The sequence below is a fragment of the Tubulanus polymorphus genome, chromosome 2, assembly GCF_964204645.1.
Source record: "Tubulanus polymorphus chromosome 2, tnTubPoly1.2, whole genome shotgun sequence".
Lineage (NCBI taxonomy): Eukaryota > Metazoa > Nemertea > Palaeonemertea > Tubulaniformes > Tubulanidae > Tubulanus > Tubulanus polymorphus.
Genome location: NC_134026.1, coordinates 7340885 through 7399803, shown reverse-complemented (window position 1 = coordinate 7399803; position 58919 = coordinate 7340885). Strand labels below are relative to the sequence as shown.

The window sequence follows — 58919 nt, the reverse complement described above, 5'->3', positions numbered from 1 at the left end:
TTTCAACTGAGAGGTGCGTGTATATACGCCATTCGTGGAGACAAAATCTGCTGACTGTTTATTACTGATCCAGTTCAGGGCAGTACCAATGCCACTATATAGCTACAGTAATAACCGTTTGCTCACAACAATAACTGTAGGTCACACAAAGTTAAATTTGACCAATTCATAAAGTTTTCATGTCACTGGAGTTATATTTTAGTGATCATGTTCTGTAGAAATAGGACCAAGATTAAAGAATTTAGACAACTGAAATAACAAGAAACAATAGTTTCATTCTTTAATATGCGTTTGTTTTATTACATATTTTAACCACAAAATGTGGAAGTTACAAGATTTAAGTGTAAATTTATACAAATATAGAACATTGTATTAAAATAATGAGAAACACAAACAATATTGAAACATGTTTCCCTTAGACACGTGACTCACTACAAGTCTCTTTTGAAAATGTTTGAATTCGGTTCACAATTAAGTGATGCATGCACCTCTTAACCCTGTAAAGGGGACGTATTGAACTCCTCTGAACTCTGTAAGGAGGTCACATCGAACCCCTCTGAATCCTGTAAGGGGTCATAATGAACCCCTCTAAACCCATATTGAAAAGCTCCCTCTAGTGGATAGTTCATGCACTACTCGTAGACAATAATACAACAATAACAGCTCCCTAGTGGCTAGTTTACACAATAAGATCAGCTCCCTCTAGTGGCTGGTCCACATATTGCTATCAGCTCGCTCTAGTGGCTAGTTTACACATTACGATCAGCTCCCTCTCGTAGCTAGTTAAACATTGATGTCGGCTCCCCCTGGTGGCTATTTTACACATTACGATCAGCTCTCCCTGGTGACAAGGTTACACATTACTAGCTGATTTGCGCCGGTCTGTAGGTTTTATTGAACTGTGGTGCAATGAAGTGCAAGATGCTTTTGACAAATCTACAAATAAAACAAATAAACAATCAATAAACGGTGAGAATTGTTCAAACAATTAGGCCCCACCTAGTTGTTCGATTAACTAAATTGTTTGACTTACTAAGGCTTTATTTACCTATTTCAGTTTCCTCGTACAGCGTTAATGAATCTTTACGTAAAAATGATGGTAATCTTTTCGGTGAAGGCATTTTAATATTCATCACAGTTTCACAAGCTTGTTTCCATACAACTGAAATATACACATACATGAGTCTTTACTGTGGCATGCCGTGAGGATCTGTGTTAGATGATACTGTGGCATGTGAGGATCTGTGTGTTAGATGATACTGGGATCTGAGGCCCCCCAGAAAATTTTGAGATTCAAGTTGTGATTAGAAGCCATTTCCTGTATTTTGAGTCATGAAATTTTTTGAGGGCACAAAATTTTTTGAGGGTCTTCCAGAAGACCTGTAAGACCCCCTAGATCCACGCCTGTGGTATGATGATAGACTATACTATACCTTGATCTAATAGATGTTGTTGTAACGCCTCCCACCAGGTGGCAGTCTGTTCACTAGTATCAGTACACAGCGTATGCTGTTCACAGTTCACTGTGTCGATGATTTGAAAAGAGTGAGAACGTTCTGAATCGCAAATCGGCGGATCTTGAGTTCCTTCACAAATCTGACTGTGCTAAAAATAAACAACAATTCTTGTTGAAGGCCAATAATGTCAGATCAGGGAGGGTGACTTCCGACTGTATAGGCTCCAAAAACGTATCCTCTACTTTCTCGATTGACATTAGTTTTCTAGGGCAGGCCCGTATTTAGGAGGGGTGAAGGCTTTAGATTTAAATTTGGTCCAGCTAATTTTGAGTTGGAGACTCGAGAGGCGGGCGCCATTGAATATTTACCTTCGTAACAGGAATTATGAATTCCGGTTTTTCCGTTTCAGCAGTTTCACAACTTTTCCAGAATGACATTTTTAGATTCTTTAACGAGCACCAATATTGATTCCATTGCGTGTTATCCCTTTTACACTGTAAATACAAAACAATACAATATGTTTAACTATTCACAACAATTACATGTACCGTCAGCCCCCGATATACCGTCCACATCGGTGCAGAACCATTTTGGCGGTATAGAGAGTATGGCGGTATATCTGGGGTGTTTCATTATGTATTTGTACAGGGTCCACTCTAAGGAATCAAAGCCACTTGCCCTAGGGCCAATCATTTGAAATTTCGCTCGCCCCCTCCAAAAGCTACTTGCGCTTCACAGGCAGTCCGAATGGTGCAGGTACTATCATCCGTTGTATCGAGTGGGATAAAAGCTTTAGGACATAAAATTGCACAAGCCCGGTAGACAAGTGATAATGATAGCCTACTTGCCCTGATGAGAATATACTTGTCCCGGGTAATCGGACAAGTGCTTAAATCGGACCCTGTTGTATAGAGATGTACCGTACATTGAGAAAACCTGGTGGTAGGCCGGGGCGGCGGTATATGGGAGGGCGGTATATCGGGGGTTGACTGTTCATCTATATCTATGTTACCTTTTCCCTAAAATATGAAATATTAAGCAGAAATTACTCCAATTCAGAACCATTTAAGAACTGCTCAACAAATTCGAGAGAATGAGAAATCAGAGAATGATGGTGGGTCACTATACTTGACTGGTAACAACAACTGGGTCACCAAACCGAAAGCGGACTAACTGACTGAGTCAGTCATCAGTCAGAATTTGGTAAGTCTAGTGGTTAGGTACGAGGCAAGCGTCCTAGGTTAAAATACCTGGATTAGATTGGGGCTATTTTTGGAAGAGGTTATGGATATTTAGAAAATTCTTTTTTTCTTAATTCAAATGCTTCGGAACTCGGTTCTGCTGTTATCCGTTTAATATTTGACTCTCGAATTCAAATGAGTCGAATCTGAACAGAGAACAGACTGTATTGTGAGTGTGTTTGAAATGTCTGTTACCGCACATGTTTTGCTATTAGATATTTCAACATTTACAATGAATTCTTGTACAACGAATATTGAATATTTCATTCAGTTACATTCATATTTCACACAATAATAAACTTTTATAAACTCTTGAGTAAATTGTGTCAGATTTCTGAGAATTGATTTTCTATTTACCTTTAGCAATGAATCCTACCAATGAATTGTAACTGTTTATAAAGAGTTTAATGATCTCTTGATATCAAAGTTTAACTAATATTCCGATACGTGAGAAGACACGGTCAGTTCCGGTACATTCTCTGACAAGTCAGTAAATTCTCAGATCGTCAGTACACTCTCACACAGTCAGTACACTCTCAGACGGTCAGTACACTGTCAGTCAGGACACTGATTTGATATGTATGAATCGAATTCAACTCGTATGCAAATTGCCCGACCTTAAAACAGTTACATCGCTCTAATGTCTGTAGTGAACAGATCAGGGAGCTACCGTACTGTGACATTGGTCATTCTGCCTATCTTGTTCGTGTTAGGAGCCTTCGGAAATTCAGCTACTTTCCTCATAATGATTAGTCGCAGATTCCGCAGTTTATCTTACGCTAACTATCTTATCGTTTTGTCTCTCAGCGATACCATACACTGTATCAGTTTGACGCTGATGCCTGTTTTACAGTTTGTTTTATTCCATGTCGAAGATGGTCCTATCTTAATCATGAATTCAGTGGTCGGTTGTCAAATCTATGAATTTTTAACGACACTTGGAGCCTGCAATAGTACGTGGTTAATCGTAGCAATATCTCTAGAACGTGCGGCAGTTGTGCTCTTGCCATTCACATCACGTTTGATATGTACACCGAGATTCGCTAGATTTGTTACATTGATAATTACTGCAGTGAATGTACTGGTTCTATATCTCAGCCCGGCTTTGTTGATACATTTATCAGACCAGGTTGTTGGATGTTACCACGGATTATTTGACCAAATAACCTTTTTTGCGGTATTTGTTATCCTGGTTTACGTGCTGCCTTTATCTTTGATTCTAACATCAAATACTGTTATAATAGTTCAGTTATTCAGAGGTTCAAATATGGTTTCGTCTGATCAGAAAACTACAAAATCAAAACGTACAACAATAATGCTTGTAACAGTTTCACTCGCATTTGCAGTGTTTACACTTCCAAATACAATTACTTCATTTTTACCGATTTCACCGGAACAGAGAGATTTTTTATACGACATATTTATACAGTTCCTGGCTTGTAACTTTGTAGTAAATTTCTACATATATCTTTTACTGGGCCGAGAAATTCGTGAATATTTCTGTATGATAATCCACTGTAGAATTTCAGACAAATAACCAGTGATTTCAAGTTTGATTCATTTCTAGTACAACTTTTTCAAGAAATCTATGTTATCATTTCCCCCAAAAATATTAACAAATAAAAACCCGCAGTAGATTTGTAGAGAAAATTTCAATTTGCTAACAGTTTCGAGGTTAATTCTGAACCTCATCTTCAGAGGAACACAATTCCTTGATATCATTGTGTTCCTCTGAAGATGAGGTTTAGAATTAACCCTTACGTTACGGGTCTGGCGGAAGTGGTCGTTCATGAACCGGTCTTGCCGTTTGGCGAGAAACGGACATTGTGGAATTTCGACGTTCCGTCATGAAAAATCAGTTATGGTTTTAGATTTAGCGCCTCTCAACTGAAGCAGCATGAACTCCTGAACCAATTGTGACCAAGAAAAGTATCTGTTGCTTCTCAAGAATATATAGCAGTTAAGCGTCAAATTCAGCGATTACAAACCGGAAGTAGATTTTGTAAGAATGGAAACCAGTTTTGATTGACTATTTCAATATTATAAAGAGTATAAAAGGATTATTATGTCTCGTAAATTGAGCGACGATGATATTTGAGAAATTTTTATGAATTCAGACACAAATGAAAATGATTTAGATGCTGAATTGGGGTCCGAATCTAGTGACAGTGCTGATGAAATCGACTCGCCTGTATGTGAACACAGGCCACAGCGGTAGATATCATTCAAAATATTTTTTACCTTAAACTCAAGTGTCCACACCTAGCTAAAAATGGTAGGAATAGAAACTAGAGACAAAACTGTACAACTTTTTCTGTTACAGTAATATCTTAAGTAAAGATAGTAAAAATCTACAGCCGTTTGAAAATTGGACCTATTTCAACCAACGTCGACAGTATAAAGAAAGTGTAGCTGCTAACCTGTAAATGCAAGTATCCGGATACAGTATCACTGAGTAAACAGTACGGTTGAGCGGCCAAACGACAACAGAAATGACCAAATAACGGTAATTCACTGTTTAAACCAACATCACCTCCTATAACAAAAAACATCACAGAACATCATTAAACATCATGGATCATGTTGTCATCACAGAACATCATTAAACATCACAGAGCATATAGAAAATCATTGAGACACATTAAACACTGATGTATATTGATGTAGAGAGAGAGAGGGAGACTCAGAAACAGAGATGTTTACCTGAACTAGTTGAAGTATTCATTAATTTCAATTCATAAGTTCCGATTGAGTCTTTTATTTCATCCACAGTTAACGTCGCTTGAGCCACGAGATCAAACCTGGGACCTCTGTAATATACACAAACACTCATACTCAGACAACTATAGCAGGTAAGCGTGCAGTGTGGCCAAGCGGTTAGAGCGTTCGACTCTGGGAAGCCAGGTTGTGGGTTGGAACCCCGTACATTGCTGTAATCTCCTCGCGCAAGACACTTATCCTTATTGCCTCTCTCCACCCAGGAGTAAATGGGGCCCTGGCCTAATAAATGACTCCTAAGCGCTTAAAAGCTGCTAGGATGTTACTTCTCCTTAGGAAGAGATGACTGATACATAGACTAGAGTTATAGGCTGGGGGGTAATAATACCAAAATTGGAGCGCATCTAAACTCACTCAGGTTAGGATACCTGCGCTATATAAATATCAATAATTATTATCATAGTGCTGTAGATATATGAGAGAGTGGAAGAAAGACACTTACACTAGCATACTGTTCATTATATCTTCATCTTTCTGTAAAACAATGTACGTGAAATAGTTAATAAGCAAAACCTACAGAATATAACAAATCCACAGAATATCAAAATAGTATCCGAGATTCTGTAAATACTAAATTGCAAAATATCTGACATTCAAAGATGAACTATGAGAAATATATCAAAATATGAGGTCTATAAAAATAAAGTATCTTTAAAGTATTTGAGATTTATGAGAAATCATTGAAATATCGGGTTTAGATATTGAGATTTCGGATGTGTATGAACTGATACGTACGAGTCCCGACAGTCTTCGACCGACGTTTTGTCCGAGCGAGTTTGAAAATTCATTCAGTTTTTTCTTCAATTTCTTCGGAGTGCTCGCTATCGTCAAATCGTCGTGAACTTTATGACAGTAAACCTCTAATATACACTGGAAATCAAACCCTATCTCATTGCTGAAAAAACAAAACGAAACAAAATCAACATTTCAAAACAGAGTTTAACAATGTAATCCGTTAAAACGAGAGGTTACTACGACGATGAGAACTTACAAGATAATCACATCATTAAACGTGATATCCGTTAGACTTCTATCAACTGATTTTATCAACGTTGTGTCAAAAATTTCAGTTCCAATTTTCAGCATACAAAATACAGCATAGCGGCGGTGATCTGAAATAATACAATACACAATACAGGCATACAGAATACAGCATACAAAATACAGCCATGCACAATACAGCATACAAAATACGGCCATACACACACACAATACAGGCATAAAGAATGCAGCATACAAAATACAGCCATGCACAATACAGCATACAAAATACGGCCATACACACACACAATACAGGCATAAAGAATGCAGCATACAAAATACAGCCATACACAATACAAAATACAGACCACACAATACAGCATACACAATACAGGGAAAAAGAATACAGTATTCACAATACAGACATACACAATAAAGCATACATAGCATGAATCAAGAAATGTGCAAATGATAATGTTTACTTGAGTATTAGGTGTAAATCCATAGAAATATTCTATAATGATGCATTAGAACACAGTAAAAGTCTTAATTTGAATGAGAAAAAATATATACCTCCTTTATTTTTGAAATGATCCGAATCTTTCCACATCAATGGTATTCGTATATCTGTAATACATTAACACATCACAGATATTCATTATAGTTGATTAAACTCCCTGAAACCCTGACTACATACACATACCCCTATTCTCCCTTGAATATATATAATGAGTTTACCTGATAATGCAACTTTAGCCTTACATGGAACTTGATTTCCTTGTGCTATCCTAAAAATAATCAACCATGCAGCTCAAATAGCAGCCATATTGAATGACCATGACATCGTCAAATTGAATCAACTGTTCACAACCCAGGGTTTCAATTGGCTGGTGAACCAACATTGACTGGTCATATGATCTGATGACAGCTAACCCTAGCCAAACTTCGGTTATCGACTAAAGTCGAATTAAACGAAACCAAATATCAGTTAGTCGGAACTATGGTCCGGACCACAGGATTGAGCACGGTCGCTGTAGTCCCGACCCATTTCGAAGATGGCCAACACTGTGAAATACGTTACAGCCAAACTATAGTGCGTTCGGGGTTATTAGTTCCGATCACTAGTCAATTAGCTACGAAAACCGAAGTTGGCCCTAGCTGATCAGATTAGTAGGCCTATAATCAACTAGTAATGAAAGGAGTGCATGACTAGTGGTTAGTTTATGACTCAGAGTTTAATTTGATACAAATTTTGGACTGAAATTGAACATTTTATGTGTGGGGCGCGAGAGCAACATCTATAACAAAATTCAAGAGACAAAGGTGAGAGGAAGGAGAGGTGTTGAAGGTTAAGGGAACTCACTTGTTTTTATGAAGTATCTCATCTGATTTACGTTTCTGTAATTCAGACATATAAGCTAAAACTCTAGTGTTCGATGTCAATAGACTCTTAGCAGCCTCCAGTAATTGTACGGGGTGTTTAGATGCAGCCAGTAATTTCGCCGTTCCATCTCTCATTTTTATCTCGATGTCAATTTTCTGTTGTAGTTCCGTATCCTAGAAATAACAGAAATTCCTGATAATAAGAATTCGCGTCTAAACGTGCACTGAAGAAAATAAAAAATCAGCATCACTTGTATGAAGATGTGAAGTCAAGGAAATATGTTGACTTATGCTTGAGTATCTACATCCTCACTTGCCAGGGTTCGATTGTCTGCCGTCGAAGCTGACGCCAACACAAACTCTGGCTGTAGACCCTTCATTGGTCTATTACACCACTCATGATTTCTTGGCGGGCAAGTTGCCGCTCAGCAGCCACCCGTTTATCTCGTAAGCCAATCAGATACCTTTTTGTTTAGCGACAAATTTGCTCTATCAAAACACCATAGCTGATTGGCTTAATACATAAACTGGTGGCTGCTGAGCTGTCTAAGAAATCTTGGGCAATGTAGAACGCCAATGAAGGATCTACGGCCCCCGAGTTTGTGTTGGTGTGAGCCTTGGTGGGAGGCAATCGAACCCCGACAAGTGAGGATGAGCTATTTGGGGACTAGTTCCACAGTCAGTCCACAAATCAAACTGATTTGGTTCTGTGGACATGGATAAAGCAGTGACTGTGTAACCTGACCCCTGTAGAGAGAGGATGAAGGAGTGAAGTCAATCTTAAGAATCAGCAGAACATGGCGTCACAAGCCCCGGGGCTTGTCACGCCATATCTGACATGGCGTCACAAGCCCCGAGTAAAATGCAGACTATATATAATTCACGCGGAACGAAGATATATGTTCGCGTCGAACGGACCACGTTTTTAAGTCCGATACGACGTGTAAAACCTGAATGAGATAATTTCAAGTACCGGTATGTCAATGTGTAATGAATTTCTATTTTTTCTTAACTTATTGTCTAAATATATACTTACTAAATATTGTCTAAATATAATATGTACTTATACGTTATATTGTAGTATTCCGTTCAGTGCAACCACTTTGAAAGAAAATTATATCCCGTTTTTACTTCATAACTATATTCAGATGCATATATATCGACAGATTTTTATGTAAAATTCTTCGAATATGTTTTTTATAGGTTTCCGTTATGGTGCGAGACGATCAGGAGATCATCAGCTACATTTACATAAGCGATTTTGTATATTTTTACATATGAACAAAATAGAAACAACGATTTATAAACCTATTTCTAAGACTTAATGATTATTGTACTAATTTAAGATAATCAGTCACAATTTCTCATTTATTTCTACGGAAAACTGATCGGGTCCTCTCACGCCATGTAAATTGAAGCTATATTCTGTAGACCGTTTGGGGCCTGACACGCCATATAGAAGACAAATCGCGATTTTTCTAGCAGTATTTGTTTTTTTTTCTTAGACTTTATGATTATGAACAATATATAACTAATTGAAACTAAAGATATGATTAGTGACAATTAATTGCTTCCATAGAAAACTGATCGCGTACTCTCACGCCATATTGGCGGCAGAACACTTTGGGGCCTGACACGCCATGTAGAAGACAGCGTGGTTTTAGGAGCTTTTTGTAACAGTATTTGCTTTTTTCTAAGACTAAATAATTGACAAATCATATAGAAGGATTAATCATTGAACATTTAAGACAATTAGTGACAATTATTCATTTGTTTGTACGGAAAAATCGTTCGGGTCTTCTCACGCCATGTCTCAATTGAAGCTATTCTGCAGACCGTTTGGGGCCTGACACGCCATGTAGAAGACAGCGTGATTTTAGGAGCTTTTTGAAACAATATTTGCCTTTTGTTCTGAGTCTAAATGATTGACAATCCACGTAGAATGATAAATCTTTGAATATTTATGATAATCAATGACAATTTTTCATTTGTTTGTACGGAAAATCGTTCGGGTCTTCTCACGCCATGTCTCAATTGAAGCTATTCTGCAGACCATTTGGGGCCTGACACGCCATATTGACTGCAGAACATTTGGGGCCTGACACGCCATGTGAAAGACAGCGTGATTTGAGGAGCTTTTTGAAACAATATTTGCCTTTTTTTCTAAGTCTAAATGATTGACAAACCATGTATAATGATAAATCTTTGAATATTTATGATAATTAATGACAATTATTCATTAGTTTGTACGGAAAATCATTCGGGTCTTCTCACGCCATGTCTCAATTGAAGCTATTCTGCAGACCGTTTGGGGCCTGACACGCCATATTGACTGCAGAACATTTGGGGCCTGACACGCCATGTAGAAGACAGCGTGATTCGAGGAGCTTTTTGAAACAATATTTGCCTTTTTTCTAAGTCTAAATGATTGACAAACTGATAAATCTTTGAATATTTATGATAATTAATGACAATAATTCATTTGTTTGTACGGAAAATCGTTTGGGGCCTGACACGCCATATTGACTGCAGACCGTTTGGGGCTTGACACGCCATGTAGAAGACAGCGTGATTTTAGGAGCTTTTTGAAACAATATTTGCCTTTTGTTCTGAGTCTAAATGATTGACAATCCACGTAGAATGATAAATCTTTGAATATTTATGATAATCAATGACAATTATTCATTTATTTATACGGAAAATCGTTCGGGTCTTCTCACGCCATGTCTCAATTGAAGCTATTCTGCAGACCGTTTGGGGCCTGACACGCCATATTGGCTGCAGAACATTTGGGGCCTGACACGCCATGTGAAAGACAGCGTGATTTGAGGAGCTATTTTTGAAACAATATTTGCCTTTTTTCTGAGTCTAAATGACTGACAATCCACGGAGAATGATAAATCTTTGAATATTTATGATAATTAATGACAATTATTCATTAGTTTGTACGGAAAATCATTCGGGTCTTCTCACGCCATGTCTCAATTGAAGCTATTCTGCAGACCGTTTGGGGCCTGACACGCCATATTGACTGCAGAACATTTGGGGCCTGACACGCCATGTAGAAGACAGCGTGATTCGAGGAGCTTTTTGAAACAATATTTGCCTTTTTTCTAAGTCTAAATGATTGACAAACTGATAAATCTTTGAATATTTATGATAATTAATGACAATTATTCATTTGTTTGTACGGAAAATCGTTTGGGGCCTGACACGCCATATTGACTGCAGACCGTTTGGGGCTTGACACGCCATGTAGAAGACAGCGTGATTTTAGGAGCTTTTTGAAACAATATTTGCCTTTTGTTCTAAGTCTAAATGATTGACAATCCACGTAGAATGATAAATCTTTGAATATTTATGATAATCAATGACAATTATTCATTTGTTTGTACGGAAAATCGTTCGGGTCTTCTCACGCCATGTCTCAATTGAAGCTATTCTGCAGACCGTTTGGGGCCTGACACGCCATATTGACTGCAGAACATTTGGGGCCTGACACGCCATGTGAAAGACAGCGTGATTTGAGGAGCTTTTTGAAACAATATTTGCCTTTTTTTCTAAGTCTAAATGATTGACAATCCACGTAGAATGATAAATCTTTGAATATTTATGATAATCAATGACAATTATTCATTTGTTTGTACGGAAAATCGTTCGGGTCTTCTCACGCCATGTCTCAATTGAAGCTATTCTGCAGACCGTTTGGGGCCTGACACGCCATATTGGCTGCAGAACATTTGGGGCCTGACACGCCATGTGAAAGACAGCGTGATTTGAGGAGCTATTTTTGAAACAATATTTGCCTTTTTTCTGAGTCTAAATGACTGACAATCCACGGAGAATGATAAATCTTTGAATATTTATGATAATTAATGACAATTATTCATTAGTTTGTACGGAAAATCATTCGGGTCTTCTCACGCCATGTCTCAATTGAAGCTATTCTGCAGACCGTTTGGGGCCTGACACGCCATATTGACTGCAGAACATTTGGGGCTTGACACGCCATGTAGAAGACAGCGTGATTTTAGGAGCTTTTTGAAACAATATTTGCCTTTTTTCTAAGTTTAAATGATTGACAAACCATGTAGAATGATAAATCTTTGAATATTTATGATAATTAGTGACAATTATTCATTTGTTTGTACGGAAAATCGTTCGGGTCTTCTCACGCCATGTCTCAATTGAAGTTATTCTGCAGACCGTTTGGGGCTTGACACGCCATGTAGAAGACAGCGTGATTTTAGGAGCTTTTTGAAACAATATTTGCCTTTTTTCTAAGTTTAAATGATTGACAAACCATGTAGAATGATAAATCTTTGAATATTTATGATAATTAATGACAATTATTCATTTGTTTGTACGGAAAATCGATCGGGTCCTCTCACGCCATGTCTCAATTGAAGTTATTCTGCAGACCGTTTGGGGCTTGACACGCCATGTAGAAGACAGCGTGATTTTAGGAGCTTTTTGAAACAATATTTGCCTTTTTTCTAAGTTTAAATGATTGACAAACCATGTAGAATGATAAATCTTTGAATATTTATGATAATTAGTGACAATTATTCATTTGTTTGTACGGAAAATCGTTCGGGTCCTCTCACGCCATATCTCAATTGAAGCTATTCTGCAGACCGTTTGGGGACTGACACGCCATATTGGCTGCAGACCGTTTGGGGCCTGACACGCCATGTAGAAGACAGCGTGATTTGAGGAGCTATTTTTGAAACAATATTTGCTTTCTTTCTAAGTCTAAATGATTGACAAACCATGTAGAATGATAAATCTTTGAATATTTATGATAATTAGTGACAATTATAGGAAAACTGATCGGGTCCTCTCACGCCATGTTTCAATTGAAGCTATTCTGCAGACCATTCGGGGCCTGACACGCCATATTGGCTGCAGAACATTCGGGGCTTGACACGCCATATAGAAGACAAATCGCGGTTTTTCTAGCAGTATTTGCTTTGTGATTATCAAATCATGAACAATATATAACTAATTAAGATATAATTTAATTGCTTCCATAGAAAACCGTTCGACAAACCATGTTTCAATTATTGAAGCTATTCTGCAGACAATTTGGGGCTCTTGACACGCCATATTGGCTGCAGAACATTTGGGGCCTGACACGCCATGTAGAAGGCTTAGCGATTTTAGGAGCCATATGACTGCAGATCACACTAGATTGGAGCCTGGCTCACCATATATGTTTTTCTAACATTATCCATGTTCTTCTAAGACTAATTGATCAACAAATCATGTGAAATAGATGAATGATTCATTGAAATGTAAGATAGTTAATTAAAATCTTTATCCTGTAAAACTCATTCAGTAGATATATATGTAATGTTTTTGTATTTTTCATATGCTGGCGAAATATATGATTGTTTAAATTGTGTTTCAAAATGTGTGTACACTGCATTAGATTAACAAACAACGATCAATTTCTATTCTGTAAAACTCATTTTAGTGTAAATGCGATGTAATATGTAGTTCTTATTATGTATATATATTACGTTGTTAATCATCTAAGACAAATTAATATCCAACCGAATATTTCAACTTCGGAAGAAAAACCCGCGAGACTTAGTCGACGTTTCATCTCATGCATAGGATTTGATTTTCATTTTACGTTTACCACATGGCGTGTCAGGCCCCAATATGGCGTGACAAGCCTCGGGGCTTGTGACGCCATATGCAGCAGGTCTTAAGATTGCCCTAGATGGGATGAAGGAATCCACCAGTACAGGCTCCAGTTTCACAGCTGTAAGTTAGAGTTATTAACTCTATATAGTCAAGAACTAAGGAACTGGGTACAGTATACCCTGGACAGGGAAAAAAAAGCTTTTTTAAGAATAAAACCTAAAACTGCAAGAAAGTCGATGAAAATCTAAAATCTGTCCGACTTGAGAGCAATACACAGAGTTAGCTCTGAGTTGAATCATCTACCAGTACATAAACTCTTTTAGAGAATTATTACACAGTAATACACGACCCTGACCTTAAATAGGTTAGCAGATAAATTATCACATAGTCTACATATCAATTAATAGAAGTGGAGTGATTTAGGTTACGAGTTCAGTCCCGCTCTCACACACATTACCTCTAATTTCGCTGCCATTTGTCTAAAATAGAACAAATCCATATCTTCAATTACGGTTTGTTTAGAAGGTAAGGTCACACTGGATGTAGAGTGTCTACGGTGGTGGTTCCCGGCGGCACCCCCTACAGCAGCAACACGCTGACGTTCCATTGTTTATCACTACTACAAGCTCATTCGCGCAAATGTTTGTAACACTCTGAACGCATAGTAAATAGTATGAACTGAAATCATCACATTATTGAATTGATCTCTATTTTGAGGCGGTATTTCAGTAAGTGCATACGTCATCATACAACGCATTACTGAAGTCGTTCCTATTTTTGAGTCCCAATTTATGTTTCCACTTCTAAGTCATCATTTGGACAGAAGCGTCAACACAATTATCATGAAAACAAGAACTCAGCTTGAGGTTTGCATAGTCATTGCAGTTAGTGATTTTAATCAATTCTTATCATCTTATCATCCATTTAGTGCAATAACCAATATTTGACTCCGATAAGTCGATCAAAGTCGCTGTTGTAGATCATATGACTCCTGATAGTTAAAAGTTCCGAAATCTGTAGATTCTACACCAGGACTCATGTAGAAATTCAACAAATCAAGATATTTCCAGTGAATTGTCAGTTCCTTATATGTTTTATAAGTCATCAAGTAAACATTGAATCAACTGCAATTAAACCGCAAACACTATAGAAACAAATACATCCTGTCAGTGTGCGAATAATTCCAGGAAGTTCTCCTCCCTAACAAAATCCAGTTAAAATACGCCGTAAATAGCCCGCTCGTATCTGCAGAGTCTGAGTGAGAGAGTGAGAGTTGACCTAGTGTCTGTCAACGTCTAAGACGTGAAAGTTATTGACAAGGATTAGAACTTTCTACGAACAAAACGAGCGTTCAACAATGAAATATCTCAGACAATAAAATTCCGCTCCACGCTGAGCTCCGGGCTTAAGTTCCATATACTGCATTTACTGTGCCGTGATTTCATATTTTTCCTTCCCTCGTTTAAACGAGATATAATTTCCTACGACTATATGTTTAATTATAAGTGTACAGACATGCACACAGTGAATGACTGGTAATTATGCGGCTATGTCGCTTATAAATTCACCCTTCAATAATCTCTCTGTCGATCTCTCTATATGAGGCTTGAACAAATAATGATCAGATCCGATATATAGGGCCTATATGAAAGATGAATTGGGTCAAAGTCGAAAAATCGGATGGAAGTATTTGAAAAGTTTCCGGTGGCAGCATTTCCTTCCTTCTATAAATATCGGCGAGGGCTATAAAAATATGTCCTTTGATCACATCAGACTGAAACAGTGTTATCATAGTCAGACACGGATAGGTGGGGTACCGCGGGGGGATAAGTTGGTTAAACCAGGGGTAGGTCCTCCACCCTGGTTAACCGGTGGATAACTGGCAATAAATGTGGTCCCCCACTACTGGGTTCAGTTTAACCACCTACATCTGACCCTTAATAGTTCATTGTATCTACTACAAATAATTAATATGTTTTGCTTCTAAAATAACCAAAAACAGGTACAACTCAATAAAACAATGGTAATTAATCTCATATTAATCAGAACTATTCAATTGAACATATTGTACTAAAAGGGGGGGGTGAGCGAGAGGTTGGTTCCCACTTACGGGGGATGCCACTATTCATGAAGAGTACTAAATGACAGACTCATAATTGCTATCATCATAGATAATGGGATCTGTGACCTCAGTCAGTCAGCATGGAGAGTATGCATGATGAGTAATCAAGTCAACTCTTCTGCTACTGTATAACAGAGTACTAATCATCTCTATCATTGAGCAAGAAGTATTATTTTCTCAACAGAAGGTTTCTACATGGAGATTATCAATTTCATCGAGACGCAATTCTAACACGGTGAAAGATAATAGGCTTGTACTCGAAAGAAAAATGTCTAGAATGACTGATGATAGTTGATCGCATAAGATTGTGATTATGAGAGAAAATCAATTGTTCACGAAAGACTGAATGGTACAGATTATAATGAAATCAGCCGACAGTTGTAATATTGACAGGCACTGATTATTTCATAAAGAACTGAATAATCCCAGTACCAGTTGCAAAATCTGTTCCAACATATCGAATGACTTAATTATATTTTCAAAAGATAAAGATACACTTGCGACTGGTCATTTCACAAATTCAGCTGACAGTTGAGATAATGAACTCGACTGATGACAGACATACAGACATACACAGACAGATCGACACAGGTCCAGACAGTCGGCTAGTGTCTACTGTCTAGAAAAACATCAGTTGATATTAACACAAACCTGAGTCCAAACAATAGAATCTGAATCTTCGGTGACAACAGCAGCGGAGTTGGTGGGATGCATGATTTATAGATCCTACTAAAACCAGCGAGACTGATCATAGAGACAGCAGCATTTAATAGCAGTCTGCATGAGCCACAGTACACAAACCATCGATCTAACTGATCGGGAGACCCACTCCACTCACTCACTCATTCGCGAGCGAGGTGCTTCTATTTATAAACTCATTTTACAAAGAAATTCCGTGCATGACACATTTTCACAAAATTCGAGCTAAAAATATGACAAAAATATTGACAAAAAGACAAATAACAGGCAGACCTGGCCTAGTTTATAGAACATCACTGACTACGAGATTCAAGTGTGGTTTCTCTTCATAAAGGATGTCACATATCTACCATTGAATTGAATAACTGAACAGTCATTCCACAAATATTAGACTTTTAATACAAACAACTGTTTCATACTCTCTAACCATTATAGCTATTAATCACTGGCACAACAAAGCAGCACAATAGGCCTAAATCCTTCCACTAATCTTAAAATTCAAAATTAAATTTCTAAACAGTAAAATGTTGCAAGTTTAAGACACAGAAGAAAACTTCAGATATTTGCAGCCTGGAACCTGGATATTCCCTCCTATTTTGTGTGAAGTTTGGACGATCGGTTTTTGAAAGTGTTCCGATAAAATGGGAGGGGGGGGGGTACAGAGCACCCGCAGACAGAAGGGTGTACAGAGGGACCAGTTGTTCAAAAATTGTTTATAGTTAACCAGTGGACAGTTGACATCAATGACAATCCATTGTAACTATGGTATCTATCCGCCAGTTATCTTTAACCAATTTTTGAGCAACAGGCCCGAGACTGTCAGTAAAACTGAACTCAATTGCACGAATGAATAAATTTTTATTGCGGGTGCGTCAGATATTTAGAATGAACTTACCGCTGCTGTGGTACTGATAGTCCGGTTAGCGGCTGCGACAGGGGTAGGCCTAGGTGAGGGGGGTAGATTATAATCCTGTAATCCCCTCATTCTCTGACGTCTCAAGGTTGACTCTAATTTCCGTCTCAAACTCCCCTTCAATGTTCTAAATGGAGACGCCGCGAGCTCTTTTAAATTCACTTTAGACGACGCCGACGATGTTTTTAATGTCGAACAGACTCTAGTTGAACCACGTGGAGGTAATCCTCTTAATCTTCCTAATCCTATTAAGCTATCAATCACCTACAAATCGATTAATTGAATAAAAATCAAGTTTTTAAATAAATCAGTCAGTCAAATCTGGGCCCATACCGGTATTTGCCTATTTGCACCGATCACAATTACGATCCAGTCCATTTCGATCTGAATTCTTGATCAACTAATTTTTTGCCTTTAAATAAATATCGACAAGGACTAATAGGCAGCGACGAAATTTACTTCAATTTCGTCACACCTAAGCTAGTTAGTTACCTAATCGTTGATGATAAGCTTTTTATAATCGGATGGGCTTATACCAACATATGTGGTTTGTGAAAATATCGACGAATGGAACAGACTGCCCGCACGTATTGTACTTTCACCTGACAGTGCCTGTTTCAAAAATGAACTTAGTCGGCTCTGGGAAAACCATCCCCTTAAATATGAGCCATCATAAAGTACAGATCTTATATGAACATTCTGTTCTCGCACGATCCAGGATTAAAGTTGAAGATCCGATCGTGAAACTAAACCACAGACAGGTTAATGAAATGATTCCTGCTACCTGATTCTGATGTGCTCTCAACCCCACCCCCCCCCTTTCAAATTGAAACAGACATTAGTTTTTTGTTTGAGGTATCAGTCAATCCTTGATTCGAAAACGGCGCGCGCGGTGTTAACTCATTGCCTGCCAAAACCGTACTGGTACGGTTGACTTGTTTCTTAACTTAAACGATAGATGGCGAATTCATCGCACAACACCAGTTAGTTTATTGCCCTTTACTACTAAAATTAACAATCATCAGTCGAGGCAGAGTAGGCAAAATACCCCCTCTGCACTGGACGTGACTGGTGGTTGCTACAGATTTTATCACTCTAAGAAGAAATGCTGCTTTTTCAATGAAAAAGCAAGACCAGATGAACAAAATACAAAGTGGCTATTTTTACGTTGGCCGTAAGAATTAACTTCCGGCTATATTTACATCCAGGAAGGGATAATAGGGTTAGGGTAAGGTGAGGCTATATGTAGTTAAAACATTCGACCGACTGTCAGCGAGCTCAGTGGTCTAGTGGTATGATGCTGCGCTAGTAATTTACTAGTTAGTTACCTAATCGTTGGTGGTAAGCTTTTTATAATCGGATGGGCTTATACCAACGTTAGGGATGACAAGGACCAAAACACGGTTGAAAAAAGTAACACTTCAAAAATATACTTTCTATCCACTTCAGTCCACAATTAATGGCTTAATTCACAAACTAACACGGGTACCTTTCGAAATAATCCAATTCTATGTATGTTTCGAGTGATTAATCAACATTATTTTGAGAAATTAATTAATTTGCTTACAAATTTCGCCATTGGCCGCCATTTCTCTGTATTGCACATGTGGCATGATAAGACAAGGGGACCTACAAGGATTTAGATAAAACTTTCAAGACGAAACGACAATTTTTATTTTTGATGGTTTTCCAACCTATATTTCAAATCTTCGTGTTTTCCATTATAAATAATGAAATAATAAATTCTGGTTAAAGAAAAATGTGAATAAGTGTTGATTTCTTAATATTTTTCAATTTCGTCGTTTCGCTTCGTTAGTTTGTGCTGTTGTCCTGGCCTCAGTCCACAGGTGCCAGCACCTCCAGTAATTTTCAAAATGGCAGCTGTTGACTCTACGGAAATTTACTCTCACTTTACGGCCGATTTGCACATGGATTAAGATCGTCAGGTGAGGTGTTATAGGTATCAGACAAACTACGAATCTGTTGTGTGTCGATTACAACAAAAATTTGACGGATATCTTAAGAGACAATGAAATGCCAGGCAAATTACTCGTCAGTCAAATTGGCTGACGAAGATTTCATACAAAAATGACCTTCCCATTCCTGACTGTGGTTTGTGAAAATATCCGATCGTGAAACTAAACCACAGACAGGTTACTGACTAGTAATTTACTGGCCCGGGTTCGAGTCTCGCTCGATCCGCTCTATTTTTCTCTAGGCCTAACTCTATTCTCCACACTTTCCTTGAATTTTCTAAGTCGCGCACATCTGTACGCATGCGCGTCAGTTATTAGCGTACAGATTGCAGTTCCGTAGGTAGGAATGGACGTAAATATAGCCGGCAGTTAATTCTTACAGGCGACGTAGCCTAAGAATAGCCACTTTGAACAAAATAAAACAGATTTGATGATGAAGATATCTCTTCTAGGGTAGTTTTCGTTTTATGAATTTCTGAAAAACATGTACTGTAGTAGAATCAATCAAAAAATTAAAAGGATGTCAAATCGACATGACTTTACTTTGCTCGTGCTCCTGTTCACAGTTGCTCCTCCAGTCTGCTGCTGCTCCTCCTCATTTAAATCCAATTTAATGCGCTTCGACTGTTGTTTATTTCCCAATTGTTTTAGAATCTGGAAGTTGTTTAAATTCTCGTAGCTAGAATCATCTCGAATCTGGCGCTTTCTCTTTGAAGGCGTCGCCATTTTCATTCCGCGCACACTAAATACCGGACCAAACCTGCCGGACTTAACGTTTCATGTAGTAGTTAGACGATATGTGATGAGGCATATATCACGCGCCATCAAATGGAGAAAAGGCTGTTATAGAGATAAAGTATGGCGTGAATTTAATCGGGAACTTAAGTAAGCGGATTTGTCTAAGATTGAAATCCAGCAGCTCAATCCTGTATATTAGGGAATCCCATCTGAAGGTCGCGTGGAGTGGGGAATAAATGAAATTTTATTCATATTTTTGAAATATTAATTCAGACCTAAATTGAGAAATGATTTGCTGATTCAACTTGAAATATCGTGATTCTCGCAGACTTCCGTACGTGTGATAAACCGAATGCCCTACTTTATTTAGATATTTTACCCGCTATTTGAGCACGATGTTTGTTGTGTTTTTCAGATGAAGTTTTGAGTCATGTCTTACGATCAGTTTTTTATGTTGGGTCATTGCGCTAAGTTAAAGGAGAATGTCACCGCTCATAAAGTATCGTTGTTACTGTGTATTCAGGAGTATTGCGTAATACGTAACTCAATGAGTTCTACGGTTCTATCGGACGATTTCAATAGCACCATCTATCTGTCAGAGAAAGAAATGAGAGACTTCATGGTTACGTTACTTTCACTAATACAAGTAAGTCGCAGAAAGTCTTGTCGAAATTCAAAGAGTTCTCTGAGGAACAGGGTTTTCTGGGCCTTACCCTTGGGGCATTATGTTTTTGACCCCAAAAATTAGAAAAGGCATATTTTCTGATATGATGAAATGTTTCTATGGTAATGTACTGATATGATGTTTTATTGTTGTCTCAGTCTGGTGATATCGAACTTTCTGAATTGCTGTCAACATTGGAGAAAATCATGAATGTGAAAATGTACAAACTGTTTCTATCGAGGTAAGAGACATTTAGAACATGCTCAAATACTGTTTTACGGTACTAGGCCTAACCCCGAGTTCATTTGAACCATGGCCTCTAAAACGATTTATAGACTTAGATTGTTTTATAGTCCATATTTAAACTAAACCCACATCTGTAGAAATGGGCCCTGGAGCACTTGAATTCATTTTTAAGAAAATGTTTAAATATCCATAACTTCAATAATAGCCCCATCAATCTCGTCTCTTTCAACCCTAACCTTAGCTGAGCCTTAGGCCTATCTTTTATCACTGAGATTTGAATCTTGGCCTCTGGTCTAACCATAGAACTATTTAAGCCAACTTTGTGATTTCACTACATTTCCTATAAGCTACTGTTTATCACTGAGGGTGAGGGTACTGATCAAAACACAAGATTACTAGCCGTGCCTTGCAGATTTTGTAGAGTTGACTTTTCTGTTCGCATATCTGTGGAACTATATGACCTTTTAACTGTGGTGACCAGTCAGGTGAGGTGACTATCCTATCATTTAAGTTAGTCTGGTCAGTTGTGGTGGTGACTACTCACTAACAAAACCCGCTGTCATTCTCTGATTACAACTGTTTCTTATTGTCCGGGCAGTTCTTAATCAATTCCGAATTAGGGCAATTTTCCTCCAAAGATTTCGTATTTAAGGGAATTAATAACAAGAATATTGATTCGAAAAAGCTGTAGGCCTATGTAGTCAAACATGTTTATTTGTGACTGAATTCCTACAGATGATTTTCATACAGAAATAATCACAAATTTCTCTCCCAGTTACTACATAGTTACACTTTTGATACTGTGTGGATATATCGTATAGAAACTCTGAGATTGTAATAGTGGATGGAAGTGTAAATATTGCGAATGCGAGTGAAACTGTTACAAGCATTATTGTTGTACGTTTTGATTTTTTAGTTTTCTGTTTGTGTCGGGTAAAGTTAGATAAAGTGAATCAAATCAATGGTTATTTGACTGAATTCCTACAGCGGATTTTCATACAGAAATATTCACGAATTTCTCGCCCCAGTAAAAGATATATGTAGAAATTTACCACATAGTTGCCAGCCAGAAACTGAACAACTATGTCATATAGAAAATATCTCTGTTCCGATGAGATTGGTGACAATGAAGTAATGGTGGTTGGAAGTGTGAAAATTGCAAATACCAGTGAAACAGTTACAAGCATTATTGTTGTACGTTTTGATTTCGTAGTTTTCTGATCAGACGAAACCATTTTTGAACCTCTGAATAACTGAACTATTATAAGAAAATTTGATGTTAGAATCAAAGTTAAAGGCAGCACGTAAACATGGATGACAGATAACACAAAAAACGTCATTTGGTCGAATAATTCATAGAAACATCCGAAAAACTGGTTGGAAAAATATATCGACAAACCAGGTGTGAGATATAGAAACAGGACATTCACTGCGGATATTATCAGTATAACAAATCTGGCGAATCTGGGTGTACATATCAAACGAGATGTGAACGGGAAGAGCACAACTGCCGCACGTTCTAGGGATATTGCTACGATTAACCACGAACTATTGTTGCATGCAACTGCAGTCACAAATTCATTGATTTTACAACTGATCAGTGAATTCATGATGAATATAGGACCATCTTTAACCTGGAAGAGAACAAACTGTAAAACAGGCATCAATGTACAATTGATGCAGAAAGTGAAATCACAGACTGACAAGACGATAAGATAGTTAGCGTAAGATAAACTGCGGAATCGATGACTTATCATTATCAGGAAAGTAGCTGAATTTCCGAAGACTCCTAATAGGAAAAATACATGCAAAATGACCAGTGACACTGTACGGTAGATTCCAGACCTGTTCACCACAGACATGAGAACGATGTAACTGTTATAAGGTCGACCGACTTGAATCTGAGTTGAATTCATGATTCGTGCAGATACTGACGGAGAGTGTTGTGACTGTCTGTAAGTCAACTGACAGTCTGAGAGTGTTCTGGACTTGCGTTCAAGAAAATTGTCTTAAATTTAATATAGAAATATTAAGTCCTCACTACGATTCATTTGTTAGATTTATTGTAAACAGCGAACAGAAAATCAATTCTCACAAATCTGGAACAATAGACTCAGACTTTGCGCAAGATTATTATTGTGTAAGATATAAATGTTACTAAATTAAATATCAATATTCGTGGTACAAGAATTCATTATAAATGGTGAAGGTCCACTGTTCTAATATTCTTTCTGCTGTTTTTGTAATTCAGATTGGAAGATTTGTGTAACGGAAGTGTAAAATGTTTGATGGATTTCTTTCATGATTTACCGAAGCAATTAATCGGTCAAACTCCAACTTTAACAGCGGCAAATAAAGCTAGTGTCGTAGGTATGTAGCAGACTGGGGGCCAGTGAGGAGGATTCCACGCAGCGGACTCTAATCGACTAGGATATTTGTTCAATCACTCTCAAGTCAAGAGTTCTGACTCGAGCAGAGTCTACTGTATTATCTAACTCAGATATCACTTTCAAATCAAAAAATTGTCCACTCCGACCGGGCTTATTATGATAGATTGAGTATTTATATTTGCAGGTTTATTTATACGCAGAATGTTATTAGCATTTGAGAAATTATCATTCAATCAATTGACTCAACTCTACAGATCTTATCAACATTATTATAAACAATGGAAACAGCAGCAGCCACAGCAGCAGCAGCAGAACTGTTTAAAACAAGATGAGACTTCATTGATGGATTTAACCGATACTGATGACGTCTTAGATTCAAGTGTTCATCACAAACACACAAAACCACCGTACGTATTTATGTCATACCGGTTTCAATTAAACGTACCAGGTATTCTGAGATTGAAGGGGTAATTTCCCCCCTCCAGCATGTGGTTCCACAGTTTAGGACCCAGTGCCAGTTCAACGTTTTATTTATAGGTGTAATACACTTGAAACTGGGACTCATTCTCATAGGCAGGCGGAATTCTTCATAGCCCAACAGGTACAAACAGCCCATAGTTAACAATCGATACCTTATAGGTTCAATTCAACACAGTTCAGTATTCACGGAGTTTCTAAACTATGTAAATCAAGCGTTTCTAATAACTAATTATAAACTGAACATTTCAGGCATCGTTATTACAGCACAATGATTCCGCTGCCCTCAGCCCTCCGCAACTACAGGAGAAAATAATGGACCTATTAAAAACTAATCCCGATCTCGCTGAACTGGTGAGTATACCAACAAAACTATCCTTGAGAAGAAATTGAAAATTTTTCATGGACTATGAGTAAATGAGGCGAGCAATTAGATTTTTCATCATGTAGTAATTGTATTGGTCGATTGTATAACTGTTGAAACCTGAGGCTAAGCTTAAGTTAAAACTAGATCCAGTTCCATAGTCTGTAGAAATTTTGACTCCAACATTTAAAATGAACTACATGTGTAATTTTGAGTCAAATCATACCTTCACCTTGTCCTGAGAGTGGCCTGTTCCTGGCGCTCTGAAGACTGCGTGTACTAAGAGCTCGTATGAACCACCGTGCAACCAGTCAGGGGTCACTGACACTAAGGTTCTCAGTGAAATCTTACCGAAAAACTGTGGGACTCGATCCTGGACTGTAAACCTAGCTCTTACTTTGGTTTCAATAGACAAGTACTGTCTAATCCCATTGAAAAAAAAACTCAAGACATGCAAAAAACTAAAGATAGTATTTGATGTTTTGCCTCAATTCTATGAGCCATTTTCAAACGTCAAATACCATCTTTCTTCATGTTGTGCGTTTTCGGCCAATAGTTTTACGGTATCCCTTCAGTTGTTTCATCACATTTGGAACTGATAAATTGTAGTTATTTCTAATTGTAGCATTATTTGAGTTATTTGAATAATCTACACGTGAATGAATATTGTACGGCGATGCACAGTTTATATCATTACTTCGATCGGCTATCAATAACAAACAACTCGAACGCGATGAACTCCTCAGCGAATAAAGATGGCAATAATTCAAATAAATCAACGACGAATAATTCAGCGAATAAAGAAGATGAACCGATGAAGGCTTATCGTTACGCGATACTCAATATCGCTGCCCTTCATTTCAAGTTCGGACACAGGTACCGTTCCATATCCCTCCCATTTAGGATCTTGCGGCTGAGTTAAATGATCGATAGTCTGAAAGTGGTCTGATACTTAAGTACAATCATGAGATCTTATACATTGACTGAGTTCTTAAATGGAATCCTTCACTGTGCAACTCGCCCCCTCACCAAGAATCTAAGTGTCAGAGTAGCACAGTTAAGTTTGGCAAATTTTGGATACAACCTCATTTACAACTGGCTGTATTCGCCCAGGACCCTTATTTTACCATTAATGTTCATTTCTTTATTATCAAAATTCTGATATTGGGAGCAAAGCTTTTATACAATGTCATAGACTACATAGACTACAATATGTATCGTGTGCTTTCACTGTGGTTCTGAATTGGGAATGATTTAATCGCTTTTATATGAAGGATACGAGTTGACATGCAGAGTTATAGTGTCGGAATGATATTGATATTTTTCAGAGAGGAATCACTGGCAGCTCTTCAGGAAGCGATCAGTATCGCTCAGGAATATAACGATAATATCTGTTTACAGCACGCTCTCGTAAGTAATAGGACTGACCGTCGTATAAACGTGATGTATGTATACCGCCGTGTATGATTTGTGTGTACCGTGTGTGTGTTTCAGGGTTGGTTGCATCGTTTAGGAGAACAGAACACTTTAAACACCGCGAATCTATTAGAAAGAGCTGTCACTAAATCTAATGAATTACACTTACCGGTTAGTTCAAATCTATCTACAGTATCTATCTCACATTCCACACTCTCTCCTCTATTCTGACTCCTTCCCTTTCTTTCAAACATCTCCCTCTTTTCTATTCCCTCTCACCCTCCCCATTCCCACCTTAGCTCTCCCTTTTCTCCCTCCTGTCTTCTCTCCCCTCCCATCCCCCTCTCCATTTTCTTCCATTTCAACATTTTTAGATAAACCCATCTAATTGCTGTCCTGTATTTGTAATGTTTTCTAGTATTTGACGTCATTAGGAATTCAAGCATTTGCTAAACACAGCGCCACTAATTGTGTTCCACCCTCCAGGTACCGGTATTGAATACTCAACCAGTTCATATTCACATTACAAACACTTTAATTCCTTATTAATTTGTTCATTTTTGTTACAGCGTTTTTGAATTTCTGATGAAAAGCGATATTCTAAATTGTCAACATTCACAGTTAGATTTGATGTCTATAAGTTACGCCCAGAAAGCTGCTATGTGGACCATGTATGGGTACAGGTAGGTTAAATTAAACCCCTCGACCTACCATTACACCCCTCAACCTCCCCTCACACTCATCAACCTACCCTCACAATTCTCAACCTACCCTCACAACTCTCAACCTACCATCACACTCCTCAACCTACCCTCACAACTCTCAACCTACCATCACACTCCTCAACCTACCCTCACAACTCTCAACCTACCATCACACTCCTCAACCTACCATCACACTCCTCAACCTACCATCACACTCCTCAACCTACCCTCACAACTATCAACCTACCCTCACCTCTCCTGAGTATGTAATATCTCATGTTATATTTGTAGATTGATGTCATCGATGTGCAGTCAAGTATTACTACATTTAAACACTAATGAATGTGGTGTTTATATGAATGGTGAACCTGATTGTATAGCACTGTGTAATCTGGCTTTAATTCATAGCGAAGAGGTAAGAACCTTCTCTCAGTTTATTGTAGTCATTTGGTGGACGTGCATTTTGGTATACATATGCACCCCCATCTTGTGGAATTCCTTAATGCAACCTCCTGTGATGTTGACTCACATCCAAAGGACAGCTGAGGACATTTCTGTTCTTGTCATTAAGGACTGACCTCTTAAACGCTCCCCGACCAGATGTTTTTAGGACAGCATTATGAATTTTTATAGCACCTGATACGTATATCTTTTCTGGAAAGCAGCTTTGATATTAGTTCTATATACGAGGTGCTATAAAAATTCATAATCCGATCCTAAAAACATCTGGTCGGGGAGCGTTTAAAGGGTCTACCTGTTCAGGGGAGGGACAGTGAGATATCCCCCCTCTATCACAGTAGACCATCAATACTGTTGTATATTTCTATAGGGTTTATACAGCGCTTGTACCGATATTCTGCAGTCCTGTAGGATGCGATATCCCCCGCAATCACAGTACAGTAAACCATGGATGTTATGTGAACAGATCGTTATATTCGATCGTGCAATGCATCATGGGAAGTTCGATGTAGCGGAACAGGCGGTTTTGAATATGGCTTCGGTGAATTCAACTGAAGCGAAATATCGGTAATTATAAACCGAGGGGCTGCAGTCACTCGATAGTTTATAGAAGCTAACCAAAGCTGGACAACTGTGTCATAGTGAGATTACAACTGTTTGTCGCGTGTTTATTTCAGGCAGGCAATTTTATTGAAGGAACTCGGTGAAACGACTAAAGCAGTCACGTTACTTAATGAAATTATGGAATGTCAAACTAAAATGAAAAACGATGCTAATGAAGACATGAATCCCGATTTATTTGCCAGGTAAATGACTGAATAATTTGTGTTCAGGCTATTGTTGAATATCAGTTCAACGATTAGGGTCTGAGGTTGCTCAAAAGTTTGTTAGGTTTCTCCAGTGGATTCTAAGTGACAATTGAAACTGTGTTGTTACTATTGTATTTATCTGCCGGTTATCGTTAACCAACTTTTCAGCAAATGGCCTAGGGACTTTAGAGATTTTGTCTGTCTCTGTATTTTCAGGGTGACTCTGATCTATGCTGAGTTCTGTTGTCACTCACTCTCTCTGTCTCTGTATTTTCAGGGTGACGCTGATCTATGCGGAGTTGTATTGTCAAACTAGTAATTTTGTAGCTGCCATATCTCCACTGTTGTCTTGTTTAACTTACTGTAGACGTCATTACTTCAGACGTTTAGCTGCAATGGCTTCTATTTATCTTGGATACGTTCAGGTGTGTAAATCAGTTCCAAATATTGATTGCTTGGATTCGATTTCTTCTGTCTTGGGAACAATAACTCGCGTACAATTTTAAAGATACTGACTGTGGGAGATTCATGTATCAAAAAGATTCTCAATTCTATTCATGTTTTATCGCATTTTTGTTGTAGTTTTGTATGAATCTTCCGCAGCAAGCCGTTCGAACTATTAAATCACAGTTAGTTACAGTAATGACTCACGGAACTGTTTATGATAAAGCTCGCGTTTTATTCCTCTATAATAAATGTTTGGTGGCGGCTGCGCGATCAGAATCTCAGGAGGAACGACGCAAAGGTATTGATTATATTTCCCAATCATTACCACCATTTTGAGTTTACAATTTTCTATATAGAGGTGTTGCACGTCATGTCCTACCGTATATAACAAAAAAAGATTGATTCAAGGATTTTCAAACTTAGAGGGTCTGTCATGTAAATAATTTATTGATTTTGACCACGTATATAAACTCAGCCCTGGGAGACAAAGAGAAATTGACAGGCTAGTTTTCATAGAAAGTTGATTGTCGAATTCAGTTGACGTGTAAAAAACCCACAATGAGAGAAAAGCTGTAAGATAATTTTGACATTTAAATTTTGACAACTGAAATCTTATAAGCCATTTTATTTTTGAAAATAGCTCATAGCATTTGAGTTGAGATGTCCAGATCCTCTTACAGTTTTTTTTTTTTTGATTGTGGGTTTTATACTTGAACTAGGGCCTGGGTCACGCAAGTGATGTCATAGTTTGTTTACAAACCAGTGCCGGAGGCTTGCCATACATAACAACAAAATGGAGGGACTTACCTGGCGTACGATCACTGGTAGTAAATCGCAGTGTTATCAGAATGTAAACATGGTAGTTTTGGATTTTCTATACGTACTGTTTTTGTATATTTTCTAGTTCTACAGAAATCAGTTGGATCTCTAGAAACCGTAATGAAATTATTTCTGAAAGTTGAAGATTACAAAAGAACGAAAGATATTTATTACTTTCAGGTAGGTAAATAAATAGGGAGTAGTTAATGCGTTGCATGTAGAAGTGCCATTAAAGATTTCTCTGGAGTGGGCACCAGACCCTCTATTCACCATAGCCTATTCTGAGTCCAGTTTCACAAGAAAGTCGATTTCGGCGAGTGTCAGTAAAACTGGACCCACGATTTCCCCTCTTGGCCCCGGATTCACCCTGTGTTTCTTCAATACCAGTTCTATATCAAGGATAGGCCTATCTGGTTATCTAAATTTACCACTTCAATATTGAGGATATTTTGTGATGGTTTTATACTGCAGGCTCGAGTGTTCCATGATTTGGGATTTACGGCAGAAAGGAACAAATGCGCTCTGCAATTCAAACAATTGGATCAACAATATCCGACCAACTCTAAACTCAATATAAACATGTTCTAACGACACATGTATCAGTAACCGATCTGCTGTGTTTATTGATGCGTGAAAGGAACCTAAATTGCATTTATTCATGTATTCAAAGTTGATATACTGAAAAATATAATATTTTCATTCAATGAAATTGTGATTGGTTTATTCTTGTGAATTCAGTTTCCAGTTTTGAGAAACCAGGAAGGTCTCCGTAATGGGAACGATGTAGTACAATGTATTAGTGATTTCATACTAGTACTTATTTCATACTCCAGATGACGGCTGAGGCTTACCCTAACCCTTTAGTCCCCACCACGATATGAACATGGACCTCTCGTTGTACGTTTTGATTTTGTAGTTTTCAAACCATTTTTAAAAACATCCAAACAAACTATCCGGAAAACATATCGATTATCATATCAAAAAGATATCAATTGCGGCGCGTTCTAGAAAACATATCGATTATCATATCAAAAACATATCAATTGCGGCGCGTTCTAGAAAACATATCGATTATCATATCAAAAAACATATCAATTGCCACGCGTTCTAGAGATTCATCATCAAGTGAACCACGAACTATTGAAGATTGGAAGTGCGGTTACAAATTCATAGATCTGATGACAGATTAATGAATTCGTGATTTTCGTGATTAATATTGGACCGTCTTTGAGGTGTAAAAGAACAACCGTAAAACAGGCATCAGCGTTTAACTAATGCTAAAAATGGTATCACACCGAGACAAGGATAAGATACGTAATCTACGATCTACGACTTTCGTATCATTAACCGCTAAAGTAGATTTCCAAACGCCTCAAACAGGAACAAAACAGACTGAATGACCAGCGACATGGTAGATCCCAGACTTGTTCAGCACAGACATGATAATCATATTACTTTGACCGATGTGAATCCGAGTTCTAAGTTAAATGTATGCAGATCAAATAAGAATGTACTGACAGTCTTAGTCAGTAACCCGTCTGTGGTTTAGTTTCACGATCGGATATTTTCACAAACCACATAAGCCCATCCGATTATAAAAAGCTTACCACCAACGATTAGGTAACTAACTATGACTGTCGGAGAGTGTACTGACTGTCGAGAACTAATTGGAATTATTGGAAAATTAATTCTACTTTAATATAAGATACGTAGTCTTTCTAAAGCAAATGGAAAAACCATTCTCGGAAATCTACTTGGATTGTGTGAAAGTTGTTTATGTTTTCAAAATGAATATAAATATTTGTTGTATAAGAATTCAAGAGTTCATAATTTTTATTGCGACAGAGAAACTTCACATTTTTCTATGAATGCCAAATCTTGAAACAAACCTAAATTTGAACTGGCAAGATTATTGGGATGCAATTAGCCATGTGTGCTAACCTCAGATCGCTGAAGTTAGTTCGGTCTGTGTAGCATGACTGACCGAGTATGTGTGGTGACTCTTCACTAACAATTACCAGCAATCGTTCTCTGATTACCACAGTATTCATTAAGAAATTGTTTTATCAGGCATTCCACAGATCTGGACACAGTTCCACACTTCAGGACACAGTTCCTCAGCTTTCTGGATCTAATTGCACTGTACTGGAATTGCACATAGATCCAATTTCACAGTTGGACACAGATCCACGGACACAATTCCACATGGGCCCAGGTTCACAATTCTGAATCCAGTGCCACAAAATGTGCAGTGAACAGTACATGGTAGTGGTACATGTACATGTATTACTGATTTCATTCTAGTACTGATTTCCTACTCCAGATGACAGCACCTCGTGGACTTTCTCCTCTTAATTACTTCCTGGTTCACAAAACAAACTTTCCCACAGTTTACAGAAAGTTGCTGATGAAAGTTTATTAGTAAAAGTTATTACAAAACAATCATGGATTCAGTGGAAGAAGAACAGACAGTTGAATACTGGAAATCAGAGAGTTGTAAAGACAAGAGAAATTTACAGAAGTTGAAAGAACTTTCACATAAAGGTACGTATATATAAATACACAGCAATGTCAATTTACATTAGAGCTGCTACTTGTCAATTCTAAAGTATGTCTCTACTTGATTGCTAGCTAGATGTATTTAATCTATAGTAATTCTGTGAGTCAGAGTAAACTTCTGGAGTATAGAGCATGTATATATGGAAGATAATTGAATACTATTAGGCCTATGGTTGTTATATTGTATTGTAATGTACCCACCCGGTATACATTGATACAGATTTGTATGTTCTGCCATGTATATGGTATATACATTCATATACGATACGTTTAATTTGCAGCTTTGAAAGATTACGATGATTTGTTAGCGAAATATAATGAGAATCAAGTCCAGGTTTGTATCATCAGTATAATCTCATTGGATCCCTGTCAATTTCTCTCTGAGATGATTGTAATATCAGTTGTAATTTTTTTTCGTTGGGAATTTCAATTTCAGTTTAAGAAATTGTCAAATCGACTGGAACAACGTGAAAATGATATATCACAAATACAGACCAGTAAGTGGATACAGAGAGTGATATTGCGTATATCGGAGTCTCTTAACTGGAATGAAATAAAAACCTGTATTATTTTGACCTAAATAAACTATACATATATTAAGATATTCACACTAATTCATCAAACTGTCGAACTGATCGTAGAGTATTACATTCAGACGTGGAGCATATATAAAAGAGATTAAACCACGAATACAAATATGTTGACAATGAAATTATTCATCAAGAATTCAATATGAAAAATTAAAAGCATAATCATATAAGATTGTATAGAAATGAATAAGTCAAATGTAGGTACCGGTATGTTTTGAGGTCAGTTAATTGTAATAATGAATTTCTGGTCCTATTTTCTGTAGCTCTTGAACCCGTGACGCAAGGAATTATTGAGTTACAAACAAAATGTAGCGTCGAATCAGGACTGAGACTAGAGGCAGAAAAATACGCTAAACAGGTTTGTGATAAATATGCTGGATTTTCTCATCAAATTCTATTTACTCCTGAGGCCTTCTTCAATTACTTGGAGTATGGGTCTGCCTCCCAGAATTTTGCGAAAAAAAATCATCATATTAAAAGCAAAATTTTTTATTCTGTTTTCATCACAATTTTTCAAATGTTTGATGAGTCCATTTTATTTTCAATCTAGTATCTTGTAAAAGTTCCGTTCATCTCAATTTTCAATCTTATGATCAGCAAAAAAGTTACTTTTTTCATTTCTCCCATCATATGAATAAAATTCATCACAATATTCATTCCTTTGAAATTTTTTTCTGCAGTCCTCCCAAGGTTTTATGTGGAAAATACTCAAATAATAAAAAGCTTTATTTTTATTTTTACCCCTATAAAGAAAAAAAATATTTAAAAAATCTATACTCCTAAGTAATGAAAAAAAACCCTAAATTGGAATGAATTGGAAATGGTTGTAAGTGTTTTATTGTTTTTATCGATAGATTCACAAACAGAATGTTGATTTAAAACGTCAAAGTCAGCTGTTAGTTCAGAAGATCAGCGAATTTGAGGCAGTTGAAATTAACTTTGAGGATTTTTGTGAGCCGTCTGATGCCCCAGATGAGACTGAACATTTTCAGAAAATCATCACAGGTAGAATTACTATCCACAATACCACTTTATCATCAACTTAGGTCATTCATCAAACTGACAATTACTGGATTCAGTTCCATAGTTGTCAATTCGAATTTCACTTGGATTCATGATAGCTGGTAGGGGTTAGGTGCTCAAAAGTTGGTTTATATACTAAGTTATAAACGAGTAAATCACTGCCAAAGTGACAATTTTAAACATAGCATCAGTTGCTCAAGAGTTTTGAATTCAACCACTAGAATCAAGTGCTTAAGAGTTTGTTTATAATAGTTCAAACGGGGTTTATTAAACTGACGATGATTAGACAGATTAGAAAATTAGGGCAATGGGAATCTTCTTTGGTCATTTAATCAAACCTGCAACTGGTTTCAGTACAACTGAAGGTCTGTGACATCAATTTTATGTCTGGATCCTGATGCTTGTATGTCTGGATCCTGCTGCTTGTGATTGGATCCTGATGCTTGTGACTGGATTCTGATACCTATGTGGTGTTTGTTCTTTTCAGATCTAGAGAAAGACATCATACGTTTAAAGAAAGAATTGAAAATAGCGAAAGATGATAGAGATGAAGCTATCGAAAAACACGATGCGATTCAGGAAAAGGTAAAAGAATAAAAGAGTTATTAAGTATTTCACAAGCGGGTCTCTCGGTGTTATTAGAGATCCATTTTCACAGGGGCAATTCTACGGAAATTGGACGGTGTCACTGAAAGAAAAGATTGATTGAACAGCTGATGGAAATTTATGAAGAAATACATCCAAAAAGATGCAATTTCCCACGGGAGATTCAAATCTAAAGGTTTCAACGATCTCCATCTTTACAAAAAGGAGACAAATGATTGGAAGGCAGGGGCTGGGACCACTGAATGACCCCCAAGAGCTACCCCTAGAGAAGTGGCCATATCCTTATTGATATGTACCATCCTTTATGAACATTGAATGAAACAGTTCAATAACCTTTTCAGTGCTGACTAATCAATACCCTATAGTGCTGGAGATAATTTGAAAATTTTGAAAAATTCCACCCTAGTGTGTTGAATAACGGGAATATCGGCGTGGTGTATCATTAGTTACTAATATTTCACTATGTTTGACAGATGCTGCCATCTTTTGATAGATAAAAACTAATTACTAATTACATCAATACACCACAGTGCGGTGTACTAGCAAAATCCGTCACCGATTCATACACCGCACTGCGGTGTAGATGCACTGAAAGGGTTAAAGGAATGATTTAAATTCAAATGTTTAAATATTTTACAGTTACAAATGAGGGACATTCAACTGAGAAAAAGTTCAAATAGTTTATCAGAATTCGAGAAAATGAAAGATGATTTTCAAAGAGGTGATTTTCAACATTTTATTTCACTCAATCTCATTTAACGGAAGGAAGAAATAACTGACGGTAGTTTTCATTTGTATTCAGTGTCAGTTTTGGCTGTCGGGGAAATTCAAGAACTACAGAAAAAACTCGAGATGGAAAATCAATGTCGTAAAGCAGCGATGAACTACGCATCGAAGGTGACTACAGTACAGTATACACAAACAATCATAGACATAACACATCATGGACATGGTCCACAGTTGGAAGTAAAAATTGAGTTAGAACGTTGAAAATGAACTCAATCTAACTGTAGAGTCAAATTTGAACCAAGGACCAGTGGAACCGTGTCCATGACATGCAAATGATATTCAGATTAGAAAATCAGATCAGCAGGATTTTATTGAATCTTGAATATTGAATTTCATGCAGATTTGACAGTTTAATCCAATTTGATTTTACCCATCACAGTCTGTTGAACTGTGAGTGTAAGACTTATGTCAAAATTCATGCTATTAAACCATGTTTCATTTGGTAGATGCATCGTCAGCGTGAGACTATGGCTCGTCAGAGTCAAGCTCTTATTGGTTCCGCTTTGGCTCATGATCAATTAGCGAAAGCTCTTGGAGAAATTGAAGATTTAACTACGAAAATTGAAATGCAGAAAGAACAATATTCCGAACAGGTATAACTTCATACAACTCTAAGCCTAGTGCAGTTATAAGTCATAAGACTGGTCTTAAGGTGTTGGATTGATTATAGAACTAAAATGACCTTACACTGGTCTTAAGTTGTTAGATTTGAAATAGAACTTTTGGGTTGAGACAAGTCTTAAGGAGTTAGATTGGCTATAGGACTAGAATTAGCTTGGACCGGTCTAAGATGTTAGATTGGTTATGGAGCCAAAATTAGCTTAGACAAGTCTTATGTTGTTAGATTAGTTAGAACTAAAATTCGCTTTGCTGGTCTAAGGTTGTTGGATTGGCTATCGAACCAAAATGATGTTAAGCTACTGATCTTGTGTGACCATTGATATTCTGTCAACTAGAACCAAACCTTCAGTCTTTCTCATATTTTGATTTTATTATCCATAAAAAGTCAAACATTGTAAAAAAATGTTTTGATATAGTGTTCTGACGATTTCAGATCGAAACTGATGAATCAATACTATTTTCTTATAGATAAAAGAACTTGAAGCTAAAGTAAAAGTTTCAGGTTATAAAGAATTAGAACGTGAATTAGAGAAGTCAGATGAGAAGAAACAGTTATTGGAACAACAGTTAGAAGATTCGCACAAACTCACTAACAATTTAAAGTATAAAGGTAACATTTCTATCAATGCCCTCATAATGTTTGAACGTTTGACAAAATATTTCTACAGTCTCTGCTCAAACACCACATGTTTGTTGATTGAAATATTTTCTAACTCGGGCAGATATTGCTCTCAAGATTGGAAAATATGTCTGACTTGTTAGTGGAGTTGTATCAACCAACTCCGATATTCATACTTACTTAAGTTGGACAAATTTTGTCCCTATAAGTCCGACTTAATGTGTGCAGTTTATATTGTACTGTTAAACTCACTGAACTGTACTGTTTTAAATTTTCTTTCAGTGAAACTTTTATCTGAACAATTAGAAAATGCCAAGAAATCAAACATTCCAGCACCACCACCTCCCCCGCCACCGCCACCACCTTCAATATTCAAGTAAGTTTATTAAGATGCCTGCTTTTATAGAAAGTCGTACGACTATAAAACTGCATCCATTGAAAACATGTCTGATAAATGTATATGTTTATTTTAAAACAGGCCTCTTGTAAAACTAGTGATGAAGTCAAAGAAACCCAAACCAGCAGGTTTGTTTTAAAAGAGTTCAGCCGCAATTAAACCAGACAGGGCCACCCCCTGAGAGAGACCAGTCCTCACATCCCTGGGGCCACCTCTCATCCCTGGGACTCTCATTCCTGGGGCCACCATCCTGTTTTGAAATTCATCCATCACAATTATGATTATTTTGTTTACTTTTTTATGTGTTTGTTTTCAGTGAAAGAAGAAATTAAAGGATTTGATGAAGTTTTATCTGAAATGATGAAGAGAATTAAAACTGAACCAGCGAGGAAGGTATTCACATTGAAATTTAAATTTGTTATTGTAGCAACAATTTAACTGATGATATTGTTGTTTCTGTTTTCGTTAGGCATCACTATTGACAGAAGAGGGCGGAGTTCCTGCAGGAGATGAAGCTGTCAATCAATTCTCATCATTACTGGCGAATCTAAAGAAGCGAACATATTCAACAACTAATTCATTAGACAGCCCCTCGTCAGGGGGTTGTGGACCTGATGACGAGTTGAGTCGAATTTTACGTAAACGCAATGAGCGAATACAAAGCACTGAGAGCGCTCATAGCACAGATAACATGAATCAGGAATCAGAATCAGGGGATAGAGATTCGGTATTCACACTGATTTGAGGAACTACAGTAAACCTTATTCGGACACTTGGCTCACTCCAGGAAAAAATGAAATTATTTTCTGATTTCCACTGATCTGATTTTCCCAATCGAGATACCAGTCGGTAAGAGTTGGTTAAAACTAACTACTAGATACGTACCATGATAGTTACAATGAACTTTTAACTGTCACTATGTCAACTGGATAACAACCAATTTTTGAGCCCCTGAACTCAAACTGTGAACTATTGAGTATAATTGTGATTTTGAGGGTCAGTTTTTCAAAAGTTGGCTAGACTTAACTGGTGGAAAAAGACCATTGTTACAATACAGTTTCAAATTGTCACCCAGCCAACTATCCATTCTCTAACCAACTTTTCAGTAACTGGCCTCTGCCTAGCTTCGAATTCATTTGATCATATATTTTATTCATTATCAGCTTTTTGCATTTAAAACCTTTGTAAGTACCGAGGCTACAATTAGGGAAAAAGGTTCTTCCAGTGTTGTGTAAATATTTTTTGTTACCGGGTATTTGAAGATAAGTTTAAATTGAACTTAAATTTGATGATAAGAAGCGTTTTGATCATTGTAAATTCAAATCAGTATCAACTCTATAAATCATAATCTGCTTCAATATTTTAAACATTCTATTATAGGCCTATCTGAGCTGGAAAATCAAAATTGTAGAATATTGAACAATTTCCTCACAATTGATTGATATTTGACATTCCAGAGAAGATCTGTTAATCCCTGTGTCAAATGGTGCCTTCATTATAGATACCGTGCGACATGGTATTTCTATAGATAAATATATTTTAGATAATCTTCTACTTTGTAATTAAAGATTTAAAAATAAAAGATATTATAAAATACAAGATCTTTTTATGACTTCATTGCTATACTTCTGAAGGTACGGGAGTATCGGCTATTTACGTAAGTACCGTACTGGGTTCGAACTTGGGACTCCTTTTTATTTATTTTCTAGTCCGAACCTCCAAGCTCCAGATATAACTGATGGGTTCGAACCCGAGGCCAACTTTATTGTCATTATTTTCTATGTTTCCAATAGATGGCGCACGTGTAATTAGTGGTGCCGCTGTTGGATCTAGATATAGTTTGACAAAATTCCAATAGATGGCGAATAAGAACAATCTGTGATATTCCAATATTTAGTTAGTATCAATATGCTGGGTTCAGGACTCAAATCCGTGTTGATTTATCTAAAGTGTCTAGAATATATTAAAATGGGATTCGAAGCTACCTCTCCGTTCGCTACTGACTGGGATTGAGATTATTTCCGTTCGCTACTCACTTGTATTCAGTAAACTTATGACCACCCGGAATAGACACGGAAACGATTGTTTTTATATAATAATGCAGTGGTGCAGGCGGTGTTTCTAGGTTTGATAAATGCAATTTTAGCAGAACAACAGAAGCACCAGTCAGTGTCAGTATGACGTCACCTGTCGCCCTTTATTCCAGTGATAAATTCATGAATTAATTTGCATTTGTCGAGTCGAGAGACCGGTCAGTGAAAGAGTTGCAACACCCCCTACCTTCGCCTTCTTCGTCGTTCGCTCGGGCTTCTTCGTCTTCACTAATCACTCGCTTCTCGGTCTTTCACCTTGCAAATGTTTTTAAGTACAGCCCTAAAAGCTTGGGTAAGATTCAAGAATAGGGGACTAGTGGTTAGGAATCCGCTTGGGTAAGATTCAAGAATAGGGGACTGTCTAGTGGTTAGGATTAGGGTTAGGGTTAGGTTTAGTTCCCTAATCATCATTAATTACTATATACATTACTATCATTATATATCATCATTATCAATTACTAATATTATTACTCAATTGATTACTATCACTACATATATATTGCTATAGTCCCCTATTCTTGAATCGCACTGGCCTAATGTAAAATAAAGAAATAAATTAGGCCCTGGGCCAATGAATAATTAAAAATTTTTGCAGAACCGTTGTGGGGTCTAGTGTAACAACAAAGGCCCGAACAACAAGTTGATATTGAAAAAATAACTCATGAGGCCTATCTAGACGTGGTAGGCCTAAAATATTATATTAGTGTTACTGTTAATCTAATGATAGTACATACCTACCTGATAAAGGTCTTAATAGGACCAGAAGGGACTGGCAGTCGACCTAAATCATCATTATTTAATCCATAATGATGAAACTGTATTGAAGGATATCCAAAAAGTCTTCACTGAAAGGGGTTAAATGAAGAGAAGTGACTCCCATGATTTGAAAGTTTAACAATATGTTTCCACGCCTACGTACCAAACTTTAGTTGGTAGGCATGTAGACATATTGTTAAACTTTCAAATCATGGAGTCTCTTTTCTCTCAGGAACACCTCTCAATGCAGATTTTCTGAATATCCTTCAATACAGTTTAAAGTGTATTAAAAAACGATATTTTAGGTCAGCTGCCAATGCATTCTGTTCCTAATAAGAATTCTATCAGGTATGTACTACCAAAACTGACTGAGCTAGGCCACCAGGAATGCTCTCAAGTCAGGTTGAAATAGACATTAGCTGTTGTTCCTCAAACAACGTCTAGGGCGATAGTGCTCATGTAAGGTTAATTTTCGTCCCACACCATGAACTTACCTCAAACTGACTGTTCTGTAATCAGATGGAAGTTAACTATTGTTTGTGCATAAATTTGTAATCCTAAGTAGCTTTTGACGATTGTAGTAACTCAAAATTTTTGCCTAGTCGCCTCAAAAATAGTTGAAGTGAAGCAACATAACAAATATGGTGGCTTTTCGTGTTGCATGATGGGAGTGTAAATTACGGATTCGGACTTGTACTTGGGCTGACATTGATGCCAATGCAGATATTATTATTGTTTCAAATTCTTAAGGTAAAATTGACCAAAATTTATGCGTTTTATCAACTAAAAATAGCATTTAGAGTAATTTTAGAGAGACATATTGAATTTTCAAATTTTATTAATTTAGTCCGTATTGGAAATCCCGATTGTGGCAATCAATTCAAATCAAATCAATAAATTATCCAGTTCGCGATTTAAATTATCAAAAATATTTTTCACGTTTTCTAAGTCAAAATGGTAACTAATTAATTTATTTGAGTACAAAGGTTTGATTTGACACTAAAATCAGTTGTTGCATTGCAATTAACAGGAGTTAACCTCTATATGATACGTTAGCGTCAGACGTAGGGAACCCGTAACAATGACTGGTATTCAGACTAGACTAGTGTTTGTTAGTAAGCCTAGTGTGGTGCTATCAGTGATGACACACTATTGATACTTCAGATAGTGATACTGATTATTGTCACTGATATGAGGAGACCATGCTATTATCTATACACATACTTCCTTGTACAACTAATTTACATGTATCTCAACTGGGTCAAATAAATCTCTCCGTCTTAAGTCTAAGCCTTAAGTTAATGAAGAAAAAAAAAGATCTTTCTATTTTTAAGTGCATTCCCTGAAACTAATGCGAATCATTTTGTCACATTGATTTTGACTAAAAGCGATGCAGTAAAAATAGAAGTTTTATCTTTCGAAATTTTTCAAACATTTATCTACAATTTCAGAATACTTTAAAACAATGTCAAGGACATCTGTCGCTTAGAAACTAGGATCGTTACAATCATGATGCAGCCAGCGTCGGAGCCGTCCCTCGTTGACGACCCGAGGGTTGCCGTTTCCGATAGACGATCGATTTTACCGATCAGTGACCATCAAGAAGTCGACGAGATCTCAGCGGATAATGATGAGAATAATGAGAGGGATAATGAAGATAATAGATTATTTACGACCAGGGATTTATCGACCGTTCTCGTTTTATTCTATATTAATTTATTGAATTATATGGACAGGTTCACAATCGCAGGTAATAAAAACCACATTCTCTCTTTCAATCAGTCAAAAGTCCATCATTTTAAATAGTAGGTTACGGCACGATTGATTTCGCCCGAGTCACTTAGGTCTCATCGGGTGTATAATGTTTGAAGTAATCGATGCATATACAGAAGGGCATATAAACCCACAGCAGAAATAAACAACTATTTTTCAAGGATGAATTTTGTAATATGTGATTCTGTTGTGTTGTTATCGATTATTCGACTCTGTAGCAGAAGTTAGTCTACTACAGTCCCTGTCTGTTGGAACTACGATCAGAAGTCATATACTCTGAATGCATTGTTTTGGTGAAACTGGATCCTCGGTTGGATCCACTATTGACTTCCGACCATTGTGGCCATCGGAGGCTATTGATAAAAAAGTGGACCAGAAAACAGTATATAAGTATAGTCTGTTCATTTCCTCTGAACTGACTTATAGCAGCTCATAGGACCCTGTAGGGCCCGGTATCACAGATGCGATTAATGTTCAGAAACTGCAGTTGTTCAAAAGTTGGTTAGAGTTAACCATCATTTCCATAGTAACAATTGAGAGTTTATTATTACTATGTTAGTTATCCGCCGGTTATCTTTAACTAACTTAAAGCAACTGGTCCCAAAAGAATAGGTTTGGTCTGTTGTTCGATTGGTGGTTTTAGAACTGATAGGCCTATAGTATAAAGATTCAAGCCATGGAGTCTGCTGCTGGAGTCTACTTTTTAAGCGTAATGTACATGTATTGTGTTTGCAATTTTAGGTGTAATACCAAAGGTTCAAAGTTATTACTACGATGTGGACAACGCTTTAGCAGGTTTACTACAGACAGTATTTATATGTAGTTATATGATATTATCACCGATATTTGGTTACCTCGGAGATCGTTATAATCGTAAATTGTTGATGGGAGTCGGAATATTTTTCTGGAGTGCCGTTACACTTGCTGGTTCTTTCATTCCTGAAGATGTAAGTATTCTTCAAATACGTCATTTATCTTTATGATCAGGGCTTGGATACACAGTACCGGCTTAAGTCCAAAACATATCTTTACTCATAAAACTGGTTTCAAATGAATTGTTAGTTTGGTTAAAGAACTGAGATAGACTTAAGTGCTACTGCGTAACTGGATCCAGAATTTTATGAGACCATCTGTTAGAGTGTCTTCTCAATCTGGGCTCATCAGAATCTTTGTGGGAACAGAGTTTCTTCTCTGGCCTTTCCCTCTAGAGATACTCAACCTGAGTTGTGCTCAGTAGGTTCAGATATAGAATCAGCTGGCCTCTCCCCCTGACCCTGTAATGACCTAGTATTGTCTCGGCAAGTTCATCCGGTTTTAATGATTATTTATTAATCTCTAGTATTACTGGGCGTTTATGTTACTGCGAGGAATGGTAGGTGTTGGTGAAGCCAGTTATTCAACGATCGCTCCAACGATTATAGCTGATTTATATTCCAAAAGCATGAGATCAAAAATGTTAGCCATATTTTACATCGCTATTCCATTCGGCAGGTCAGTATAGTTATTAGTCACTAGTCAGTAGTCAATTCAATTTGTCTTTGTGATGTTCTTCTCAAATTCTTTTGCGTTGATGAATTGTGTATTTTTCAGTGGTTTGGGTTATATAGCTGGTTCTCAAGTTGCTGAACTGATGGGTGAATGGCAATGGGCATTAAGGGTAAGATGTTTATTGCTTATACTTCGAGTCATCGAATTGAAACTCAACAATTGAGACTCAAAAATAGAAATGACTTCAGTAATGTGATGACTTAACCACATGAGAATGGTTCAGACTTATTACTATGGTATATATGGATTCTTTTTGATTATAGGTTACCCCAGGATTAGGACTGATAGCTGTGATATTGATAGTTGTGGTTGTCCGAGAACCGGAGCGCGGTGAATCGGAGGGAGGTTCACATTTAGGTCACACTGGTTTCATTGCCGATCTGAGATCTTTGTGCTTCAAGTAAATTGAAAATTATACTTCTCTCAGATTCAAGACGAGTTCGAGCCTATTGTATTTTGTTGCTTAAACCAATCTAATAACTTAGGACCAGTTTTAAGCTAGTTATGTGTCTGTAAACAATTTGACAACTTTAAGACCAGTCTCATGATATTTAAGACAATTTTTGGATTACCGTAGTTTAAATGCTTATCATTTAATTTCAGTAAAAGTTTTGTGTGTTCATCATTAGGATTCACATCAGTAGCGTTTGTAACAGGAGCTCTGGCGTGGTGGGCGCCTAAATTCATGTTGCTCTCCATCAATGTGCAAGGTTACAACGAAACCATTGATTCGTAAGTGTTGTTCACACGCATCAGTTAAACATAATATACCAAGTCTTATACATAGAGTTAGTGTTAATGTAAAACTAAATGAATTCATGAATTTGAAAACTTCTGAAACATCCCGACTACTCCGAACATGGATTTGAACCTAATGGCGTTGAAAGCTATCAGAATACAAACACCTACCTTATTAGATATATCCTCCCACAGCTAGGATTCAAACTTGATGGCATAGTAAGCCTACAATATTGCAAACAAAAGGGAGCATTCATTTAATTCCACACTGACATGGATTTGAACCTGATGACAGCATGAGACTCAGTAGCCACAATCGCACGGATCAGGCTCAAGCCGAATTTGGTCCATGTCGTGCTCACACACAATCCACTCGATACTAAACAGTACTCAAACAAAGCGAAGTGGGCAATTTCCGGAGCCAGTTGAATGTACTAAATGCAATCATTAAGTACAGCCCTAAATGCTTGCGCTGGATCCCTCATTTGGTCTGACATTTTTGGTAGGGCCCATTTCGCACCTGTGTGAGCAGTTGCTCCGGGCGAAAGCACTATTGCGGCTAGTACAGACCCCTACCCTTAGTAGAGAAGAGATTCAAACCTGATGTTGTTGCTGAGAGATTTATTGAATTCGGATATTTTGACATGATTTCTCACTAGTTCAGTGTTTATTGTGTTGACAGTGTCAGTTGGATATTTGGTATAATCACGTGTGCGGCTGGTCTGATAGGAGTTTGTAGCGGTTCACAGATCGCTAACTGGTATAAGAAGAAGAATCCGCGAGCTGATCCGTTAGTTTGTGCGTTCGGAATGTTATCCTGTGCGCCGTTTCTATATTTAGCTCTAGCTCTATCGCGTTATAATACCCCCGTTACCTGGGTACGTATATCTTTGTTACGATCGATCTCTGTTACGCTTTGAATTGTTTGAATCAGATTTCAGTTTATTTTCAGGTGCTTATTTTCTTTGGTGAAACTTTATTATGTTTAAATTGGTCGATAGTAGCAGATATATTACTGGTAAGACTTCATATACCCTCCTTACCTCTCCTAAACTTCTCTCTGCCATTCATCATCCTCCCCAGCAGGGATACAAACCGGATGGCATCGGCACCAATCAGATTCCTCGTTGTATAATCACTGAGAAAAATTTCACGGAGAAACTATAAATGGAAAAACCTGGGCTAAAATATAGAACAGGATTTCTGATTGGCTAATAATGGCATTAATGCCATCAGGTTCGAATCCCTGCTGAGGTAGGATGCTCATTCACTCTCCCTCCCACCCCTCCACTACTCTAGCTCTATGTACTGTTCGTCTCTCTGGGTTTGTTGAATACAGTATAGTGTTGTACTGACTCCCCTCTCTCCAGCCCCTCCCTGCCCTCCTTCCCTCTCCTCAGGGGTGGATCTAGGGGTAAATCTGAGGGTCTTCTCAGAATTCTAGGGGCATACCTAAAGAAAGGGCACTGATAACACACCGAGTGCAGCGCATGAGGCTAACACTTCTTCAGTGCAAAGCCCTTCCAGTAGGTCTGAGGCCCCACCAGAAAATTTTGAGATTCCAGTTGTGATTTGAAGCCATTTCCTGCATTTTGGGTCATGAAATTGATTTGCGAGCATAATGGTTTGATGGCACTTTAAAATTTTGAGGGTCTTCCAGAAGACCTATAAGACCCCCTAGATCCGCGCCTGCTCCTCTCTCACCGTCCTCAGTCTCCTCTCTGTATTCTCCCTCTCTCTACTATATGTCTCTATATTACAGTATACTGTTATACCTACACGACGTTCAACTGCTGAAGCTTTTCAAATACTGATGTCACATCTTTTCGGTGATGCTGGCAGCCCATACCTGGTCGGAGCTGTGAGTATATCCTCTATGTCTCAGTTAAACTACCCTACGACTGTTTGCTCAGTTAAGTGCATGCCGTGATTGTGTCGTAGCAAAAATTCATAAAAACTTTATGAATTTTTGGCAGGTATCAGATGCCGTAAGTGGACCTAAACCTGACACGGTCACCGAATTCATCAGTCTACAGAACTCGCTATACATGACAGCGTTTGTGACGGTGCTAGGGGGCGCTGCGTTCCTGTTTACAGCGTTATTCATAGAGAAAGACAAAAAGAGAGCGGAACAAATTGTTCGAGGTAAAAAAAACAGTTTAAACACTCGACACTAACATTAGTTTATAGAATGTGGATGAGGGATGTATGAGGGTATCGGGGTTTGAGTTGTATAGACCTCACTGGGTACCGGAGATTTCGAGATTCGCTTGATTGTTGAACTGTACGTTACCGCCAAACCTTGTTATAACAAACTCGACTAAAATGAAAAATGCAAGAATTCTATTATTGATATCATTGTTGAAAAGTTGGTTAAAGATATCCAGCAGATGAATACCATAGTGACGATGAACTTTTTGTTCGTCACTAAATCAACTATCTACCGGTTAACTCTTAACTAACATTCGACTAACTTCATGCCATGATGTCAGTTATTAAAAAGTCGGTTCAAGTTAACCAGTCGATAACTGACCAAGTGATGATTGAAACTGCATTGTTATATTGGTCAAAGCACATTTCGAGCAATTGGGTCCAGGTTTTAGTAGGCTAATGAGGTTTCAGTTTGATAATCGTTTGGAATTTAGATCTCACCCGGTAATTTTTAAACAGACAGAGATTAAGATTCTTGCAGTTTCAATTTTACGCAAATACAACATTTCATTGAAAAGACGAAAAAAATTATATTCATGGGAATTAAAGCGAATTTTCTTCTTTTTTGAAAGTGGAAATAAAGACGCGCAAAGAGTCTTTATTAGTTGAACAAGTAGCGCTTGAAGAAAGTCATCATCACACGGAAAATAGCGGTATAAAAATCATTCCATAACTCTTGTTTCTCCCTTCATAATTTCATTCAGCTCAGATTAAACCGTAACCCAATGATTGAGACATCTAGAATTTCAATTTTTTTTCTAATTTGGTGAGAATCAAGCTGTAGTAGTAGCGATTTGATTGAAATAGTTTTCAACGTGCTTCATTTAACACAGATATAAACCAGTAGACCTACGTAGTCTTGCACAAATTCCTTCTTCAGTCATAAACAATCATTCATAAAACTTCTAGATAATTTTCTATACCTCGAAATGATTTGATGAGGACTCATTTTGACAGTTGTCGGTTCTACCAGTTGACTCAGCTCAAGTCAGATCTTTTGACTTGAGAGTGATATCCGAGATGGATGGTACAGCAGACTCTACTCAAATCGAATCTTATGACTTGAGAGTGATATCTGAGTTGGATGATAGGAGTTGACTCAGCTCAAGTCAGATTGCTCAAATCGAATCTTATGACTTGAGAGTGATATCTGAGTTGGATGATAAGAGTTGACTCAGCTCAAGTCAGATATCTGAGTTGGATGGTACCGTAGACTCCACTTTAGTAGGATCTTTTGACTTGAGAGCGATATCTGAGATGGATGGTACAGCAGACTCCGCTCAAGTCTGATCTTTTGATCTGAGAGTGACATTCAAATTTGACACTCTGGAGTTTCCAGTGATTATTTGAGTTTAGGAGAGTCTTTAAGTCGTATTCTAAAAGACGCTCTACCCTTGATTTACGCGAAATGACCGAAAAGAGTCAGCAGCATTAAATCCACAACTGTACAATTGACTCCTGACTGAATATAATTTCTGATCTATTACCGTTTTTATTTAACCCAGATTCACAGCATTACTCGGGTATTACTCCTATGTAATCAGGTATTACGAAACAATTCGCTTTTTTACTAAGCATTGCTTCACTCAGATGAGTAAAATTACGTAATCCTGCTCTTTTTAAGCATTGCTTTACTCTCTGATGAGTAAAATTAATCCCGCTCTGTTTCTGATATGCAGCGCATGTAATAAATTCCTCTCAGAGTTAAGAGTTTAATCTCTGTCTGTTCTCACGTAGCTCCGTTTGCACGATCAGTTTTAAATGTCATGATTTTGATTAAAATCAATTTTTGACGACGCAATCTTAAAATGATGATATTTTTCTGATAATTTAGCAATGAATTCAACAAGCATTCGTAATTGTTTTGATAAGGACTTTCAAATTTGGAAGCTTATTCTGCTATGTTCGTTTCATTTAGATTTAACTGTAGAACTAACTTGCTGGGTAAAATATAACTCATTGATGCTGTAAACATTGTTTGAACTCGAGTTTACAAATTTTAATTCAGACAACTGTTCATTTAGAGAAATAGGCTTAATTTGTTGTCTGAGTTTAGGCAATGTTTACAAGATCGAGTTCCACAGTTTTTGAGTCAATTAGACTCATGATTGAGGAACTTGACGCTGTATTTTATGTTTCTAACACTGTGCGTGTATTTCTTTATCTTTATGTGATGTTTTTGTGTGGTGTCTCTTACAATTGCTGCTGCTGCTGCTACATCTGGTGCTATAGAATCCAATGATCAGTATAGTTATCTAAACGCACCTGCTCCTGATACGACCTATGTGACAAATCCACCTCCTCTCAGTGATATATCACCGGTAGTTTAAACACTAACCATCGCTAAAAACCTGGTAAGTTCTCGTCATTCCGCTTGCGTCTGAGGTCTTGCAAGTCATGCGCATATTCCATATGTGGCTACTCCATATCCGTGGTTGAACACAATTAGTGATTTACAACACTTCTATTGGTTGGCAATCGCGTTTTACATGACGGACCCTTGAAATTTCTTTGTAAATCCCCTGGGTCCGGTATCAAAGTTATCCCTAGTGGTCACTCCTAAATCTGGGCCCAGTTCCACAGTTGTAAGTTAGCGTTAACTCTGAGTTAAAGTTAGCTCATTTTCAATGAGTTAACTTAAAGAGTTAAATTGTGGAACTGGACCCTGGGTAATAACCACCTTAGTAACAATGAGAAACCATGGTTATAACTGACACCGTTTCCAAGGACTATTTTACTTCCACATCTATGAAACACAGTCTTTTGTTATTATGTATGGCAAGTCCCCAGCATTGACGGGCAAACGAACTATGACGCCCTGTCTCATCCTGTACAACAGCTCTATTGATGTATAACTTTTTTTAAAACCTCCACAAAACCTCGCGTAAAAAGTTTCATAAATCACTGGGGGCATTGTATATTTCATCGTCCTTTTGTTTTTGGTCCCAGTTATTTTAGTGTGAAAACTTCTTTCTACTGTAAGACATACACAGGGTCCGATCTAAGGGATGAAAGCCACTTGCCCGGGGGCAAGCATATCTGAAATTTCGCTTGCCCCCTCCAAAAGCTACTTGCCCTACACAGGCAGTTTGATTGGTGGCAATATCATCTGAGGTGTCGAGTGGGAAAAAATCTTTGTGACAGAAAATTGTACTAGCCCGGGGAACAAGTGATAATGATAACCCACTTGCCCTGATGAGAATATACTTGTCCCGGGGAATCGAACAAGTGCTTAGATCGAACCCTGATACATGTATCTGGAACAATGGGATACTGGCACAAACAGATGGTGCAACAAAACACTGGGTCATTCTTACTGATAATCGAGTCAATGAAATTCGAACTTGATTTTCATGCTTCCAAATACGGAATTATCAAACAAGTCATCGAATAGATATAAGATCGCCTTTATCACTTAGTACAGATTTTGCCGAAAATTGATCTATGAGAAAAATAGAGTCGAGATTAATTCAGATGTAGGCGGAAATTGAAGCAGTAACCCAGTGCCACGAACGATCCTGGTGGATTGATTATCACTGAATCCTTGCTTCCCTCATTATTCTTGCCAATATCCCATTCAAACTGGCCTATCTAACAAAGCATATCGGTTGCGTAGTCAACGCTTTGTTATACCGGTATAAGCTCATTTTTGCCCGTCTGGGGTTTAGTTTGACGATCAGATATTTTCGCAAAGCACATTTGGTATAAGCCCATCCGATTATAAAAAGCTTACCACCAACGATTATGTAACTAACTTACTGTAACCAATCTGACAATTACTTACCTGTATGGCCAATCCTTATTCAAGTGGACTTTAAGTCGTAACTGAGCCTCAAATTTAGGTTTGTTAAATTTTCCTATTACGACAGAACTCAAAGCTCAATAGAGCCAGTTCCATGGCTTCAAATTTGGCACTATAGTTAAAATATTGAATATAAACAAATTTTATTAAACCAACAACGGGAGGAATTGGGTTGTTAGAATCCAGAGCATTAATTATTCTATGTGTGATTGTTTTACAGGACGACCTGACTTGTTGCTGTCGGACAATCTGCTAGGTTTGAGGTTTGATGATGAGGACTCGTTACCTCCTGTGATCTCAGCTGCCGCAGCTGCTTCTATTCGATGCCCTAGCGACGACACAACAATCGAAGAAGATAGAAATCAACGCGGGTTTATTTTGTAACGAGATTGGTAGAAACTAAACCTGAAACTGATTTTTAAAGAAATATTGAAGTGTTCCAGAAATGATTTTTGTATAAAGCGAATGCTGAATCTACTCTGAATATCTTTGCGCTAACGCGTTTGAATGTTTTTGTAAATATTTTTCAATCATAGTCAGTTTGAAGGTACAGAATACATTGTACAATAGTATTTGTATTTATAAAACAATTGTGAATAAATTAAGAATGTAAGGGACACTTTATAGAAAATAAATTTTATCAATTCATTCAATTTCTTGAGTTCTTAATTCATTAAGCCCTTAAAGCTGGTTAAAATTCAAGGTCTTCGTGATAGGTTTGCTGGAATGTGGAATTATTGCCAATGGGTCCATAATCAACTGGTGCCGGGCACTTAACTCGACACGCTGGTGCTGGAACACAGAAGTGGTGAATAAGTGTACAAAACCCGGAAGTAAAACCATGTTTTCGATATAAACATTTAAGTGCCGGATAAAAGAAGACATTCTATCGCACTGCTCTTTAGAGTAGCTCTAGATGGACCGTTAAAGCATTTCTCGGACATTATTATGGCTCCGGTGCCAACTGTAGCAATCGAGCTCTTGTCACCGCCGACTGGTGCTGACGCTCTGGTGGTCAATTGAATAACTAACCCGGAAGTAAAAATTGCTTATGCGAAATTCTAAAAAAAACCTGGCACTCAAAATCGTTATTTAGGATCAAAATCATCAGACATCGCATCATCCTAAATCCCCAGTGTTATAAAATAGATCTCGTTCATCAAATCTGTGAGTATATTTTTACGGTGAGGTGATCGAATGAAAATATATGTACATTCAAACTCGACAAGTCCCCAGTGATCATATGGTGATCCCACACCGTGTAAACGTGTCTGAATCATTTTTCTTGCAGATCCGTCTTCAATAACAGCGAGATGGGAAAGCAGAGGCAAGCGAAGAAATTCGCCGCCAGGAAGAGACTGATAAATCTGAAAGATTCCAGGATTAAACAGGAACATCGCGAGTTTAAAAGAGCGAAAAAAGTCGATCCGCGAACGTTAAAAATCCGCGAACTACCGCAATCGTCGTCGGCAATGTTTTTCCAGTACAACACTCAACTAGGACCTCCTTATCACATCCTCATCGATACGAACTTCATTAACTTCTCGATCAAAAATAAACTGGATATCGTTCAATCGATGATGGATTGTTTATACGCGCGGTGCGTTCCGTACATCACCGACTGCGTCATGGCCGAATTGGAGAAACTCGGCGCGAAATACCGCGTCGCTCTGCGCATCGCTAAAGACCCGCGGTTCGTACGGTTGCCGTGTATGCACAAAGGAACATACGCCGATGACTGCCTCGTGCAGAGAGTCACACAACACAAGTGTTACATCGTCGGTACGTGCGATAAAGATCTACGTCGAAGGATCCGTAAAATACCGGGAGTTCCGATCATGTTCTTACAGCAGCATCGGTATTCTATCGAACGCATGCCAGACGCTTTCGGGGCCCCGAAAACATAGATAACTCACTTCACGTTTATTATTGTTTCATTTCCGCAGAATAAATTTATTAGAAAATTTAGGGAACATTGTTTGGAATGTTTGTAGGAATGATGGCTGCCTACATCGATCCCCCTATGACATCAGCTAGCCCAGGGTCCAGTTTCACAAAAAAAGTTATCTCAATTTTTTGGTGTAGCCTAATTGCTGATAGGTTACTTCATGTTTTCAATGAGGACAACAATTCAAACTTAACCGTATTAGGCTTAAACTTATTCGTGAAACCGGGCCCAGGTCTACCTCTCGCTTTAGTAGCTCGCTCAGTAGTTTGTTGCACGAAATTTTCTCACAACTTGCTAGCAGTTTAAACAGAGCTTGGTGGTTTTATTGGCTGTTACAGAATCGGAGGCAAAAAATTTAGCGTGAAGTCATTGTCGCGAGTGAGAATCGTAATGTCATAAGGTGATCATATGAAGATAGCCATGTTTTTATTTGAAATATTTACTAGTTTTTTCCCGAGTGTCTGATCTGAGTTGACATTCCGCTTGACGGTCTGAGGCGAGTTGAGGGCGTGATTTGATAGTATTTTCCATTGTTTTATCCCGTTTACTCACGCAATCATTGTGTAGTATATAAAACCTGTACGGTTTGGAAGCGCTCTCCGCACCGGCGCCCTCTATACCTATACGAGTACATGTCACTATATCCCGCTGCTCAACACTGCTGCTGCCACCTATATCCGTCCCCTCGTAACTATCCTCTATAAATAATTCATCGCTTCGTGTTAAATCAATTTGATTGAATGATTGTTTATCGATTCCAAAAGCCATACAAATTTTTGACGGCCCGTTGCAAAGATCTTTATGTTTGAATTTCTGAGTTGCCGCTGTTTTAGATGATCGAGATTTTCTGCTGTGTTTATTGCGTAGTTTATGAGCTGTTTCTATCCCTTCGGTCATTTCTACTGCACGTACTAAAACGGCAGCCCCGTCACCTGGAACAAACTGAACTATGCAAGACTGATCCTCTCGGATCGGTTGTACATGATCTTCAGATCCCAGTAACACAATTGAGTGACTCGGACTCAGTTCTGAGTGAAATTTTGTTCTTTTTGTAAAACATTGAGAAATGAACTGCAGTAAACTCCGCCTAACTCGGTTCTAATTGGACAGTAATTCTTTTACCGAATTACCGTGATCAGGGGATTTTAGGTTTTTTTAATGTTGATAGATTTTTTTTATAACTTTATACTGGATGGACCATTACTGTTAATCGGGTCAAAAAGGGAAAGCAGATTTGAATATCCTTGTATATACTCACTGTAGCACCTAACTCACCCATATTGGGCTCGCGTTCAAGGGGAATGCACTGCTCCATTTCTATTGACACAATACTGGCATCAAATTCACCGAGTTAGTTGTGGTAGAGGGCGGATTTGAGCATAAAACCCACCGAGTAGAGTCGTAATGAATAGGGGATGGATTTAGTATAGGAATACATAGGGATCACAAAATGTTTATGGAATTTCACCGAAACAACCAGTTCCCTCTGAGTAGGGCGGAGTCTACAATTTATTCTTAGACTGGAGCAGCTGCTGATGGTGTTATTCTAGTCAGTAACCTGTCTGTGGTTTAGTTTCACGATCGGATATTTTCACAAACCACATAAGGTATATCCCATCCGATTACAAAAAGCTTACCACCACGATTAGGTAACTAACTAGTGTTATTCAGAAACTGGGTTCTGAAGAACATTTAGAATCGATCATTGAACCAAATCGAAAGCTGTCTCAGATTATAATGCCTGGGATTACCTGCGCTAGAAATATTCATACAACAATAGTTTCCATAGATACTGTAAACATAACAAGTTCCGGGAGCCATGAACATCGCTTCATTACGCGGGGTCTTCCCTTTATACGAATGTGAAGCAGGATCATCAGAACCGGGATACGCTTCAGTTTCCACGATTATACCGCATAACCTCTCGCCCTCCTCACCACCATCCTCACTACATGATGATGAGGTCGATGAGGAGGTCTCAACGATGCGAACCAATTTCTTCCCCAGTAAATCACGTGCCAATTCCAAACAACTTTTCTGGTAGAATTTTGGATCGATTTTCATACCGCGGGACATGTTCCTCGTTTAACTCAGTATAAACTTCAAGAAAAAACGAAATAGATATACACTCGGAAACCAATGTAAACCAAGAGCGCCAACTGTGGGAAGCGAGGGCTACAAATAGCCTACCGAGAGGTGCTGTCATCTACAATTAAGTAGACTGGTTGCCTGTCCCGGACCGGTAACCAGTCTAACAGTTAATATTTCTATTAATGACTGGTTGCCTGTCCCATTACCAGCCTATGTCTATTTCTGATGATTTTTCAGTCACAATGTGATTTAGTTTGCGGTTTGCCTCAAGCTTCAGTACTTGGACCAGTGCTTTTTACATTATATACGGCGCTCCTCTCGCAGATATAATTGAGGAACATGGTTTAAACTTTGTGTTATCATATCACCTTGAATTCACTTGAGGCTATCAAAGCTATAAAAAAGAATTCGAGTCTGACCCATGTTTTATATCCCCCGAGTTTAATCAGTATAGGTCAAGACTGTCGTCACAGATATAATGTAATTGCAATGTAATATTCAGTTTTCTGAGTGATCAGTCTCAGTTCATATTAAGACCAGTCTTCAGATTTGAGACCAATACTTTCTCTATTATATATTAATATTCTCTATTATATATTAATAAGGACTGTGTCGCAACTAGCAAGGACCCGGCCGTGTGGTATCAAACATGTCTACCTTCAGTATGTAACGTATTTCTTTATTTCCAGGTCCAAAATTTTCATTCGCACAAGGTGCAGCAAACGATCGCGATAGAATACAATTTGACGATATAATCATCTCCAACCAGACTGGCGCCTACAACCATACTGGTGACTACCCTCCAACTTTTTTAGCCAATAGCCCGGTCATATAATCGATTCAAATGAGCTGGCAATTTTCCAAATTATCATCTATTCTTATTCGTGATGTTCCGTTCGTTGAATTTGTAAATTCAACTGCATGATACTCAATTGTCTCCGAAGTCAGCTGGTTGGGGGTTTCACTTACCAAGGTTTTGTTCCGGACCCTGTTGGAGTATAGAATAAATCCTTTTGACATTAGAGCAACCAAACCAATGCAAAGTAAGGAAAGGACTACGTATTATATCAAAATCAGCCGGTATGGCCTTTATCCCCTCCACCAGACGAACAAACTGCATAAAAAAATATTCTTTATTGTTATTATAGGTTCCGGCTTTATTGGCATACTAGTGGGTATCTTTGCTGTTTTTATACTGGTCTCGTGTATCTGGGGTTAGTGCCTTCGCAAGTATATAAAGATGCATTGTCTGTGTTTCGACACGCGACTTGAAACACCAACACAGCGACAAAATCGGGGACGACGGTCAAGTTCTCAAAGAGATCCTATCAACGACTATGACGACCCTCCAACAACAATCCTTCGTGATCCTGTGGATTATAGGTTTGAATCCGTTTCAACTGTTAGTACTGGTTACGTATCACCAGTTGGTGCAACACAATTTAATTTCACATCAGCCGCCAGAACGATGATGGCAGGTCCTGACATTCCCCCGGAACGAATGAATCCGACTGCACCGCCACCTAGTTACGATGACTGCATGATATCATATTCAAATAATGCATACATGAAATAACTGTAATGATGAAACTGTCGGCGTGCGCATGCATTTAAATACTCAGAAAGCTGGGACTTGAACCCACAGTTTGTGTAGCCGTTTACTGTTGGAGACTGTGCCATCAATATAACGAAAGATGACACGGTTATTTTTACTCATTTCTGGGTTCTGTGTAAATCACTGTTTATGGCTGTCGATATGTCCAGGTGATATTAACAGACGGCTACACACGTGACCTCTATTGTTCTCTAAATCTTGAAAAAGAGACTTATAGTAGATAATGAATAAAGTTTGTTACAATATTTTTAGGAAGTCGTTGAATTAGTTTAAATTCTGAACTGATGGTTTCCACGTGAAATTCATAAGTCTTGCGTATTCTGCGTTATACAAATAGACAAGGTTGATTTCCTGGGGAATGGTCGCTCGCCGCCCATAAGGGTGTTAGAAGGCCCAATGTTTATCTGTCGGCGTGGTGACACACTGTCGGTTTGAATCATTCATACAGGCGACTGCCCTCGCGAGATCAATTACAAGGGGGTGGACCGGGTGGACTGGTCCACCCCCTACAAAATTCGAATGTGCCCTCCAAAAAGTCTGGAAAAAATTTCTTGCAAAGAAAATTTCTAAAAGACTAATAAATCCAAATGGGTTATGATAAGGGCAAGAAAAGCCCCTGTTTGGCCTAAATGTTCTGTGGGAGGGCCACCAGAACCACTACCAATGTTTCGCTTGCAGCCCTCGCATTGCCAAATCTGCCCTTTTAAATTGGCGGCTGAGGAACTAATTTCAATCAAACAACTCCCGTATTTCAAACACAAAAATATGAATTACTAATGATTATCTTTAATATTACTAGAAAATCATTATGAATTTTTGATATTACATCACAGTCCAGCACACACGGAAACAAGAAACAGAATCTTGGTTCCGTGTTTCTGTGAGGCCAAACGCAAACGAAGTGGCTGCCCTGCACCCACTGCCAGAGAAATACTTAGGGTCTATTAGGGTCCTTAGGGTTATAGGGGGAGGGGTTTATGATCCGTTATACCCCTAGCATTAGGGTTAGGGTAAGGTTGAGTGCTATACGTATATAGTCAAAACTTACGACTGGTTTGCGAGTAGCTCGGTGGTCTAGTGGAAAGACGTTACGCTAACAATATTCGGATTTATTTTGCATCAGGACGCCGTATTTCATTCCGCCAAGACATACATTCTAAATTTCCAATTATGGCGTATGTTAAATGTGACCACACGTTCTCTGACATGCTGTCGTTTCGAACAGAAGCGTTTTCGGTTTTCTCCTACATGTGATATATAGAGTTATCAGCTTCCAACCATGGCTAGTAGCAGCAGGCTGAACGTTTCCCCTCCGGGGAAAAAACAACAACTAGCGAAATCAAATCAGACCAATATTCGAAATCCAACTGCTACATCTACCCAAATCTCGAAAAGAAGCTAAAACGAATCCTTGAACAAAAAACCGCGGCGCCGCGATTTGACGATGTACTATCATCGATGCTGAATGAGATTCCTCTGCGGCTCACTAAAAGCTGGATAATCTGGAAAGGAGAATTCAGCCAGAGGTAAATAATGGTAATAATAATACCAGTGGTTAAGATGCAAGAAGTAAAAATGCCAGAGGAAAAGTCATACCAGAGGAAATTCATTGATCTAGAAATATGTTATATCTAAACTGTGCATTCATTTTTTATTTTCCATAACCTAGAAATATTCTTATCAATGTCAGTTAGTATGAATAAGATTTTCATGTCCAATGTTGACATATTCGCATGTTTTAATCGCCCATGTATGACTTTTTTTTTAGAATAAATTACTGATTCACTTCTATATTTAATGATTTCATCACATATTTAGTATTTTACCTCTGGCATTATTACCTGTATTTTTAACTCTGGCGTCATTACCTGGATTCGTAATTAGTACATGTATTTGTACATATTGTGATGAACCTCATTATTTTCAAAAAGGGTTTATTTGTCTCTTTTCTATACAATTGTAGATATCATTAGTTCCCTCGATATACCATGAAAATGGTAGGAGTGCATATGAACTTATCTTATCGTATCTTCTCTTGTAATGATACAAATTAGGATTCGTTGATTGGTTGTTTCGGCCACTTAACGCGCTAACGTAATTTAAAGTCACTCGAGGCTATCAAAAAACTAATGACGGTATAAAAATCAATTCGAGTCTTACCCGACACGTGTATCATATATCCGCATTTAATCAGTGCAGAGGACTGTCGTCATAGATATAAAAGATTTAAATGAAATTTTATCTCCAGTCTTTTTAATGATCGGTCTCATTTCAAAAGACAATTAAACGATTTAAGGCCAGTCTTCAGATTTAAGACCACTGACTTTTAGTGAGGACTTGTACAACTGCAGGACTCATGTGGTATTAGCATGTCTGATAACAGTATGTATCATATTTCTATATTATATTTAGGTTTTAATTTACATCACACGACGTCTACGGTTACATAGATTATAATTTGATGATATAAACACTCTAAATAATGATTACACAACATTTCCAACCAGATTGGCGCCTACAACCAGACTGGTGCCTACTAAAAACCTAATATCTCCAATTTATCATTATCGGCTGATTCAATTTAAATGTTTTCGCAATTTATTCTATGTTTTCGTGATACAATTCTGTATTTTCGTTCGTTGAATTTTGGGGTTAATGATACGTTAGTTCTATCACGTCAGTTGATTGGGGGTATCTTTACTTACCAGGGTTTTGTTTCGTCCTATTGGAGTATTCCCCGTGACAGTAGGCAACCAAACCCATGCAAAGTGAGGATAGGCCTAAATGCCCTAATCAGTTGGGTTAGACCTTTACCCCTATCAAACAAGCAAACTGCATAAAAATATTCTTTATTGTTATTATAGGTTTCATATTTTATTCCATACTATTGGGTGTCGCTATTTTCGGCGTTTTGATACTATTTGCCTGCTGTGTCTTGGCTTGCTGCCTCAGCAAGGTTTCAAAAATGCTGGGCTGTCGCGCGCAACCTGAATCGTCAACACCACGTCAAAATCGAGGACGACGATCAAGTTCTCATGGAGGTCCAAACAACGACTACGACGACACTCCAACGATAATATATCATCATCCTGAGGATTATAGTACTCAAATTTCAACAATAAGCACTGGTCGCGTATCACCAGACCTCTCATCATCTACTTTCTATTCGTCACCAACCTCCCAGTATAACACGATGATGCCGCTGGCTGCCACTCCTCCGGTTTCATTAAATGCGACTGCACCGCCACCTAGTTACTATGAATGCATGACGTCAGATTGAAATAATGATTCACATGGTGATTAAATGGTGCACACACGTGCGAAACATTGGGAAAACTAGGACTCGAACCCACCGGCTAGGGATGGAGCCAAGGGAAGTTGCAGGGTTGCGCACTCATTCCTATAATTTTAGATTGCCCTGAAATTTAAGCTTATATCTTAAAAAAGTTTTCATGAGTTTGTTCTCTGTATTTCCAAAAATCAGCTTTCTTTTGGGTGCCCTTTTAATCATATGATCATGACATGCCCTATCTTGGAATGCACCCAAATCCCTTAATCAGCAGTAGGCCCTAGATCTGTGGCCCTGCTGGCGTACAATCTCTTTCAAGTTTAAGCTAGGTGTACGTTGTCCAGGTGACGTCATACAGTTTGTAGCCTTCATTGTTGGAGATTTGCCAATATGTATATTTCTTTAACATATTTCGGGGTTCTGTACAAATCACACGTCTATTAGTTGTCAATACGGCGGTGTCACGGGATATTTGCAGACGAGTACAGGCACGGCATTTATTGTTTTATAAATCTTGAGAGAAAAAGGGACTTATAGTTGATAATGAGTGAAGTATATTTTTTTCAAAAGTTGTTGAATTCATTTAAGTTCTGCAATGTTGGAACGATATATGATTCCAAACCCGGGACAAACCTATTCGTTGTCTATACTGCATCAGGTTCACTCTGAATCAGTACAGTTCGTTGGGTTCGAACCCGGGACACCCCTGTTCGTTCACTATTCAGCATCAGGACTAGTCCTAAATCAGTATCAGTAAATATTGGGTTCTACGCCGGTGCAACCCTCAGAATCCTTTTTTTCAACTACAGTACCAGTAATTAGTGGATTAGAAAATACCACCAAGTTTGTGGTATGGATGGAGTTGGTGATTGGCTACTCGATGCTCGGTATATGCTTTTTATCCCAAAATTAATTAAGTTAGGGTTCCTTTGATTACTGGTGTGAAAGTGATCAAGTACAACGAAAAGCAAATTGAATAAATTGTTTTTGATTTCACACAGAACTATGGTGACTTAAGGAAAGCCTAATAATAGCCTTTAATAATATCAGATAGGTTGAAAAGAAATCTACTAGGGTTAGTAAATCTAGAAATAATGGTGCCAAAGAGCTGTT

At 37.9% G+C, this 58919-nt stretch overlaps 6 protein-coding genes across 7 annotated transcripts; 4 read left to right on the top strand and 2 right to left on the bottom strand.

The window, feature by feature from the left end:
• Positions 1-295: 295 nt before the first annotated feature.
• LOC141898367 (rhotekin-like) lies at positions 296-19931 on the bottom strand. The gene is made up of 14 exons (XM_074784218.1): positions 19749-19931; positions 17212-17493; positions 7821-8014; positions 7196-7245; positions 7031-7084; positions 6468-6588; positions 6212-6371; positions 5919-5950; positions 5402-5508; positions 5119-5234; positions 1826-1951; positions 1434-1605; positions 1049-1162; positions 296-936 (listed from the first exon to the last, which is right to left on the bottom strand). The coding sequence occupies exons 1-14, from the start codon at positions 19929-19931 to the stop codon at positions 854-856; spliced, it is 1794 nt and encodes a 597-aa protein (XP_074640319.1). The 3' UTR covers positions 296-853.
• A 252-nt stretch (positions 19932-20183) lies between these two features.
• Positions 20184-29413, top strand: LOC141899480 (anaphase-promoting complex subunit 5-like). The gene is made up of 19 exons (XM_074785830.1): positions 20184-20277; positions 20359-20589; positions 20766-20848; positions 23105-23223; positions 23428-23650; positions 23781-23844; positions 23973-24074; positions 24710-24960; positions 25413-25494; positions 25579-25671; positions 25919-25986; positions 26070-26183; positions 26496-26619; positions 27034-27230; positions 27341-27469; positions 27750-27897; positions 28055-28217; positions 28824-28918; positions 29210-29413. The coding sequence occupies exons 2-19, from the start codon at positions 20374-20376 to the stop codon at positions 29324-29326; spliced, it is 2388 nt and encodes a 795-aa protein (XP_074641931.1). The 5' UTR covers positions 20184-20277; positions 20359-20373; the 3' UTR covers positions 29327-29413.
• Positions 29414-31106: 1693 nt separating this feature from the next.
• Positions 31107-37518, top strand: LOC141899478 (shootin-1-like). Of its 2 annotated transcripts, none has more exons than XM_074785826.1 (14): positions 31107-31282; positions 31579-31631; positions 31734-31794; positions 32151-32245; positions 32742-32892; positions 33398-33495; positions 34156-34237; positions 34319-34413; positions 34752-34898; positions 35395-35536; positions 35828-35921; positions 36024-36070; positions 36259-36335; positions 36412-37518. In XM_074785826.1, exons 1-14 carry the CDS (start codon positions 31183-31185, stop codon positions 36685-36687), a joined length of 1518 nt encoding a protein of 505 aa, XP_074641927.1. In that variant the 5' UTR covers positions 31107-31182; the 3' UTR covers positions 36688-37518. The 2 variants fall into 2 exon arrangements, with proteins under 2 accessions (XP_074641927.1, XP_074641928.1); XM_074785827.1 differs by having other exon boundaries at positions 36259-36332; positions 36413-36558.
• A 471-nt stretch (positions 37519-37989) lies between these two features.
• Positions 37990-49511, top strand: LOC141899475 (protein spinster homolog 1-like). The gene is made up of 14 exons (XM_074785822.1): positions 37990-38113; positions 40243-40541; positions 41306-41511; positions 41904-42055; positions 42155-42221; positions 42376-42512; positions 42716-42844; positions 43533-43728; positions 43803-43868; positions 44613-44711; positions 44827-44995; positions 45634-45714; positions 47294-47415; positions 49084-49511. The coding sequence occupies exons 2-13, from the start codon at positions 40301-40303 to the stop codon at positions 47389-47391; spliced, it is 1641 nt and encodes a 546-aa protein (XP_074641923.1). The 5' UTR covers positions 37990-38113; positions 40243-40300; the 3' UTR covers positions 47392-47415; positions 49084-49511.
• A 378-nt stretch (positions 49512-49889) lies between these two features.
• On the top strand, positions 49890-50825 carry LOC141898838 (rRNA-processing protein FCF1 homolog). Its single transcript, XM_074784962.1, has 2 exons — positions 49890-50030; positions 50155-50825. The coding sequence occupies exon 2, from the start codon at positions 50177-50179 to the stop codon at positions 50768-50770; it is 594 nt and encodes a 197-aa protein (XP_074641063.1). The 5' UTR covers positions 49890-50030; positions 50155-50176; the 3' UTR covers positions 50771-50825.
• On the bottom strand, positions 50809-52981 carry LOC141898837 (putative 3-methyladenine DNA glycosylase). Its single transcript, XM_074784961.1, has 2 exons — positions 52563-52981; positions 50809-51743 (listed from the first exon to the last, which is right to left on the bottom strand). Exons 1-2 carry the CDS (start codon positions 52885-52887, stop codon positions 51238-51240), a joined length of 831 nt encoding a protein of 276 aa, XP_074641062.1. The 5' UTR covers positions 52888-52981; the 3' UTR covers positions 50809-51237.
• Between the last annotated feature and the right edge of the window lie 5938 nt (positions 52982-58919).

Excerpts from the sequence above, each read along its gene's own strand:
- LOC141898367 (XM_074784218.1), bottom strand. The coding sequence starts at position 19,931 with ATGGCGACGCCTTCAAAGAGAAAGCGCCAGATTCGAGATGATTCTAGC. Across the intron at positions 7,085-7,195 it reads GGCTAAAGTTGCATTATCAG|ATATACGAATACCATTGATG; the intron begins GTAAACTCATTA and ends AATGTATTACAG. Across the intron at positions 6,589-7,030 it reads TCATTTCAAAAATAAAGGAG|ATCACCGCCGCTATGCTGTA; the intron begins GTATATATTTTT and ends GTATTATTTCAG.
- LOC141899480 (XM_074785830.1), top strand. The coding sequence starts at position 20,374 with ATGTCTTACGATCAGTTTTTTATGTTGGGTCATTGCGCTAAGTTAAAG. Across the intron at positions 25,987-26,069 it reads AATTGTGTTCCACCCTCCAG|CGTTTTTGAATTTCTGATGA; the intron begins GTACCGGTATTG and ends TTTTTGTTACAG. Across the intron at positions 27,231-27,340 it reads TCAACTGAAGCGAAATATCG|GCAGGCAATTTTATTGAAGG; the intron begins GTAATTATAAAC and ends TGTTTATTTCAG.
- LOC141899478 (XM_074785826.1), top strand. The coding sequence starts at position 31,183 with ATGGATTCAGTGGAAGAAGAACAGACAGTTGAATACTGGAAATCAGAG. Across the intron at positions 31,795-32,150 it reads TATATCACAAATACAGACCA|CTCTTGAACCCGTGACGCAA; the intron begins GTAAGTGGATAC and ends TATTTTCTGTAG. Across the intron at positions 33,496-34,155 it reads ACGATGCGATTCAGGAAAAG|TTACAAATGAGGGACATTCA; the intron begins GTAAAAGAATAA and ends AATATTTTACAG.
- LOC141899475 (XM_074785822.1), top strand. The coding sequence starts at position 40,301 with ATGATGCAGCCAGCGTCGGAGCCGTCCCTCGTTGACGACCCGAGGGTT. Across the intron at positions 42,845-43,532 it reads TACAACGAAACCATTGATTC|TGTCAGTTGGATATTTGGTA; the intron begins GTAAGTGTTGTT and ends TTGTGTTGACAG. Across the intron at positions 44,712-44,826 it reads GCCCATACCTGGTCGGAGCT|GTATCAGATGCCGTAAGTGG; the intron begins GTGAGTATATCC and ends AATTTTTGGCAG.
- LOC141898838 (XM_074784962.1), top strand. The coding sequence starts at position 50,177 with ATGGGAAAGCAGAGGCAAGCGAAGAAATTCGCCGCCAGGAAGAGACTG.
- LOC141898837 (XM_074784961.1), bottom strand. The coding sequence starts at position 52,887 with ATGTCCCGCGGTATGAAAATCGATCCAAAATTCTACCAGAAAAGTTGT. Across the intron at positions 51,744-52,562 it reads TATGAATATTTCTAGCGCAG|GTGACGGGGCTGCCGTTTTA; the intron begins GTAATCCCAGGC and ends AGTTTGTTCCAG.